The sequence below is a fragment of the Sprattus sprattus genome, assembly GCF_963457725.1.
Source record: "Sprattus sprattus genome assembly, chromosome: 8".
NCBI classification, from domain to species: domain Eukaryota; kingdom Metazoa; phylum Chordata; class Actinopteri; order Clupeiformes; family Clupeidae; genus Sprattus; species Sprattus sprattus.
The window spans coordinates 13,787,669-13,859,757 of NC_137927.1; the positions used below are offsets into that span (position 1 = coordinate 13,787,669).

The following is a 72,089-nucleotide window of genomic DNA, read 5'->3' on the forward strand; positions in this document are numbered from 1 at the left end:
AAATGAACACTGAGATAGGGGACCCCTTAATCTGCAATTCATGGTTGCTAGCTCTAATCAGATGTACTACCTAGGCTTATAAGAGAAGACTAACTTTGTATGGCAACGAACACCAATAACTAGAACTAATTTGACAGACTATAAACCAATGTGATACACGTGCTCTCTATCTATACAGTAAAAGTGTTGCTTACGTTTGATACTACACCTACAGACTAACTCTAACTGCATTAAGTCTAACATATAGGCCTATCTTACAATAAACTTTAAGTAAAGCTGGCTATGTAACCGCATTCATTCTAATATTGTTGCAGAGATGTTTCCTTTTACCAAGATAGCAATTTCAACAATTCACTTAGCTCAGTAAGTCAGTATAACGAAACTCTGAGATACCCTCATATGTCTAAACGTCAGTGGAGCCAAAATATAATGGTTGAGCTTGGTTGCTTGCTAAAATATATTGGAAGAAGGCCCCACTACACTGATTGAGTAGATGTAAATACATGTTAATTCATAGGCACTTGTTCTCTCTGTCACAGAGCAAGCACACTCTCGCAGTTCGTTCACGAAACGCATTCTAGTTTATTTATTTATTTATTCCGTACGTTTTTCTTGCAGCTAACTACTCCTCGCCCGATTGAGCTAGAGACGCCATTCAGACACCAAAACGTCCGGCCCGATCCGGTTCAAGCTGCTATGACTTTTCGTGGCGGTACTCCTTGTCACTCCTTTTTTATTCCATTTTTTCATCCCCCTTTTCTCTCATTGACTAACATGGGGAAGGTTGAGCCATTGTGACGTCACCCGCTCTATCAGTCGTTCTCCATTCAACTGTAGGAATATTAAGAGACACCTTCCAGGGCTCTACAGTGCGAGTATTTCACTCGCATAAATAGGTACGTGCAAACTTGAAAAATAATTTACAAGCACAGTGTGCGAGTGACAGACAGTTGTCAATACGGCGCCAAAAAGTGAAGCATTCCATTGATTTCACATGGAAACAAGTGACAGGGTCGCGACTCCAGGGTTTTCTACGGGACCAACAGCAGCAGCATGGATTTACTGACATTTTCGGTATATATAAACACATAATATCAATTGGTAACTGGTGTGTTGTATCCTGTTTATGTCTGATACTTTATAAACATTTATGTTTTACGTTAACTTATTACACTAGGCAGCAGTATTGTGAAGTAGAGCTAGAAATGGCTTTGCTAGCTCCCATATTGTAGCTCACACCAGCAACTGCTCAATTTAGGACAGAAAGGAGTTTGGTAAATTAGCTTGTAACTGTCAATGATAACTAGTTATTAGAATATATTAGCCAACGTTAAGTTGACTTCAAAGGGGCAGTCGAGTGTTTAGGTTGTGTCAGCTAGCTTGGAAAGCTAGCTAATAATTTTTGATTGAAGCTTCACGTTAGCCTCTGTAAACGTTTAGCTAGCTAACGTTAGCTAACTATGAGGTAGCATATCCCAAGTAACTTGTTGTGACCGATAGCGTGAGTTAACATTAACCCGTGTCCTGGGAGTAATGATTCATGAGAGACCTTGAATCATTAGGTTAACTGAAAAACGTTTGAGGATGTACACACAGCGTAGCTGTTGTAGTGTGCTCAGTTTTCGAAAACTAGACTGAAACTAAGAAGGATAACTATGACTAAATGTGACTAAAACTAATATGCACTGAATCTAAAATAGCTGCCAAAATGAACACTGAGATGTATTAATTTTGGCAGCTATTTTAGATTCAGTCTTAAGACAAAAATGCATATTAGTTTTAGTCACATTTAGTCATAGTTATCCTTCTTAGTTTCAGAAGAGGTTTTTCATGGTTGCTAACTCTAATCAGATGTACTATAGGCTTATAAGAGAAGACTAACTTTTTATGCCAACGAACACCAATAACTAGAACTAATTTGACAGACTATAAACCAATGTGATACACGTGCTCTCTAGCTATACAGTAAAAGTGTTGCTTACGTTTGATACTAGACCTACAGTCTAACTCTAACTGCATTAAGTCTAACATATAGGCCTATCTTACAATAAACTTTAAGTAAAGCTGGCTGTTCCACATTCATTCCAATATTGTTGCAGAGATGTTTCCTTTTACCAAGATAACAATTTCAACAATTCACTTAGCTCAGTAAGTCAGTATAACGAGACTCTGGAACTATCAGGCTATGACCAAATGTAACACAGTAGACCCTTTCACAATAAACAAGCAAACAAACAAACAAAAACAGAACAACAAAGATACCCTCATATGTCTAAACGTCAGTGGAGCCAAAATATAATGGTTGAGCTTGGTTGCTTGCTAAAATATATTGGAAGAAGGCCCCACTACACTGATTGAGTAGATGTAAATACATGTTAATTCATTGGCACTTGTTCTCTCTGTCACAGAGCAAGCACACTCTCGCAGTTCGTTCACGAAACGCATTCTAGTTTATTTATTTATTTATTCTCCCCGTTTTTCTTGCAGCTAACTCCTCCTCGCCCGTTTGAGCTAGAGACGCCATTCAAACACCAAAATGTCCGGCCCGATCCGGTGCAGGTTGCTATGACTTTTCGTGGCGATACTCTTTGCCACTCCTTTTTTATCCCTCTTTTTCATCCCCTTTTTCTCTCATTGACTAACATGGGGAAGGTTGAGCCATTGTGACGTCACACACTCTAGCCAACTGACATTAGATCAGTTGACATAGGAGAAGCTCTCTTAAATGCCAGAAGTGGTTAGATAGAGAGTGCAAAATATTAAAACGAATGTAGTGGCAACAGTTTCAGGTACAGTTTATACACCCGCTCTAACAGTGTTAACCAGTATGTGAGTAACGTGGGTTTTATTAAGGCATAGCGTGTGTAATGTGTAGCTATTTCATTCCGTTTGTTAACCTTTCCGGCTGTCTGTATACCAGCAGCAGAGCGGAGCATTTCACTCCCCTGCAATCTCGGAATGAAATAGCTACACAATACACACGCTATGCTTTAATAAAATTCACGTTTTACGAGACACCAACAGAGGCACAACCGACAAGTCTTACCATTGAAGATCTTTGACGTTCGGTCTGAAACTTCATCCAGCCATCCAGGTTAATCCAAGTTGTTATGGAGAACGACAGTTGCATCAATCATATTTCATTAAAACTTCACACTTCTTACATTGGACATATCCACCAGCCTAATTAGAATCTGCATTGTCTACTGAGCAGAAAATTCTCCATACAGTAGATTTCCCTTCGTTTAGTATCTTTTTAAACTTTCCAGATGACTGTATTGCCCTCGCTCGTCAAGTGATACGTGTCCAGAAACAAGGCTCCTTTGACTGGATAGCCAGAGCTAGCATAACTGCCATTGAAATCCAATGGTAATGCTACCTAGCTAGGTATGCTAATTGTCGGTATCCATCGTTAACTCGCTAATCGTTAACCATCATGTCACTGGCTTTAATTTAAGAATGGCATGTTAGTAGTACATTTAGTAGTACATTTAATATCAGTACACTTGATTCATTACTGCTGATGTGTTACTTATATATGTTACTTATTAGCAGCTAGCTACCTAGCTAGCCACTGTGTTCCGATGTGTTTTCAGTTAGCATTAGCGGCAAGCTAGCTGCTGTAAAAGTTGAGTTGAGCTTCAGTTAAGACGCTGCGTACCGTACTTCATCATCACATTCGATTATTTATTACAAACAAATTCGAATTCAGCTGTAGGCATGAGACCTGTATCTTGGAGACTAATTGCATCCACAATGTAAGTACTGCAAGCTAGACTACTATGCAGTTGACACAACACAGGAGGTCCCTGGGCCTGAGAAGGGAAGGGAATGAGTTTAATGTGGCTATAATATGGAATTTTAAATGTGCCTAAAACTAGACTAAATTGTAATGAGTTTTCGAAAACTAGACTGAAACTAAGAAGGATAACTATGACTAAATGTGACTAAAACTAATATGCATTTTTGTCTTAAGACTGAATCTAAAAATAGCTGCCAAAATGAACACTGAGATAGGGGACCCCTTAATCTGCAATTCATGGTTGCTAGCTCTAATCAGATGTACTACCTAGGCTTATAAGAGAAGACTAACTTTGTATGGCAACGAACACCAATAACTAGAACTAATTTGACAGACTATAAACCAATGTGATACACGTGCTCTCTATCTATACAGTAAAAGTGTTGCTTACGTTTGATACTACACCTACAGACTAACTCTAACTGCATTAAGTCTAACATATAGGCCTATCTTACAATAAACTTTAAGTAAAGCTGGCTATGTAACCGCATTCATTCTAATATTGTTGCAGAGATGTTTCCTTTTACCAAGATAGCAATTTCAACAATTCACTTAGCTCAGTAAGTCAGTATAACGAAACTCTGAGATACCCTCATATGTCTAAACGTCAGTGGAGCCAAAATATAATGGTTGAGCTTGGTTGCTTGCTAAAATATATTGGAAGAAGGCCCCACTACACTGATTGAGTAGATGTAAATACATGTTAATTCATAGGCACTTGTTCTCTCTGTCACAGAGCAAGCACACTCTCGCAGTTCGTTCACGAAACGCATTCTAGTTTATTTATTTATTTATTCTCCCCGTTTTTCTTGCAGCTAACTCCTCCTCGCCCGTTTGAGCTAGAGACGCCATTCAAACACCAAAATGTCCGGCCCGATCCGGTGCAGGTTGCTATGACTTTTCGTGGCGATACTCTTTGCCACTCCTTTTTTATCCCTCTTTTTCATCCCCTTTTTCTCTCATTGACTAACATGGGGAAGGTTGAGCCATTGTGACGTCACACACTCTAGCCAACTGACATTAGATCAGTTGACATAGGAGAAGCTCTCTTAAATGCCAGAAGTGGTTAGATAGAGAGTGCAAAATATTAAAACGAATGTAGTGGCAACAGTTTCAGGTACAGTTTATACACCCGCTCTAACAGTGTTAACCAGTATGTGAGTAACGTGGGTTTTATTAAGGCATAGCGTGTGTAATGTGTAGCTATTTCATTCCGTTTGTTAACCTTTCCGGCTGTCTGTATACCAGCAGCAGAGCGGAGCATTTCACTCCCCTGCAATCTCGGAATGAAATAGCTACACAATACACACGCTATGCTTTAATAAAATTCACGTTTTACGAGACACCAACAGAGGCACAACCGACAAGTCTTACCATTGAAGATCTTTGACGTTCGGTCTGAAACTTCATCCAGCCATCCAGGTTAATCCAAGTTGTTATGGAGAACGACAGTTGCATCAATCATATTTCATTAAAACTTCACACTTCTTACATTGGACATATCCACCAGCCTAATTAGAATCTGCATTGTCTACTGAGCAGAAAATTCTCCATACAGTAGATTTCCCTTCGTTTAGTATCTTTTTAAACTTTCCAGATGACTGTATTGCCCTCGCTCGTCAAGTGATACGTGTCCAGAAACAAGGCTCCTTTGACTGGATAGCCAGAGCTAGCATAACTGCCATTGAAATCCAATGGTAATGCTACCTAGCTAGGTATGCTAATTGTCGGTATCCATCGTTAACTCGCTAATCGTTAACCATCATGTCACTGGCTTTAATTTAAGAATGGCATGTTAGTAGTACATTTAGTAGTACATTTAATATCAGTACACTTGATTCATTACTGCTGATGTGTTACTTATATATGTTACTTATTAGCAGCTAGCTACCTAGCTAGCCACTGTGTTCCGATGTGTTTTCAGTTAGCATTAGCGGCAAGCTAGCTGCTGTAAAAGTTGAGTTGAGCTTCAGTTAAGACGCTGCGTACCGTACTTCATCATCACATTCGATTATTTATTACAAACAAATTCGAATTCAGCTGTAGGCATGAGACCTGTATCTTGGAGACTAATTGCATCCACAATGTAAGTACTGCAAGCTAGACTACTATGCAGTTGACACAACACAGGAGGTCCCTGGGCCTGAGAAGGGAAGGGAATGAGTTTAATGTGGCTATAATATGGAATTTTAAATGTGCCTAAAACTAGACTAAATTGTAATGAGTTTTCGAAAACTAGACTGAAACTAAGAAGGATAACTATGACTAAATGTGACTAAAACTAATATGCATTTTTGTCTTAAGACTGAATCTAAAAATAGCTGCCAAAATGAACACTGAGATAGGGGACCCCTTAATCTGCAATTCATGGTTGCTAGCTCTAATCAGATGTACTACCTAGGCTTATAAGAGAAGACTAACTTTGTATGGCAACGAACACCAATAACTAGAACTAATTTGACAGACTATAAACCAATGTGATACACGTGCTCTCTATCTATACAGTAAAAGTGTTGCTTACGTTTGATACTACACCTACAGACTAACTCTAACTGCATTAAGTCTAACATATAGGCCTATCTTACAATAAACTTTAAGTAAAGCTGGCTATGTAACCGCATTCATTCTAATATTGTTGCAGAGATGTTTCCTTTTACCAAGATAGCAATTTCAACAATTCACTTAGCTCAGTAAGTCAGTATAACGAAACTCTGAGATACCCTCATATGTCTAAACGTCAGTGGAGCCAAAATATAATGGTTGAGCTTGGTTGCTTGCTAAAATATATTGGAAGAAGGCCCCACTACACTGATTGAGTAGATGTAAATACATGTTAATTCATAGGCACTTGTTCTCTCTGTCACAGAGCAAGCACACTCTCGCAGTTCGTTCACGAAACGCATTCTAGTTCCATCAGCTGCTTTATTTTGCATGTACTGATGGAAAACACTTACTGCTATACCCTAGAACCTCGAATAAAACAGGCTCCAGATTGGACAGAAATATCAATAGGAGAGGATGTTTCCCCATCCTGTGGCACGTATAGATTAATCAAAGGCAAAACCATGGAGCAGCTGTTTGCACATGGAGATAATTTGATGTCTATTCCCTCCTGTTAGGGGCAACAGATGCCCTGCTGGTCATATATTTATAAGTAAAAAGATACAGCACCTGGGCAGTGTGATGTGCTTTGTCCAAAACTAATTGGAAATTGTCGAAATAGGCCAAGTAAAGCTTTATTAATAAAGAAAGAGTATGAAGTTTAAACACTGAGGTGCTTATTCCTATCGCTTCTATCAAAAAATGATTAAGCTTAATGGTTTGTGATCCAGTGAGAAATATTCATAATGTTGCGCACGGCAAGTTGAAGGCGGATTGGAGAGTTGTGTGCAGGGGCTACACGTCATAGACGGAGAGACTTGGGCTCGGTGGGAAATGTGAAACGGCGGAAAGCTCAATGAGAAATAAGTGAGCGACGCAAGCGCTGTTCTTTCAATCGACATGAGCGCAGTCATTTCAGCACCGCGGTGAGAGCGGACAGCGCAAAGCAGTGTGTGCCTGAGGAATCAACCAGTGGCACTTTCGATTGGGACTTCGTTGTGAAATGCGGCGGACAACAATCTGAATCAAAGCGATCAACTTCAAATCTATATATCTGGTGGGATAATCGGAATCGCAGAGTTTGTGAGAGATAAAAAGGCTTCCCCTTGACCGTATACACTCGGCACTGAGCAACAATGTGGTAATCTGCCGTCTCAGGTGCAGCTTGACTGGTAAAGAGTGTGGGGATTGGTGTCTGTTCTGGCTAAGGAGTGGTGTGGTGTGGTGCTGCTGAGGAGCCCCTCCATTCAGAAGGATGCTCGTGGGAAATGCCTGGAGACAGAGAGGACGAGATTTGTCAAAAGGCACTAGAACTGTTGTCAGATCTCTGCTCTAAGGGCGAAGTACAAAATGAAAATTGTTTGGATTTCATATACCATTTCCGAGACTTGGCCAGACCGAGGTACTCAGACTCAGGTAGGTGTCTGTGATGCTCCGAATTTCGCAGTGCCGGCACTGTCCTCTTCGGTGCTACCATGTAGCCTATACTAAAACCACTTTTTGACCATGCCAAAGTCACCTTTATCTGTAAATTGTGTAAATGGTATTGGCAACATACATTGTAAGATCACGAAGTGAAAATAAAATGTGCGATGCATAAGAATATAAATTACAATAGACTTGTTGCATTGACCCTCACCATTCCTCCAGTAAGGTAGCGGGTGTGCCGTGCTTAGCACCTATGCTATAGCATTTCATATCTCTTTACGTTTTGCGGACTACATTTCAATTTCACGTATGTAAATTAATTTAAACGGCATGCCAAATTGCAATTGTTCTCATGAAGATAGAAGGAAAGGAGGAGGAGGAAGTTGACTGAAAGACAAAAAAGCTATAGCTCAGTCTCAATTTACTATATCATGCAGCGCCCTTTAAAACAAATGAAGGCGCACTGTCGTCTTTTGTGAATAAGGGTTTTGAGAAGATTTTTCCATAGATAAGAGCGTCTAAAACACAAGAGTGACTTATCGCACCGCCTGCAATAATGTAAGCATGACAAACAGAATAGAATTCATAAAATGTTTAAACTCTTCTGTCACACACACACACACACATACACACACACGCACACACACACACACACACATGCACTCTCAAACGCGTTTTCCCCGAAGAGTACGTGACCCATTTAACGCTTGTAAGCGTGTGATCTCGTTGTCTTCATCGCAGAAGTGAGGCAGCAGTGCAGATGGGAGTTTTTTGGTTACCCGCTCATGCAACATTAACTCTGAAGACATTGAAGCCCAAAGTAAGAACACAGCAGCATTGCGGTAGCTTTGGGAAATACGGACTCGGAACAGGCGGGTCAGTAGGCTATGGTCAGCTCAGCCCACTTACCAATTCGCACGAACAGAGAACATCGTTAAGGGTCCAAATGGGGTGGTGTTTCATAGAATACTAGAGGTATTCAGACTTCCTCTCAGTTCAATTAAGAACCAGTAAGAAGACGGAATGGGGGATGGAATGCTTGTCAGCTACCTGTCATTGTGAATTGGAATTAGTGGGATTTGAAATGGCACTAGTGGAACTTTTACTGACAACCATGAATACGCACTAATGAAGATTGCAAATATATGGACCCTTTTGAAGAATCAGATTCATTTTCGTGTAATAATGATATAATTCCGTAAGTATATTCATTGGATCAGATGCTGGGGTTACTTCATTTCTGACAGTCTAAATGAAACCCATTAGCATTAATCTTTGATTACAAAGATGAAAATTCCAAATGATATTTTAAAGTAATATAGACAGGTAAGACAAGGATGTAACTTACATATGAGGCATTGCCTTACTTTATCTCCATCACTATTACCATGCATGCCAGGACCTGGACCCTATTTTTGACATCCATTCCATGCCTATATGAAGGCTCTCAGGCTACTCAGAGCTTTTTTTTTTAAATACCGACATGCTCCTCACCTTATTGACAGCCGTGAGTGGGAGGTAACGCCATTGCAGAGGTCCACAATGGCTTACTTTTTTCCCAGAGCCCCAGGCCTGGTTTTTAATAAATCACCACAGCTGAGAAATGCCTCTTCAATTTGGATGAGATGGTTCAAAAGAACGTATGGATGAAGACAGAGAGAGGAGAGAGAGAAAGCAAGTAAATGAGAGAGAGAAAGATAGGAAGAGACCCTTGATTGTATTGAAATCAGCAAGCCATGCCAAATGCATGTGAGGCAGATGCCTGCCTGCAGAATTCTCTTGCACTTCTTACTCTCTAGATGTTTAAAACGGCGTTATTTTCTTGTGAAATGAAAGCTGATGCCACCTGTGAAATCTCCATCCAGCTGCACCATGACTCAGTTGGTGACCAAGGTTTTTCCATGTCTGAAATGAAGAAAACAACTCCACCAGACAGCAGTAGTGGTAGTCGTGCGAATGAATGCCACAGAGTTATTTACAGTAGACGCACTCATATACTTGGGGCGGGGGCGGAGGGGTGTGGGGGGAAGTATGCACGCACTGTATACCGTTCTGAGTGGTCTGTAATGACCACCCCAGGGGAAATTAAAACACATCTCTCAAAATCAGGTCAGAGCCAGTAAGTGGCCTGTATAATGCCTACCATCATACTTCCCTCACAGCCTGAACAACATGAATCACTGCTGAATAAAGGGTGAAGGACAAGTCTCCAATTTCACCAGAGAAAAAAAAAGTGGGGTATCTCTTTGACCTGAGAAACACATGTTTCCATGATTAAAGAATGATCATGCAGTCGGAGGATACCAAAGATACCTCTATCTAATTCAGAGATGTTGAGATACAAGGACTATTTGTCTTCTGCTGACTGACTGGAGCATGGCACATATCTGATATAGCCTACTGCACAGAGAGAAAGAAAATGGACTCAAGAGACAAAAGAAACTATGTGGTCAGTGTGTCATCTTTGTGTCCACAAACCTGTAGAAACAGTCAGCACTAAGGCTGGTGTGATCCCCAAACCGCTCTTATAGTCTTCCCTGCCTTGTGGAAACATGGGGGGGGGGGGGGGGGGGGGGGTACTATAAACATTCCATAAGACAAACATCTCCAGAGAATGTGAAGTCACACAAGCTCATTTATATTTTGGATTCCATGCTTGATGTCCCACAAGTCAGTTTAGTTATTTGATGATCAATGAGCATGCCAGCTCTCTCATTCTTATTCAGTCCACTCACAGTTTCTAGATGAGACACAAGGGCATCATTTGGAATGCATTTATGATTGCCAGTACCTAAAGCTGGAGAGATGTGTCATCGTGAAAGGAATAAAAACACGAGTTCCGGGAGATATGTCATCTAAAAAATCACATACCCCCTCCTTCCATCAAGAAGATCTGAAAAAATAAACATGATGTCTCAAAGTGGTTGGACAAAAAAGAAAATGTCACCTCAAATGCTAAAGGTTCAATGCAGTGAATGAGCAGTAAAATGGTATGGTTGCAATCCATTCTAAAACGCGCAGAGCTTTGCAATTTTGGTGACAAAAAAAAAATATATAATATAATGTATAATATCCTGGACGACGGATATGGACTGACGAGTGTTAAAAAGTGGTTGATGGCATGGAATATTACACCTTTGTCACAGGCCTTGCTCGAAAGCAGATAAAAAAAATTATCTGAATCCCAGTCGTATGAGAACCACCAACTTGCTGTCAAAATTGGATAAACCAAATTGATAATTTATTAGGATTAGCCCAAACAAATACATTAAATTACTTTCATTTCATTTTGATAATTTTATCATAGGTGGGTATAAAATGCGATGACAGTTACATGGAAAACCTAAGAACCAGTTCTATGACATGTAGATATGAATCACATGATAATGTTAATTACGTAACTAACCAAATACACACATAAATGCTATACAGTCTTGTGGAAATGGGCCTTTATGCAGTAAAAAGATTGGGAATAGTACACACTTCCTGCACAGGACAAGTTCAAGGAAAGACACACAAGCCCAACAAACAAATGCATGTGTAACAATAGCCAGCGGATACAGTGCTGTGCAGTGAGTAAACCTCACTGTCAGATATGCTAGTGACAGACAGTGGCACCTATGGGTTTTAGCCTTCTTGCTAGCACGCCCGCCTCTCATGCCCTGGGTTGCGGATTCGAGTCCAGTGTGCGACTGTGCTTATTTACTCAACGCTGGTTACACATGTGTGTACGCAAACACATCTTTCTTTCCTTGACTGTCAGCAAAATAATATGGCCTCATTAATGAAAGCCCAGAGCTGTGAATATTGTATTTGGGTTTCAGATTCTGAGGGAATGCGTAATGCCACACATCCTCCCAGTGAATTTCCAGAGGAATCAAAGGCACCAGGCCTTCCTTGCCCCTGCTCACATATTCATTTGGTGTCTTATGTTTCTTCTAATAGCACTTCTTCTTTGGTCATATTAACTGATGATGTGTTTAAGGTTGAGATATTTCTCAATATAACATTTCTAAACTGTTCATTGGACCAGGCAGTGAGACAACAGGTAGATATCCTCCAACATGCTGTAGAAACTGTTGTCTGCAAACTGCTGAGCACCCTCCTCTGTTTCCGAAGAGCTTCATTTACATAATTCCCTTATTTCGTTTTTTGGATGAGAAATGGGAACGCATACAAAAGAAGATAGATCATTATTTTTGGTTGATGGACTGAAAAAATATGAAGACTCAAAAAAGACTATTTCTGCAGTTGTATCACAGTTGCACTCATTTTCCTGGCACCATCTGCACAACATCACACTTTAGCGAAAGGAATTGCCGTTTTTAATCTGCCCTTGATGTAGAAACCTGCAGGATTTTCTCTGTCCTACTACTGTGTACTCTCAAATGGATAAGATGATAAAATCAGCATTCATTTCCACTCAGTGTCAAACCCCTATTGCAATCCTGAAAAGATCAACTGCAGCCCAAAATGAAGGCTTCAGGGAGAACACTGAGCCAATGAGGAAACCCCTTCAAAAAACATCGAGTGGAACTTCTCGTCGCTTTTCCCTGTGAAGTGAAGTGAGAGATGACTAAGAGATCTTGTCGTGACTCCTTGCTTATCTGCTAACATGTGCCTCCGTGCTTGCAGGACTGCAAGGCTGTGAGTGTGACTGGGTTAGATTATTCATAAGGGTGTTTCAAATAGTTTAGCATTGTTCCCTTTCCTTAAGGTATGCTAAAAGAATCATGTCTGCCGACTCATCCAAACTTAAAATAAAGGTATTTATTATGTAGATAACTACGCCCCACTCAGATAATCCCAATTAATCTTGCCACTTTTTTTTTTTTTTTAATTCAAGAAAGAGAGTCCCTTGGTATCGCATGTATAATTAATGGTGCGGCCCATTTTCAATTAAAAACACGCTGATTTCATTAGAGTCACTATCAGTTATAAGTCATTGTAATGGTGACAGCGGCCACGTATTCAAAGAGCAGGGGTTTGCTGAGGCAAACTCACCAAACGTGGGGTGACAGCACACTCATCCGTGAAAGTTATTTTGATGAAAGTGGCTGGGGACTGTGAATCAGCCTTGAAGTGCAGTGATGGATATCTGAGCAAACTCTGAAGAACCCTCAGTAATGTTCATCGACGGCTGGAAGAATGGTCCCAAAAGGGCTGTTACTGGTTGGACGTCCTGTGCTGTTTGTTTTTCTTGATATTCATTGATACTTTCGAAGGATACTGCAAACATTCACTTATATTGGCTATAGTTGCCATTCCTGTTCAGTCAACCTTGAAAATATTCATCAGAAGCATTTGTGCAAAGTACACAGCAAAATCGCCAGTGTTAATTCAACTCCCATAGTGTTAAATTCAACACTTTTCCAGTGTTTATATAATCCTCACTGATTCAGAGTTAAATCAACACTTTGCAAAGTGTTAATATTTTAACTACATTGTGGTGTTAAAAATCTAACACTCTAAGTGTTAATTTCTACACTGTACTGTGTTAACTCTTTTCACTGGGAGTGTTATTCCATAACACTTGTGGTGTTGTTGAGTACACTTTTAAGTGTTCACTATTACACTGGATAAGGTTAACTATTTTCACTGGGAGTGTTAATTCATAACATCCACAGTGTTATTTATAACACTTTTAAGTGTTTATTTTCACACTCAATTGTGTTAACTCTTTTTCACTTAGTGTTACTTTATAACATTTACAATGTTATTGTATGACACTTTAGAGTGCTCTATGAGTTTTTAAATTCTAATCTGTATTTACTGTCTTATACCTTTACCACATTGAAGTGCAATTGTGTTACTATCAGTGAAAAAAAAATACAGAAAGATGATGACATTACATTCACATTATAATTTTAATACATTCCAAGCACCATCAAAACATTGTACTTTAACAAATAAAATAATGGCATAATGTAAAGTCCATTGTTATTGCCATAAGAACTTTGTAAGTCAAAGGGCTTGTAAATTTCAATAGAATCTGCTCTAATAACATCGTTTTCATCGGTTTCAAAGACTTGATAGGCATGGAAATGCTCACTGAACTTTTCAACAAAAAGCTTGTTAACTATAAGGTGACACTATTGACCAAAACATGGATCTATGCTTTTGATTATGGCTACTCAGAGCGCAAAAATCGTCCAACAAGGGTGAACTTGGACAGTACTGGCAATAGTATAGGCCTCAACTCCATTCAGACTCTTTGTCTAATAAGAAACATTCCTTTAATTTTTGGTGACATTGTGCCAGAAGGAAATCAGAACTAGACCTTGCTATTGCTTTTACTACAAATAACGTAGTGGGATTTGAAAAGTTAATCAGAAGCACCCAGTGAGCTTGTGGCTTGGCAGGGGATGAGTTGTTTGTCCACTGCGATGTAGAAGGTGTCAATTCTGCTTTGGGTTTGGCCAACAGCAAGGATGTATGGTTCGCCAGATCTTTCTTGCAGGTGTTCATCGATGCAGCTGCATGACTAAAAACAAATAAGATACAAAAAAAAAACATACACTGTTAAGTAAGCCAAGTATAAATGACCCCTTTAGTTTTAAATCATGTTCCTTACTGGACTCCTGAACAATAGGCCTGTACTTAGTCTTGTCAAAAACATACTCCACATGGAGAGGAAAAAAATGAAAGTTCAGAGCTAAAAAAGTGTCTTGTAGGACATTAAAAAGTGAGGGAACTTACAGGATTTACCTTGTGAAAGTGCACCGTTTTGTCTTCTGCATCCCTTGGACTTATTTTGGTCCTCCTCTTCCGTCCAGCTGAAGGTGGCAAAAGATGAAGCAGTAGCAGTACAGAAGCCATGTCACTATCACAATCTGTTTGGGGTGGAATGTATCAGACAATTTATAAAATGAAAAAGTTAAAATAAAGATTAGTATTGTCAAAAAAACATGCAGCGAAGCGTACCATTGTCATCATTCTCTGCGAGCTTCTCTGCAGCTTTTAGCAAATGACACAGGTCAGTTGACGGAGTCAGCTGGTTGGCCTCTTTGATGAATTTTGGCTTGAATGAGCTGTTTCAACACAAAACAGCAGCAGGAAGTCTTGATTGACCTGTTAATCATACACAAGTGTTACATTTAGTCTACGTTACACCAAATGCTGTCCTTCTTATAGCTCCCAACAGCACCCTGAAGCTATAACTGAAGCTGAAGCTATAACTTTGCTTTTATCTTTTTTAATTATTATTTTAGGCCTGCATTTATTTGGGGCAATATTATGGTACTGCATCTTGGATTAGTAACTCTGCACTTCTTTGTGTTAATGGTAGACTAAATTAAACAAGTCAGCCGCAACAGTGATACAGATCTTACCAAGATTGATCAATAATAGAAGTTTTTATTTATTTATTTGTATATGAGACACAATAGTCTACAATAAACTGTGTTACAGGTATAGCCTAGTTTTTTAACATATGAGCTACATCCAGTCTTGTGATATGAGGAGCTGATACATGGGCAACATAGCTTGTTAAGCCTCTTAGGATGTCTTACCTTCACTTATGAATTCCAAATAAGTGAAGCTGGCGTGCAATTTGATGTACTTCTTTAAATGGAGGTATTTCACGTTCGGCAGCATGTCCTAAAATTGCACCTGGTGGCGAAAGTAGGGAAAGGGGGTGAAAAACTATATTACCATAAATGTATTACCCATGGTTTAAGTGGCAATGGAAGTTTGTTGCATCCAACAGTGTGCGCTTAACACGCTTCCTACTTTATATAACAAAACATCATTAGTAGCCTACATTGATAAGTGAATTTCTTACATTTGAAACCGGCGGTTCTAACATATGCACAGCTCTGTCTATGACATATTGCTGTCGATAGCTAGTCGTTTTTTCATATAGCATGGTAGGCTAGATGTTGCATCATATAAAATATCGGCGGCATCGACGACCCTCCCTCCACTGATATATTTCGTTAAGTGTAAAACACTGAATAGTAGCCTATTTCGCTGAAGCCAAAGCAAAGGGGAAAGTCTTCCCTCTGTTCATGCTAATTACTGCTTCCCTTACCATTAGCAAGCAATCAATCCCTATACTGCGTTATCCTTACATGCGTTTGAAGCAGAGTTAAGGGTAACTACTTCGACAACAAAACTTGACTTGAACTGTCTTTAAATTAGATTCTTACCTTTTTAACAGAATATTCCTGACAAGAACGTTCTCTCTCCCCTTTACAACTATGAAAGTGAGCAAAGTGCATTTCCCTGTCGAGCTCACCTTACCACAAGCTGCCAGCTACTAACGTTATGACAAATTCAAATTCTAACGTCTGCGAGTACCCCCGCCCCTCTTCATTCAAAAGGAATAAAATGGCTCGCATTTCTTTTATAACATTAAAATCACTGTTAAGCACTTATTATATGTACATTTATTGTCTCTGTAAAAACCTGTGGAAGATGGTCAGCTTTACTTAGGCTAAAGAATCCTGGCGTTTAGGCTACCACACAATTTATTAGTAACCTAAGCTTCCACATTGGCAAAATGTTGCGTGCTTTAGATAAATACCGTTATTAAAAATGATAATATTTAGGCGTAATTATGATTTAAATTAAAACAAATTTAAATTATAATGTATGGTTCTTACCTTAACAACCTCCACGATTGATCTCGACACCAAACTTCTAGCAGCCTCTTCATGCCCGAGAGCGCGTAAAAACCGGATGTAGAAATCAACTCCAAATAAGTGATGGGTATTGACTCCTTGAAATAACCCCAGCTACAGAGCTTTTTCAGCACTGTAAGTGTTACAATAACTCTAAAATCAACACTTGTTAACTCTGATTAGTTAACACCGAACATTTTAACTCAAATTAACACTACCGATTTTGCTGTGTACATCATCACAGTTCATGCTGTAATGATTTTAATGAAGAGAAAATAACTTGCCTTTTACAATCAACAAGTCTTTCTCATTTATTTCTGTATCAAACAAACATCCACATTTGTTCCAGTTGCTGACTGATTGCTTTTTTGATTAAGAAAAAAACAAAGACGGCAAAAAGGTAAATGTATGCTCAGAACGTTTTCAATGTCTATGATACTGGCAGGAATATTAATAGGGCATCAACATTAAGGTTTACACAAGAGCTTCAGAATCTCTTGAATCCTGAGTTATTAGTAAAGAATCACAGTCACTGTCAAATTACTAGCCGAGTCTTTTCTTCTGTTCACTTCCCTCTCTCCTAGTGCTCCAACATCATTCCACTGGTTAAGTACTGTAGTCCACAGTTACTGGTTGAAAGTACTGTATTTTAAAAACAGTATTTTGTTCTCGCAGATGTGTCTGTGAGCCTGCTATCGCTGGTGGTGACGGCCTGCGGTTTGGCCCTGTTCGGTGTCTCCCTCTTCGTCTCCTGGAAGCTCTGCTGGATACCATGGCGGGAGGGGGGCCTATCCCCAGGCATCAAAGACAGCCACACCTTGCCCCCTCTCCGGCCCCAGGCCATCTACACAGAGCTGGATGCTACCCTCGACAGAAGGCACTGCGCCCGCGGGTCCGTGGTGAAGGAGACGACACCGACACCATCGCTGGCGCCCGCCGCGGCTCCGTCGGTGCCCTCGTCTCCGCCGCCGGTGACCACGCCGACGGCGACACCGACGGCCACGGCGGAGGCCGCCATGAAGATCAGCCACACTTCGCCTGACATCCCGCTGGAGGTGCAGTGCAAGAGCCGGCAGAACTCCATCCACGGGACCCTGCGCATGCACAGGCAGATCACTGACCCCGCGTCCGCCTCTGTTCGCTCCACGTCCAACTCGGAGATTGGGTTAGTATTGCATCCATCACCCTTTCATGATGGGACTCACAAAATGGCTTATACTGCTAATGCTAGGCTTATGATTGATATGTTTGATCACATGGCTGGTGAAGATGGTAAGGTTTAGATGAAGCTGCCTTGAGTCAGAAGAGAGGAAATACAGGTCACTTAAAGGCTAAGCATGTGGGTCAAAGCAAGATTTTTGCTCCATAATATAGTTTAATATGTTATTGAAATGCTACAATGCAATCTTCTGTTATATGTATATGAGTGGCTATGTGAATAAAATATAGCACATCTGAAAGCACAGTGACAAACAGCAAGGTATGAATAAACAAAAGGCATGCAAGAGAGATGAATGGAACAGATACGAAAGAGTTTGGGCAGAGACATTTGTTTCTCAGGCCAAAAGAAGCATTTGACACTATCTCTTGGGTCTGAGATCATCTTTAAGTTCCTCAGCTGAGCCATGTGTATTGCGTGGGCTTTTGTCAAATCGTTCACGCTTCTGTGCTGTGGACACTTCATGCGATAAGTTTATGCCGACGTACCGGAGGGGGTCAATTTGCACTGAAGCCAAATGTTCCAACTCCAATATTCCGCTCCACTCACCGAATCAGCACAGATAAGATACAGACAGTGAGCAGAACACATTTTGAAACGGAGAAATTTGCTGCAGCGTTACCCCCTCCACCACCACCCCCCACCATTGTCCGTGTCAAACTATTACGATTTCAAAATTCAGTGTTCCCCTTCATTTTACCTTCAGCAGTGTCACTTTTCCCTAACTTTAGAGAGTCTTCCCTGTTTAAATATTCCTCACCAGTGCCGATGTTGCTGACAGACAGGTGTGAGTATTCTCACCTGAGACTGATGAGATGCATTCATCCATAAAATGAACAGCAGGCTCGATGCGGTGACTTCTCACCCACTGATCCTCTCACATCTAACTCCACACTGCTCTTTCAGTCTATCCATCCATCTATCTACCTCATCTACCTCTCATCTACTTCTTCTGCTTGTTCTCTCCCTCCTATCTCCTGGAAAAAAAAAGGAATAATTCCATCCGTCGCCAGAGTTACCTGTCCAATCCGGACTTCAACGTGGCTCAGTTCCAGAGGCAGGAGTCGCTGACGGGCATGAGTCTGGGCCGCCTGAAGCCCGAGCTGTACCAGCAGCGCTCCCTGGAGGGGGATGAAGGCCGGGGCAGCCGCGGAGGGGGCTGCGGACGCCTGCACTTCATCCTCAAGTTCGACTGTGACCTGGAGCAGCTCATAGTCAAGATCCACCGTGCCGAGGACCTGCCCGCCAAGGACTTCTCAGGCACCTCGGACCCCTACGTCAAAATCTACCTGCTTCCCGACCGCAAGACCAAGCACCAGACCAAGGTGCACCGTAAGACTCTGAACCCCATTTTCGACGAGGTCTTCCTGTTCCCTGTGTCCTACGCCGAGCTGCCCACACGGAAGCTCCACTTCAGCATCTACGACTTCGACCGCTTCTCGCGCCATGACATCATTGGCCAGGTGGTGGTGGACAATTTCCTGGACCTGGCAGACTTTCCCAGGGAAACAAAGCTCATCAGGGACATCCAGTATGTGTCCTCGGTGAGTAAAACCTCACTTGCTTACAACATCAGACACACAATGAGGGTTTTTCTCCAATTATTATCGACACATACAAGAAATTTGGCCCTGGTCATTGCTGGCTGGCAGGCAAGAACAACATACAGATATAAACAACAAAATGCATTCAATATACAGGTAATATGCAGATAATAAAAAAAATGTATGTATACATTAAGTGCATAACATATTAATATACATAAAGTGTGACATATTGGACGTGTATAAGGCAATTTCTCTATGCTCTCCCTCATGCAGATAAACAAATGCAATACGGGTGTGTATTAGACTGGTGAGGCTTTCAAGAGGAGAGGGGCTGCAAATATTTTGATCAGTGTTGGTTTCTGAGGTCTTCAGGAGACCTTTAGAGCTGGCCATCTGGGAGGGGCTTTGAATCTTCCCTGTGCTGAGACAAGAGCAGGCTCTGAGTGTTAGTGATAATGAAGCAACATAATGGAAATAGTGCGGACACCCTGCTGTCAGTGCCGTGGCCCGCCGTATTAAGCAAAGCTTTACTTTAATGAGAGGAAATATTGACAAGGCAGTTGCTGGTTACAATGCAAAATGCTAGCAACACAGTCGCCATGGTGATCATGGTAGATGAAGCCAACATGAACATTCCTCCTTCCTCCCCCCTCTCTCATGGACAACTCCTTTAACATTACTCAATTTTTTTCCCCTCATGCTCTCGTTTCAATTTATATCTCTGTTCATGTAGCGTTTCCTCCCAGTGGCTTTGTCTATTATATTCTGTATCTCTTCCAAGCCTGGTGTTACTCCTAACTCATAGGGGGATGCCTCTTGTTTGTTGAGGATTTCTTCTCATTATCCTGGCAAGATGTAAAGGTTAGTTTAGTTAAACAAAACACTTTTTTCCCTCTGTATATTTTAGGAAGTAAATGCCAAACAGCTCATCGCTCTCGCCTGGGAAGGTGTTCTCAGCTAAAGCAAAGCCGATATTCTCCATTTTCCTTCACAGCCTCAGGTTGCACTCAGACTCTGGATTTGATGCATGTTTGAGATGCAGTTGATGGATTTAGGTTATGGGCCCCTCATTTCTTGATTGGACAAGCCATCCATTTCAGCCTTTCTCTGAGGGCATGAGTGATGGAGGGATCATTTTGTTCCTGCTGCCTGATCTCCAGGGGGGAGAAAGCTAAATTAGAAGGGGGCTAGTGGGTGAACAGGGATGATGGAAGTTGTAAGGCACAGGGCATGAGGTTCATGACTCCTGTTCCAAAGCTCCAGGGGATCTATAACCTTGTTTTGCCATTTTGTAGGCCTCTGAATCACACACTTATTAGTGTCGCAAATAGCAATTCATTTTCCATAAAGCTATACTGTATGTGGATTTCCCTAAGGAATACAACTGTGCTCATAGTTGAGCCAACAACCTCAACCCCTCCTTCTGCTGGGTCCTGCGAGGCTGTGGAAGGCATTGATTATGTGCCATACCTCGTTAAATATGGGCCTGGTATTCATCAGCTCTCCTTTCAGCTTTCGTGTTTAAGGACAATTAATTTCAGGCGCCCACCATTCCTTTGGAGTCAATACGGATCAAATACATCAGTGGGTTCACGCTAATGAAGACATTCAGTAGTCAGTAGCATCGAGACAATGATAATGAGACCCTTCTTTTTGAGCCCGCCGCCATCCATCCATTTTGTGGTTTTGGCATCCATACATTTGCAGTCATGGAGGGTGAATCGCTACCCATGGGAAGCATTCATGAAATCCTTCCAATCAGTTCTGCTTGGCTCTGTAATCTGTTCTGAATGATTGGGGAATAGCAAGGAGGGGTGAAATCAGTGTTTACTGATGAGCTATTATGAGCTTTCTTCCACTTTAATTGAAATCGTAAAATTGTATTTTCAGATATTGAGTGCTAGGCCCAACAATAACAGTTATCACACCTTACATTTTATATCCTATTAATCCATATCTGTACAGATTGTTGATTGTATTGCCAATATGAGCCCTGCCCAGTGGCTCTAAGGGAAATCTATATTGAGAGGGTCATGGTGACAAAGACCACAAATAATGATCATGGTACAAATAACATGTTTCTTCAATATATGACTCTTCAATTGAATGAAAATGCTCATACCAAGTGTATTTATGCCAACACTGATTTCCTTCAACTCCTGAGTTCCATTCCAGATGGCTAATCACATAAATAACAATGCAGTTTTTCATCAATGACTTCCGACAATATTTTCTGGCCTTTTGGTGAAAACACTTTTCAGAGAAAAAAAACCTTTTAATATGTTTTTATTTCATCACTGCAAATGGCACTCTGAACACTGATTATGGAATTACAGAGGGGGAGAGTGACTCTCAATCAGTTCCTGATTAACTGAAGATTGGAGGGTAAATCATTCACGACAGATGCACATTCTCTTTCTCACCTCTGGTAATGTGGCGCAGACAATAGCTGTGACACCGGAACCATACTCCCCTCCCATCCTTTCTTTTCCCACCTGTTCCCTTTCTTTTCCCATCTTCTTTTTCCCATCCTGTCAAGATCTCCCATGGAGACTCCTTGACTCCTGTGTGTTCAGTCCTTTAGTGTGAAACAGACAAAATTGAAATGACTCCTAAGTCCACATCCAGTCATAATGGTTTGGATGGAACACCAGGGAGACTCAGCACACATTGCTGCATATTTCATGAGAATCTGCCAAAGGTGGGTGAGTGGGCTACATCCTGAACAGTGATGAGGTGTAATCCCCTATTGTTGTAGTAAAGCCCTTAAGCATCTGGGTGGAATTGAACTTTGTCCTAACATGACATATCCTCTGGGAGACCAACAGAATTAAAATGATCTATTGCCAGTATTTATTTGTCAAGTCTAAATAAGATGTGTTATGTGCCGAGTCATAGACCGGATCAGTTCTTGAAGTCTAGAGGTCTACTTCAGACTTATGCATAAAACTGGAATGAAGATGTTATTATTTTGTTGTCACCTGAATTTATGGTCTTAATACCCAGTACAATTCTCCGTACATCGCTATGTATGGCCTGAATAAACAGAAAAATGATCATAGGCTTACAGTACTTCTGAATCTCTGAAATTAAATGATCCATTTTTCAATACAGGCGTGTGCAAATCTGATTGGGACTGATGGACATTATACCTATTGAATAGACATCATTACACTATACACCATGTCTTCCTCACTTAGGCTATGGGGGCTGTATACATTCACAACAGTTGCTGCCTATCCATAAGCATATATGTAGCTTTATACAGTACCTCAGCATTGTTTCTTTTCAGCTCATAGTCTCATTCACTCTTCAACACTGTTGTCAGTGACAACTCTGACAAATAAGTATTCACTGCTGCCTCTGAAGAATTCTCAATATTGTTTGCACTGCCAAGAACAAAATGGCTCCCAGTAGACCTCAGCGCAGATAACCACTCAAAATGTGACTATTACCACATCATGTTCTAATACATCAGGTCTCCAGGGGGGCAACAGGGAATGAAGGAATAAAGCAGCCTAATCCACCTTTATCAAAAGGGAGTTAGGCCACCTAATGTGCAATAAAACAGGCCGATTACTGAGCCTTACTAAACACCTCTTGCTACGTTACAGAAATATTGCATGGTGATGAAGGGGCTTAAATACAGAAGATGTCTTTTATCTAATTAGGCGCAGGATGAGTTATTCATCAAGTGACTCAGTCAATTATTTTAAACCTTCATCCACCCCATTGCAAACAAATCATACTGATGAAGCCTTCATATTTCCCTTCCGGTTATTTCAGGCCCTGCAGCATGAGCCGATCGAACACATTTGCATGAATATGGATTTCAGCAGGCCTATGAATTATGTTGTTTGTGGCTTAGAACTTAATTGCATGCATTTCCTCATCTTAAGCATTCCTCTGCGGTTTGTGGTACAGTCATTGCTATTTATTTAGATCGCTTAATGAATACTGAACAGCATTCAGGTGACTCTAGCAGTCTCTGGCCACTGAATAACGCCCGAGTTTGAGAATTCTGATACTGGTTTGTGTGTTGAACCCTAACTCAGATGTGCAAATCTGCAGTGACAGATCATATGAAATGAATGAATGTGAGACAGACCATGACAGAGGAAATGAGATTTGCTTTGATCGAGCATAGTAGGAGCTTTCACATTTTAGATTCATTTAAAACCAAAGACGCATAATGGTGCGGTAACAACGTCTGTCACTGAAGATGAACCTGACAATTATGCTGTTTGCTTTCGACCTCATGTGAATGCCCCTGCATATTATGAAGTTCAATATGAGTGTAGATCTTTCTAACATGGAAACACCCAGAAACAGCCTGGTGCCCAGAGACTGAAGTTTATAAACTGACCTTAGCAAAGAGATAGAATATGTGTCAAACTTCAATTTTCTGAAAAGTGTAGGGAAAGCCAGAGCCACAAATTGAATAATTTGATCCCCATTTAGTTTGTTGTCAATAAATAGGGATTTTTTTGTGCAGATAGATAGTTCTGAAAATCTGATTGTTTCACTTCATATGCTTTTTTACATGTTGACTTTAATGGGTGATGCCAGCACAGTGTTTATATTGCCTTGCTTATTCCCTAGATGTCAGTAGTAGGAGGAGGTAGGAGGCTTAAGCTTAGCAAACCATAACACAGTGAAAAGTGGTTTTGAAATTCAGACGACTACTATGTATTCTTATCCTTCCTATCCTTTGAAAAGTCAGTATGACTATTTGCTAATCTGCCTAGCAGCCTGCAGAAGCTCCTTGAATATTGAACTGCATGGCCGTCAGCCTGTGTGGGCACAGCACCGTGTTAATGTGGTAGCAAGTGAACTGCAAGAAATAAAAAGCCGCAGTGACCTTTTCTCCATGACGTAAAAAAAACAAAACAAGTGCAATTGTGGTGTAGTGCAGAACATGTGAGACTCAACAGGGTGCAGAGCACAGATCTAACACCTCTTATCCACGCCACAACCTCCCCCCCCCCCTCCAGCAGTCAACCGGAGAAGCTATTAGGAAATGATCTGCAAATGTCAGAGGTAGAGGAGCTCTGTCGGAGTGGCTGAAGGAGAGCCCTGGGGTCTGTAGGAAGGAACATCCTCTGGTTTGCCTTCACACCAGAAAAATATCAGTCTGATGCAGTCTGCAGTTAACACTTCTGGCTTTCCTTGGTGTCTTTTGGGCAACCAGGGATAGTTAGAATGTGATTTTTTTGAGGAATCTCTTTTTATGTTAGTGCAAGAGAAAAGAAAGCGCTAATTTTGGATTAGGCTGTATTCATTCGCAATTAAAGTGTTGGCATGCTTTTACCCAATGCCACTTCGCATTAGGGGTTTTCAGGGTTCGTTGGGAAATATATTCTACGCGTGTGACGTAGTGTCTGAAAAGAAAGTCTCACATTATCAGTGGAGTTATTTTTGGAGCATGTGTTAATTGAGCTGTTACTTTCTACAAGGGGGCTGATGTGGTGTTAAGATCTAGTTTGGAAAAAGAAAGAAAGAGAGAAAGGGACTAGTCTCCAAAGCCTCACAATTCTTAAAATTCACACACCCTGACAGATGCCTACCCTGGAGGGGAGGGGAACTGACAGTGGCTGCCATTGAAAGCGTCTACTTATGGGCTGAAAATCTGCACAAAATGTATTTGCTATTCACTTGAGCAGACCTAATACACCTACTCAAAGAGGCAAGCCTATGAGTGTCTGTGTTTGTATGTGTTGCAGGTGGGTGGGTTCGCGTCACGTCCATGTGTTAAAGGCAGCGGCCCCTTTCAACACTGGCCCTTGTCTCCTGCATTAAAACACGCCATGTAGTCTTTAAGATTAGATCACAACCTGTCACGTCAGCTGCAGTTAAAGTTGTGATTTAATATGGATGTGAGGCGACTCACCCACCCTGTGGAGGGCTGTGTGCTTGCCACTCATTTAAATGTCAAACTGAAGACATTTCAAGACAAAGGAGCCCGCTCTGCGAACAGAAAAAGCCCGGTGGCCAGCATTTAATGGTGTTCTTCGTGGTAGTTTGTGAAGAGCATTTTGCTCTGCTGCTCCTCCTGATAACAACAAGTCTAACTCTGAGTTCTGTAACTTCTACTTGAGCACTATGTCTCAAAACGTCATTTACCGCTGCCCCTGGGCTTCATGCCTTTGGCCTGCATATTTGCTCCGCATCAGCAGTAGCATCTGTAGAGGAGTTTCCAGATAAGAGCGATGATATCTACAGTTCCTCCAGATGTTCCTGATCTCTCATATGCTGAGTACTCATCTGCAGAGTAATTAATTTACTGGGCCATCAGCGAACTCCAGAAGCTACAGACAGATTAGTTGATTTGCTAACTAGTTTTCAGAAGGATAATGATCAATCTTCCAGAAGATTTCTAGTGGTAATGCAAAGTGGTGATTCTTAGCGATAATGTGGAGAGATGCCTTAAATGAGTGTATATTATTCCTGTATCCCCCCTGTTTCACAGTTGTGTCATACTGATGTTGTTGGTGTCTTCACAGGATAATGTGGATTTAGGGGACCTCATGTTCTCACTTTGCTACCTGCCTACTGCTGGACGCTTGACCATCACCATCATTAAGGCTCGCAACCTTAAAGCCATGGACATCACTGGAGCATCTGGTAAAATACACACACATAGACAGACAGACACACAAACAGACACGCACACGCACACGCACACGCACACGCACACGCACACGCACACGCACACGCACACGCACACACACACACCACACACACCACACACACACACACACACATCGTAATTAGTATCAAACAGAAGTCACAAGTTCCCAGTCAGTATAATGCAGATTCCTGTTTTTTTGCAGATCCTTATGTGAAGGTGTCCTTAATGTGTGATGGGAAGAGGCTGAAGAAGAGAAAAACTTCCACTAAGAGAAACACGCTGAATCCTGTCTACAATGAGGCCATAGTCTTCGATTGTCCTCCAGAGAATATCGATCAGATCAGCCTCCTGATTGCAGTAATGGACTATGACCGGTGAGTCCCATGCCAATCTGTTTTCCCTTTGCATTTCAATCTTTTTCCAAGTGCGTCAAAGATGTGCTATCATTGCCTTCCTTGCAGAAATGCCATTTTAAGCCATTGTAAGTACTTGATAGGTTGATGAGATATACCCAGCCTGAAGATGACAGCACATTTTATTTCTCAAAATCGTGTGCAATGGGTTGAATCACAGGCTATTCTCCCCAACGGCATAAAAAAAACAGAGGCCTTGACCTTTTGATTCAATCAAATCGTTCAGCTGAGATTTTTTTGCAGAACATCAGAGAATAATCTGGTTTGATCGGTACGTGCCTCAGAGAATAACGAGAACCCCTTCAAGCAGTTGTATGGCCATGATGATTTTCCCCTTTGCTTTATACCTCTGTTTCTACTTCTCCAGTTTTACTTTTGCCTTTTCAAATGAATTTCTGTTCTTGGCTTGTTTACAGGGTAGGTCACAATGAGGTCATTGGTGTGTGTCGGGTAGGAAACGATGCTGAGAGCCTCGGCCGAGACCACTGGGGCGAGATGTTGACATACCCCCGTAAACCTATTGCCCACTGGCACCCTGTAGTAGAGGTAAAGCTGTTCTCATTCATACTTCTTACTAAGATGTAACTGTCATGGAGATGAAATTGGGAAACTACTGCAGCAAATGTTTTTGTTAGCTTGAGCTTGTAGCTTCTTGGCAGATGTGAATATGAATGAATATGAGGTTCAAAAACATGCAATTAACTATCTTCTAGGATTCATCTCACAAGCAATTTAAACTTTAGCATCAATTTGACTAAGAAAGCCAAAAAAGAGTTTCTGTTTTGAGTGTGAAATGTTTATTCAACACAAGCATCTATACATACAGTATATATGCATTGTCTGTATATCAAATATTTCTATATTGCTGTGTATATGGTGTATACCCTTTTCCTGTCAACTCTAGGTTTTACTCTAGGTCTACTCACAGTCTTGAGGTTGTTTCCAACCATAAGCATCATTCATCACACTCAGAATCAATACCAGAAAAACCTCACAATACCGCTGTGCTACAAACCCATCAGAGGTGCAACAGTAATATCTTTGATAGTTACAGGCAAGCAACCTTGTCATCCTTCATTATTTCCATGACATCTCAGTTTCATAAGCCTAGGGGACCAGACCAGTTGGACTTTGGAATTTGACCAGGGTGTCTTGACAACATGTATGTTTTCAATATATAACAGGTCCACTGAGGATGCAATTAGTTATGTGGCATGTAAAGCTATGCAGCACACCATATGGAGTAGCATAAGAAAAAAAGGAAGGAATGCCGCAGTTAGTGGGTTTCGAGCACAGTTGGCACGCTCACCTATCCCAGATTAATGGGTTATTTGTGTTTACTTCAAAGGGATTCCAGCTTTTCTGTATACAACATGGTAAACCTACAGGGCCAAGGACAGGCGAGGGGCTTAGGGAAATAGAGACAGAAAAAGAAAGAGGGAGGTGGGGTGGGTTGGGGTTATGCAATGAAAGGGGAAAAAGAGTGAGACAGATGTGTTGTAGTGGAGAGAGAGACACATAAAAGACATACAAAGTGAAAAAAAGGGGGCTGATGTTTTATCTGGTTGCTGCAGGGTCATTCGTTGCTGTAGTGGCCTGAAATCCCAGGCCGAACCAATGGGAAGCTCATCTATTATTTAGCAGTGCGCATCCTAGGCCATTTGAGTCAAGGTTACGCTGCCTACACAGGCCCCATTTTGCCTCCCCCAGACTCGCACTCAAAATACAGTCATTGGTCTTACCTTTTCAAAAGAACTGTATTTTAAATTTCTGTATTTTAAACAGCTATAGCATTGTTCCTGCAGAGAACAGGTTTCTGTTGGTGGAAAATTCATGAATTCCTTTTAGAAAGGAAGTAATAATTGCTGAGGGAAGACAGAGGAGAGAAAAACAAAGGAACAGGCAATTTATCATAAGAGGTGGCTCTGGCTCTGGACAAATGGCTGTGAGAAAGGGAAGGCAATTCTGTCCTTTTAGATAACTGTGTGTACTGCCATGCAGGCAGCTCGTTTAAAGCTTTTATGTTGCCATACAGAGACAGAAAAGGAATCATTACTCTCACAAAAGTGCTTTTTTACAACCACTTTGAAAACAAAATTCAAACAAAACATATAGTTGTGTGTATATAAGAGTGATTTAGTGCAACATACAGTACAATAGTTTTTTTCCTCATTGTGTATTACCTGCACATCCACCTCCACAATGTGTTTAAAGTGCTTTTCACCAAATCCCTAGCATTGGAAATAACAGTCTTTTGCAAATGCTAATACTGTACTTAGTACTGCAAGAACTGCTAGTGCCTGAGCAGAATGACCAAAACCTGATTCATATCTGTTGATCCATCTTATATTTCCACTTTCTCTACAGTATCAGGGGAGCGGCAGCGGGAGTCAAGGAGGCTCCTGTAACTCCCTCAAAGCACCTCTCTCACCCTGACGAGTCCTGTCCTGCACACATCGCACCATTAGCAGACCGAGAGAGTGATAGAGAGCAGAGAGAAGAGGACCAAACCCGTCTGGATGAGACCAAGGCCACAATACTGAGAGTGGGGGTGGGCTGATGGCGAAGATTCCTGAGACGGAGAGAGAGAGAGAGAGAGAGAGAGAGAGAGAGAGAGAGAGAGAGAGAGAGAGAGAGAAAGAGGGAGAGAGAGATAGTCACCACCATTGTCAGACCCCAGTGGCTCTGGGACGCCACCTTTGCATGGTCGATGCGGATTGCTTAAAAGTTGCATGTTAAGTGGCATACAGTGTGGTCGTTTGTTTTCCTCTTAACATAATTTGTGATGAAAGATACGTGAGTGCCCAGAGTTGTCGCTATGGGTTCATGTCAGCTTCAGTCCGAAACTACAGTCAATGTTTTCTACCATAGTCTTGATACCTGTTTTTATTGGAGTGTCTCTGTATCACATGTTGTTCTAAAGGTTTCGTCCAGTTGCCATGGTTTCCTGAGGACACAGTGCATGAATCAATTTAAGTGGGGTACTCTGTTTTTTCCTGTTTTTTGTTATAAAATGGAATGTGAAGTTTTGTCATAACATCTCATGATGTTAGATGAAAGTTAATTTATAGACTTTGCAAGTAAAACTGTCCTAACAAGATGTTATTAAACACATTTCTTTTCTTAAAAGTGGCCTTGTCATTTGTAATCCACATATCCTCAAATTTCATTTAACCCTAAAGATGACAAATCTTAGCCATGCTGAATAGCTACCATCCTGATATCTGCAGTATCTGGAGTATTTTGAAAGACGGCATGATGAACATAGAGAGCTGTAGTCACTTAACAGACTTGTTCTGTAAAAGTATATAGTATTATAGTCTTTTGGCAATGAATTAATTATCATTGGCTGAAGAATTCTCATTGGCCAAAGAGTATGTAGAATAGAATAGAAAAGCCTTTATTGTCATTGTTTTTGCATAGAACGAAATTTGGAGTGCTTCTCCTGTTGGTGTGACGAGGGACAACATACACAACAACAACATATAACACAACAATATTACAACTATCTAAAAACAGTAGGAATAGCTTAAAAATATATATAAATATTAAGAATACAACAAAGTGCCGCGGTATGGATTAAAGTACTTCCCTGAGAAACAATATATACATCAACAGTACACAGAATAATAAATACAGAAATAGAGATGGTATATGTGACTTGCAGTCAATAAAGTGGGTATGTAGAGATAGGTGCGCTAATCTAACACATTTAATGTTGGTAATTGGTTAGACATAGACACACACATCACACACATCTACTTAGATGAATTTCTTCAGTAAAGACAGGATTGATGGATGTCTTGAGGTTCAGTCGATCGGCGTACTCTGTCATAGGCAAGAGTTATTGTCTACCATCAGAAGGCATGTTGACAGCAAAACTGGCCTGGTTTCACAGGGTATAAAGTTATCCTTAGGGACGATTCCTGAACATCTTTTATCAGAGCTTTGTACAGCTTTGAACAAGCATTGCTTCAGTATTACCATCCCTCTCTGAGCACTTAATGACACTCTAGCCCGAGCCAAGATCTCAGTGGTGTACTGGTTTCCGTGGATCCGCCAATCAATTCCTTTTATTCTCTCCTCCCTGTTTCTAAATTGGAAACTACCGTCTTTCTGAGAGAACAAAGCCTCAGTGCCCACTGAGTCAATTACATTTTCAGGTGTGTGTGTGTGTGTTTGTGGGTATTTTATCCTGCACGTCCATACAAAACATACCCGTCCATTATTTTGGCATTTGAGATAAATATCCATGCAAATATTCAAATGTGCGAACAGAAGATGTGTGCATTGAAAGGGAAAAAACCTGTCCTTGCTTTGATCTCAACTGTCATAGGAGCATGCATTCTTTCCTAAGCACTCAGCTATAGTGATGAAATGCGAACAATTTCACTGGCAATCTCACCCAGAAAGCTTAATAGACAGCTGAATGGCATAGCCCACTGAAAAAAACTCCATTTAAAGAATGTGTTTCGTCCCCATTTCTCTGTAGTGTCAGGAGAGACTGTTTTTATTCTATCTGTGCTTCCAAATGCTCTCATTTTTTAGCATTAGAGGCACTGTGCATTTCAAGCATGCATGAATGGCTTTTTTGTAAAGATTCATGATTGAGTAAGGAACATCAAAGGCACTATTTTAGATACCCACTCAGAACTACACTCTTGCGCAACCATAGAAACATTACCCTTCCTGTTACAAAGGAGTTGTTTGACAAGCGCATGGCTTAATTCCACTTGATCTGCTAGGTAAGCACAGAGACTTTCTGTTCCAGGCTGCAGATATCCAAAAACCACATTATAGTAGTGAAATGTTTATTCGTGGCAAGGTGTTAAGGCTGGGAGCGATGAGTTTGCGTGCACACGTTCAGGAAAGACGTGGCCTCGTGCTACGCGAGCAGAGCAGAAGTGTGATTTCGGACTGGTTGCCTCTTCCTGCACCATCCCCACTGCGCTCCTCGCCTGTGCCAAAATGTCATGAAGGCTGTGAATTATTCAGAGCTCGTTAAGAGGCTGAGTGCCAACAGTCGCTCTCTCTCTTTCTATAACGACGCCGGCATTCGCTCTCCACTGTTGAACAATCACGACCTGGCCCTCCTACACGCGCCTGGGCCTGTCACTTAACAGCTGATGCTCCGGAGTGTTATAGACCAATGCTCCAGAGCATTAGAGGCTCGTTAGAGGTTGCGTTAGGGCCTCATTACGACATAAATGAAGTGAGTGACATGACATACCAGCGAGTCGACATCCAAGGACACAGTCCTCTCAGTACAAGCTCTGTGTCTTAAATTAACACTGCATTTTTTAAACAATACCCAACAACCATGGTAGCCTTAGAGAGCACATAGAGAAATGGTTGTCAGTGACAACACACTGACAGGGCTTTTCCTTGCTTTTGCCTTCTTTGCGCCTGAGTTTGAGTTACACATACTGAGACAGGTATGCTGGCCGAAAAGTGTTTACTTAATATTACTGCAACAATAGTTTTTAGTATTGAAATACAGTATGAGAGTAGACATTGCAGTGTAGTACAGGGGGCAACCTTACATAATTCACCCTAACTCCCAAGGTATAATATGGTGGTGGGCTGTTCTCCTTCTATCCTGTGTAGCTGTTAACAATTCTCTATCTTCAACTTCCTTCCGCAATGCCATCAAGGCACACTAAGACAGTCTCCTAATGGACTGAGACATCTGAAATGCTTGATAAAAATGTCTCTGACACGTGTATGGCTGGGCTGCCAGATTGTGGCTTCCCACCTGTCTGGGCCGATGATGAGACTCATCACAGCCGTGGCATGACTCACTACCACATCACCATCTGAATGGAACTTTCTCTGCAATTTAGGCAAGCTCAACTAACTCCTGAGTGTCAAGGCACTATGACAGATCATTCTCGGTTGGTGAGGTTCACAGGTGCAAGTAATCTAAATGGGTAGCAGGCTGAACCCTGAACATATGTTTCTGTGTGCGTTTGCACTCAATGCAAAAAGACAAATGCGACTCTATTTCCTGTGTATGAAGTCATCTTTTTGGATAACCTCTGTGCTGATAACATTACAAAAACTCACACGCTGGCCCTCAACCAGTCAATACCAGATACCAAATATCGAATCTTCAGCAGATTATGTGGACTCAATTGCAATGCACTAAAAATGACTAATAGAAATTATTTAGAAAAATAAGCTTTGCACTGCCCAAACTTGGCAGTGCCATAGCTGCGAAGTGGCCTAGTAGCTCATTTCCATTCTGACCCGTGCTTTCTCGGTTGAGAAGCCCTCTCCCAAAGTTCCCAGCAATAGAAAGGTGAGCCGGTGTATTAGAGGAGAATTGTCTGGACGGGCGACAAAGATCAAGTGAGTTTCCCTTCTTGCCTTAAAGGCCAGCCTAGTCTATCCTCCCCACAGAGCTGTAAGGCCAGGGTCTCTGGGAAATAGACTCCTCATGAATCTTACATGAGAACTGCTCGCTGAACACACACATACATTTAAGTGTCCATATGTCATTGTCAGACATGAACGGTAGGCTTTTTGCTGAGGTAAATCTTCATATATAGTAGCGTGAAAAGATAACATCTCTCTTTCTCTCTCTCTTTAATAACCATACAGATAAAAGTGTAGTTATATTATATATCTATTGTAGCTGAAAGGACTGAATAATCATTAAATGATCAATGTGTTTTCTGGCCTCACCACTTTCATGTGGTATCTACAGAGCAGGGATAAAGTGAGGCAAAATGACCAGTTTGAGCAGTTTATTATTGATTGTTTTGGTCTTGCTCTTTCCGAGGTGGTCATGGATTCCCATCCTCTGGCCCACTTGAGCTAGATAGTCCCCGGGCTGTTTATCATAAAGCTTTAAACCTAGTACTCCACCAGATGTTCCTTGGCATGTTAATGCAATCGTTCTTCAGCTTAAGCCTCTAAGCCAGACATCTCTCAGAGCCTCAACAGCCAAAGGAATAGGAATATCTGCTAAATGTCCACTAATTATTTCTTAAAGGTCCCTCACAGCCTACTCCATTAATGCCCACAAAGATGTGTGCAATCCTCAGCAAGAACATCCCTCCCTTTAAAAATGTGTCAGGACATGGAGAAGAACATGTTGTCGTTTTATACTAACAAAAGAGGGCTGATATGGTCCCAGAAACAGAAGAAATGAAGAGCTTAAGAGCTAAAAAGCTACCAGCCCACAAAGTGTGCATTCGGCTCTGTTCACGCCTGTGCCCAAGCTCAGCTGAGCCTCTTTTGTATGTGTTTGGAGTGGTTCAGCTCCAGGTACTGCGGCGGTTGAAGGCCCGGCCATAGCACAGGATGCACATTATCAAAAGCCCATGTGAGCGCTGAAGCTTCCAGGTTCGAGCTCTGCCAACGAACAGAATGAGAGGCGCGCGCGAGAGAGAGAGAGAGAGAGAGAGAGAGAGAGAGAGAGAGAGAGAGAGAGAGAGAGAGAGTATCCCAGGCAGTGTGAATGTGTTTGTGTGTGTGTGTGTTTGTGGGTGTGCGGTGTTTGTGTGTGTGCGCATGTGTGTGAAGAGGGGGGCACTGAGAGATACAAATATGCCACTGAGTCCCCTCTGCTGTACTTCTTGCAGGATTGCTGTGAAATATTAGTCTGACCCAATGAATGGGATCAAAGGCAAGCGATGGCAGGGCTTATGGGACTTTCCTGTGCTCAGGTGAGCATGGCATTCTAAATGGGGATGTAACTGTCTCCCTTTAAAGCACCAAGGGAAAGTCATGAGGATTGAGGATGGGAGAAATGCAGAGAGAAGGGGAGAGAGACTCACAGAAACCATTTGAGAAAAAGAGAGCGAGAGGGGGAGGGAGAGAGTAAAGAGAGAGAGAGAGAGAGAGAGTAGAGAGAGACAGACGGACCCACAGACACCATATGAGCTGTGTTTCATGCCTAAACCTGCTGTCTTTGGGTGCTGATATGTAATCACGACAAACATGATTAGCATCAAGGCAATGACTGTTGATGAGACCAGACCTTTTCACTACTTACCTATCCAGACAGCCCTTGTGCCCTTGTGCCTGCCCAGTCACTGCATGTCCTAATCTTTGGTTGTGTAGATTAACTAATTTCCTTGTGTACCCTCCTTCAATTTAGAATGTGTCTAATGCTCAGCTTCTTCCCAGCAACTATCTCTATAGTGTTGCCTCAGGTTTGTTGCATGCACCACTAGATTTCATGCCACTAGATTATTCATAACCAAAAACCCTTGACATACAGCAGAGCTGCTTGATTTTACCGCCCCGTTGCATAATTGGAAAGGCTAAGCTGAATTTTTTTTAACTGTGCACGGTGGACCACTTGAGCCACAACACATTTGTATTACTACAGCAATGAGATGGACGGTGATTCATTATCACTGTGGCTTGACCCCGTCTGTGATCCACCATACATTTCACAATGAAGTGACTGAAGATAGGATAGGAATAGGGAATGAATAAAACAGAGCGATTTTCCTTTCATCGTGTCACTCCATTATAAGTTAGAGTGGCTCTTCACTTATGAATGACAGGTACTGTGCTCAATGGGGGGAAATACTAATCTGCTGTCCTTTGATTTGTTGCTTCCAATGTTTGCACACACTGTCTCTGTTCATCAGTTCAGACCGTCAACAACTCTAGCAGACGAATGAAGTGAACAGCGAGTTTGCACTGCGCTGGTTGAGTACAACTATATAACGAGGTCTGAATGTTTGCCATTTGATTCATCTAACGTGATGGATTTCATGTTCTGATTCAGGTGGGTATACTAAATGTACCTTCTCTTGCAACATTTCCCTTTTTATCTTTCATCAAATTCCTTCATCACACTATATCAGTGTCAACTTGAAAAGTCATCTCTGATCATATTTCTGTATGCCACAGTTCTGAAGGGTGAATAAAATCTTCTCACAAATCTTCTCTTTTTTTAAATGGTAGCGCAGCTCTTTCCTGTTTTACTTCTCATCAGTTCCCGGTTTGATCATTTGGGCTGTTTAAAGCCAGGAGAAAAACACCCCTGGTACCCAAGCTAATGGGAAACGCAGAGAAAACAGCACTTTCAGGTAATCTGTGCTTAGAGCCCTCCACTCAAGGTTTACAAGGTCCTCTATCGTCTCGCCGATCGACCTCTCTACTCTGAAACTACATTATTGAGGAGAAGGAAGTTTGGAGTCAAAAAAGTCAATGTCACAAGATGTGAAGCTGAGCATTAACTAAGCAAGTAAATATGAGTGAGAAAAGGAGATAGTGCTCCTCTAGCTGCCTGAAATGAATAAAAATGTAAGCATTACCATAATTATCCTCACATGCCACACTGGCTATTTCCAAATGTGTCTTTCAGTTTGACAAATAAATATTGAGAACAAGGAAAGCATTAGGAAGTATTTCATGTAGTGGTTTTGCAATTTTGGAATTACAACGGTCAGTAATACTAAATCATGACACTTCAATACTGGAAGTGTTTTTTTCACAGCCTCTTTTAACTCTCTTAAAACCAACAGCTACATGCCAAGCAGGATCGTTTGTGTAAAATTATATCAGAATATAGCATGATATTAGATTATTTTGTATCAGAAACAACTAGTCGATTTGGTATACAGACTGTATTGTTGCAATGATTTGACCTTGTATTCTGTAACGTTGCCTTGGGTAGCTAGAACAGTACATTCAAAATACATCCTTTAAATGGACTCTAAAATATGAACGGCATAGGCCATGAGAGTGTGCCCAGCTAGTGCCTGACAGAGGCAAATGGAGACCTTACTGAAAGACTCACTATTAATGTTCCAGACGAAAGAGAGCAACTGGGGAATATATCATTGCCACACGGCTCCACCTTTCCATCTTTACTGGAGGTTTTTCCTCTCTCCCTCTTTCTTTACGACAAAAACAAACAAATGCGAATGGATTTTTGACTGTTTAATCAGAATTTCTATGGATTTTCATGGGCTAAGTGGCATGTGCACATATTCACGTACATGTATGCATGCACACACACACACACACACACACACACACACACTCACACACACACACACACACACACACACACACACACACACACACACAGACAGACACACAGACAGACAGACACACACACATACATCCACACAAACACACACACACACACACACACACACACACATACGCACACATACATCCACACACACACACACTTGATCTAATGGATGATTTGTGAGGTTCCTTTTTGATACTACAGCTCCCTACACTGCCCACAGGCAGTCACAAATGTGGAATAGCAATAGAAAGTAAAGGTGCTGCACACAGGCACGCACGCACACACACACACACACGCACACACACACACACACACACACACACACACACACACAGCAAATCGGTGCAATACCCCACCCCCACTCTACAAGCACGCGCACACACACACACACACACACACACACACACACACACACACGCGGCAAATCGGTGCAACACCCCACCCCCACTCTACAAGCACGCGCACACTCACACCCGCAGCCGCACCCGCACGCACGGGCGCGCACACACACAAATACACAAATACATGAATGCATGGAGAGGTTGACTGACATAGTGTAGATATAAACATATGTATAAACAAATGTATTCCAATTGTTCCAAACATTTCATGCATTATGGAGATTAGTCTTCTGCTTTCTAAAAAAACGCATGACTCTGTATGAAGCTCTAGCACCCCATGGTGGTAGATAGGGTCACAACAATCCTTCAAGAGCTCATGGAAGGGCAGGTTTTCCAAAGATAATTGAAAACACACATCAACAAAACTTCCTAGAAGACTTTATACAGCTTAAAATGTTGTTGACAGAAACAATTTTCACTCATCTACTGAATGTAAGGATGGTTGTACCACTGACTATATCACTTGAAACTTCAACTCATTTACATTTACATTGAGTCATTTAGCAGACGGCTTTGTCCAAAGCGACGTACAAGGGAGAGAACAGTCAAGCTAAGAGCAATAAATACTGGTGTAACAATAAATACTGCTTTTATTTTATTTAGAAGTGTGGGACTGTCGCTGCTTAAGTGCAAGTTAAGCCAAGGTGCCAGTTAGGAAGGGAGGTGCTCTCTGAAGAGTTGGGTCTTCAAGAGCTTCTTGAGGGTAGAGAGGGACGCCCCTGCTCTGGTAGTACTAGGCAGTTCGTTCCACCAACGTGGAACTACAAATGAAAATAGTCTGGATCACCGTGCTTGCACAGGCGGCAGTGCCAGACGACGCTCACTAGATGAGCGCAGCGTCCTGGGTGTGTAACATTTGCCCTTACAAGAGCATTTAGGTGGGAGCAGAACCAGCAAGCACTCTGTAGGCAAGCATAAGTGACTTGAACTTAACAATGACAATGATTGTAGAAAAGTATCAGAGCCAAAATATTAGACAGATGTTCACTTTTAAAAGGGGGTCTGCCTTGAAATGTTTGAGAACTATTGAACTTGAGTTGAGGAATGAGTTTGGCCTACACAGAGCACGCCTTCACTTGTACAGACAATAGCTAACCGCCGAGTGGCGACAGAGCACAGAAAGTACCTGTTACCATTGGAAGCTTTTTCATCTGTAAACTTTGATGCATGATCAAACGTGAGCTATGCTAAACTTCACAACGCGCCAAAGCGCATTCATAATTCTGTGTCTGATTTAAAACAGGAAACGAAGGCTCTGCCGACTGCGGTGCGAAATGAATTCGAGTTAGTTTTGGTTACTTCGTCTTGACACATGGCAAATCGTCATGTAGGGGTTAACTTCTCCACCTCAGCACAAATTGGTCACAAGACAAAACGAAAAATGCACTTTATTTTTAACATTTTTTTGTCCTCGGGAGGATCGAAGTCAACATAACTAAGTTACTGTCATAAAGGTCTCCCCTGCTGTAGGCTAATAGACAGGTGAACGCAACAAGAGAGTTCAGCAAAGGCGCACTGGAAAGCAGCAATGAAAAGTCAAAACTCGAACAGAAGACTCAAAGATCTCGGGAGAGAGCACCAGACTATCGATTTGAGGATGCATCGAAGCAATTCGGTAAGTTTTCTTTTATCGTATTATTCAGTTGCTGTTGTCAGTATACATCCTTAAATGCAATTTGCAGTAGCCTACTCACTATTCACGATAGTTTCGAGGGATTAGCCTATGAATTATGCATTGCTAAGTAAGTATTTTGCACTAATTTCTGTCATAACATAATACCACGTGCCTGGTTGCGATTAAATGAAATCTGTCTGTCTGTCGAGTTTACCTATTCATTGTTTTTTCCCTATACGGATTCAAACATGACAAAGAAAGCTCAAGTCTGAAAACATCTTTTTACTTTTCGTCGCATGGCTGATTTGTATTTGCATATTTTTTATTTTTTTTATTGACACCATTAATGCAGTCAAGACATTCATGCAGTTACAACATGCAAGACAAAAGTATATCAGAACATTATTTGCATATTTATTAAGGACTATTGTAAATAGCCTACTTTTGTTCAGGTTGAACCCCCCCCCCCCCAATTAATTGTGTTTAGGCCTACAGTGTCTTGTAAACAAAACTTTCACCTCCTAAACACTGTTTAGGTAAACAGTATGAATATTCAAAGATAATAATCACACCCTGTAATGTCGACATATTAAAGTCCTGTTAGAAAGGAGGAGGATTAAGAGGAAATTGCTGTAGGGCAGAGGATGAAGGAAAGGATGTGAAAAAGGAAATTAGAGAGTGCAAAGAGCATGAGAGATGCAGACCGAGGAGGAGAACAGGGATTGTGTTTAGCAGTCATTGTATAAGAATGATGCGGCAAACAATGCTGGTGTTTTTTATTGCTAGAACTGTCATTAAAGAACACCACAGGACCAGTGTCAGTAGAATGCCTTCCTGCTCCCTTGCCTGGCAGAGATATGCAAATCCAGAATGCACACAGCTGAGGGAGTTCGATACCCAACATGAATCATCCCAGCCTAGGAGCGCTTTGAGGATTTCAATAATGGCAGCAAATTACAATTAAGGAGCCCAGAGTTATCGCCTCATCAGTCTCCTCCAAAAGGAACCCTTTGAGAGGAGCTTCCAGGCAAATTTGGTCTTTACAGTGGATGTTAAAAGCAATGACATCTTATCACATCATTTTAATTTGTGGAAGCACAGTATGCGTTGTTTGAAGATTGCATGTTTCTTTGATGAGCATCGTATTTTACTGATGAGCTCTATCTCTGTCCTAATGTGTGTTCTTATCCAAAATTGTATGATGTTGAAATCGTTGTATAACGCAGGGGAAAGCTATCACTACCTCAAAGGAGTCTTGTGTCATGCATTTGAAAAATGCATGTGTGCCCCCTAGGGCAAAATATTCCCACCAGTGTGCTACTCACAAAAATAATGCAGCACTGCTCAGCTTTACTCTTAATGATCAGAAAAAGATCTGATAGTGGGTGAGGTAGGATAATTGAGAGTTGAGTTGGGCTATGGGCACCAAATGGAAATAGTTTCTGACGGTCTTGCATTTTGAGGATGACATTGCTATGGCATAAACATGACTTAACAGATCTTATATCTCAGGTACATTTATTTGATCTGATGAAGGGTCAAAGCCCATCAAACCCCTCAGTGTTGAGGGTTATTGCAGTGCTTTTGATACTTACCATTTACTCACTTGCTCTTATAGCCACAGAGAACTTTAAAATTCTTCAAATCGGTGACAAATGATGTTACACTCGATAGTCATGTGATGCTCTTGAAAGTGTAACCTGAGAATAATAATTGAGGTTTTAAAGTGATGTGTCATCGCCTTAATATGTCAAATGTAAGTTTTACCAGCTGACATACAGATTGTCTTCTAATGTGCAGCTGGTTGTTTCTCTGGGTCCCCTGCCCCCTCAGCTCTGATGCCTCTGTCACAGATGCCATGCTCGATTAGAGGGCGAGGGAGACGCTGGGCTCTGGATGCTTGGTTGTGGGAAAAGAGCTCTCTTGATCATTTGCTCCATGTCATTTTGCAGTTTTTTGTCTTTCATACAGAAACCATTATAGTACATAATTGAAGGAATACGTTGAAGTTGTTTACCAATAATTCGCCAATAATTCCAATAATAAATACATAATTCTTTTGATATTTTGTTTCTTTCTGTACCGGGAAATTAAAAAATGATCAAAAACCTGTGATAGTTTGAGACGATATATGCAATGCACAGCAAAATGCCTTCAGAATGATGTAATAATTACAAGACACTAAAGCACTGTTTAGCTTGCAGTTAGAGAAAAAAAAAAGTTATGGTTATTTTTTTTTTTATTGTGTTGCTTAAAAGCTTTTGATTCGGGATAGATATCAAAGCTAGTACATAAAAATAAGCTAAAAAAAATAGATTTGAAATGTAATTTTTGTCATGGCGGACTTTTCAAAAAGTGATTTTGCTTTGTCTTATGTATGAATCCACTCTTCCCACACAGAGATGTTCGGCTGAGAGTAAAGCATTGTTTGAAGGAATTATTTGCACTGTATCATTTGGGTGTTTTTTAATTGCCTCTCTGTGCTCTGCGCTACCCAAGCCTTCTTAAAAATCATTCAGCTTTCCCTTCGGAACACTGCAATGTTTTGTTTACTGCAAAGCTGGCTAATTACAGCTTTCCTTTCTTTCCTTCTGCCAGAGGGGGTGGAATTCTAAAGGAGATAGGTTGTTTGTTTATGTGTTATGACAATAGCTGCTCCTCATTGTCGAAACAGGATGTTTTGCTGAATAGTTTATCTGAATAGTTTGTACACAAGTCATTGATCTGATCATTGATTCACCAAATAAAAATGTTTTTAAATTTTTACTTTTATATATTTCAGTGAATTTGAAGAGATAATGTCAAGTGAAGTGAAGCCCTCCCTGTGATAGTCTCCCCTCACTTTCACTCTCTCTGTCACCTTCTATCTCATGTTCTCCACTGATTGAGGTAGGCCAGAGTGATATCAGGTGCCACTAGTCATTCGGCTTGATCCTGTACTCGAAACAATCTCTGAGGTGTTGTCAGGACAATTACATGGAGACAAGTTGATTCAGGAGCTTGGCCTCAAGAGTGAGGTTATGGTCAAGTGTCACTGAAACAGAGGATATACTGGTAGTGAGACAAAACAGTAGCACTATGAATATAAAAAGAACACCACTCACTGGTAAAACAGCTAAAGCATCTTTTCTTTAATATGCCATCAGGACATTAACACGCTCTGCTTATCTCGGTATGGAGGCATTATGCTAATCACTTCAATATTTTAGGTGGGGCGCTTCTTGTACAAGTTTTAACTTGTACAGTGACAACTGATTCTGCCATCATATTTGGAAGAAAAGGCATCGACCTCTTTGGGATTTTACTGTCTATCGATTTGAGAGTAGTGGGGATATTCATAAATGTACCACATACAGTGGGGAAAATAAGTATTTGAACCCCTTGCGATTTCACAAGTTTGGCCACTTGCAAAGAAATGTGTGATCTATAATTGTAATGGTAGGTGTATATTAACAGTGAGAAACAGAATATCAACAAAAAAATCCAGAAAAATGCATTTTATAACATTTATGACTTTATTTGCATTTGATGCAAAAAATAAGTATTTGAACCCCCAAAACTGACTGACAAAAATGACTTAGTACTTGGTGGAATAACCCTTATTGGCAAGCACAGACGTCAGACGTTTCTTTTAGTTGGTCACCAGGTTTACAAACATCTCAGGAGGGATTTTGGTCCACTCCTCTTTCCAGATCCTCTCCAAATCTTTAAGGTTGTGTTTTCAATGGGAGGGAATGAGGTTCAAGCCCAATATTCCACGTTACATGGCCCCATCCATAGTCCCCTTGATGCGGTGGAGTCGTCCTGTACCCTTGGCAGAGAAACAGCCCCAAAGCATAATGTTTCCACCGCCATGCTTGATGGTGGGTATGATGTACTCTTGGGGTCATATTCAGCATTCCCCCCCCTGTCAAACACGGCAAGTCGAGTTGATGCCAAAGAGCTTGATTTTGGTATCATCTGACCACATTCTGTCTCCCAATCCTCCCTAGAATCATTCAAGTGTGCAATGGTAAACTTCAGATGGCCCTGTACATGCGCTTCCTTGAGCAGGGGGACCTTGCGAGTGCTGCAGTACTTCAAAAAATGACGGAGTGGTGTGTTGCCAATGGTTTTCTTGGTGACTCTGGTCCCAGCTGCCTTGAGATCATTCACAAGCTCCCCCTGTGTAGTTCTGGGGTTATTCTGCACCTACCGAATGATCACTGATTCCGCACGAGGGGATATCTTGCATGGAGCCCCAGACCTAGAGCGGGTGACAGTTGTTTGGTGTTGCTTCCATTTATGAATAATCGCACCAATAGTTATCTGCTTCTCACCAAGCTGCTTGCCGGTGGTTTTTTAGCCCATTCCAGCCTTGTGCAGGTCTACAATCTTATCTCTGACGTCCTTGGACAGCTCTTTGGTCTTGCCCATGGTGGTGAGGTTGAAGGTGTGAAGTATGATTCTTTGGACAGGTTTCTTTTATACAGGTCATCAGTTGAGATCAGGTATACCTTGTTAGACTTAATGAGGACTAATCTGTGTGCTTTTTGGGCACATAACTGGCCATTGGGAGCCAGGATTATTGCTGTTTGCTTGGGGGTTCAAATACTTATTTTTTGCATCAAATGCAAATAAAGTCATAAATCTTATAAAATGCAGTTTTCTGGATTTTTTTGTTGATATTCTGTTTCTCACTGTTAAAATACACCTACCATTACAATTGTAGATCACACATTTCTTTGCAAGTGGCCAAACTTGCGAAGTCGGCAGGGGTTCAAATACTTATTTTCCCCACTGTATATGATAACTGATCAAAGCTAAAGGAATTGTCGGAGAGGCAGAAACCCTTCCATAGACCATATTATGCTTTAGGTCCCTGTGTGCCTTTGCACTGGAAAATATTCAGTGCAGCATGATGTCAGGCTCCTGTCTCATTTCAATGGCAAGACATTGCAAGTGTTGTCAGTGTTTTTAACAGTGAATTATGGGGAGATGTGTTTGCACAGTATTGTTCAGCCTAGGCTGCTTGTTGCTTTACAAATCTGAAATACCAGCCTGCTTATCTCGCTGACAGCCGTATCCCCATGGCACTGTTAAAACAACCGCACTGGCACACAATGAGCCTTAATGGTCAGTCAATTTTTACTACCTCACAGGAGGGGGTGGGGGTGGTCTTGGTGTGTGGGAGCACTTGGTAGTGAGGACCCTGCAAGGGGAGATATATCATCAAAGCTAGAGGTAGAAGGAGCCATTGTATTAAATTAACAAATAATAACAGCATGTTTACATTGGTCACCAAAAAGTGTTGCCTTAGTAAAACAGTATTGGGGTTGCCTTGTAATCAAATAAAATGCAGCAAATGTCTTCAGAAATGTGAACATATTTTCGTAAATCTTTTGGGCTACAGTATTTAATTGGCGAATGTGTCTAGGTTACTATGTTGTATATGTATGCTTGTACATACAGTATATAACACTCTTTAATACTTAACTTGTCTGTTTAAAAAACGTTCTCTTGAAATTTTTGGGCCAAACTAATATAACAATCCCATCTTGAGGATGTTGTAGCCCTTTTGGCAGCACTTTAGTATAATGCAAAGTTTTTAAGTAGTAGCAGTGCAGTACTGTGTATAGTATGCTAAAAATTCTTTAAGTGGGAGTTGGACAACACCATTTTATGAAATGCTTAGTGAACAAATATTGGCTTTTAAATAGTATGTTGAGTGTAGGATCTTGTATACACCTTGTATACACCTGTATGTAATCTCTAACAAAAAAGATAGTAAATAAAAATGAAAGCAAGGTGGACCTGAAATTGAGCCTTGAGGGACTGAAGATAAACAACGATCAATACCAGTGCAGTGTTGTTTATTGTCCTATATGAGTTCATTCATGAAATATATGTAGACAGCACTGTGAATCATGGATTATTTTGTCAAACTCCCTCTGCCAATCAAAACTTTGTGACAACTGAAACCCCCTTCTTCCAAACCTCTATTCAAAGTAGCAGATGACATGTCTGTAGAGTGATTCACTTAAACCAAATTTCATTTAGGTTCATTTTGGATAATGATAATCTGATGCAACAGAGTTAATTTCCTTATGTTACATCTAAGGTCATCATTGCTTCCTTCAAAAACAGGGGAAATGCGTGTATACGTGTTTTTGCTGTGACCAAAAGTCTTAATGTTGAAACATTGCTGTTTTAAACATGAACTTCTAAATGCACTGCCAGCACAGTGACTATATTTTTGCCAGCCTAAAGAACAACATAGCCATTTTACAAATGAGAATGGCTAAACACTTGTGTTGCCTCTATTTTTACTCTGATCCCAATTGGTCAGAAATGCTGACAGCAGTGGGATGCCATTTTGCAAAATTATAGGAAAGTCTAAACCCAAAAGCCACATCCATAGCAAATATTTACTGGGCACAACAAAACAGCTATTGTTGTTTTGCACTGAATTAATTACAAAGAAAGAAGGCTACGCTGGAAATGGCTACAATTGGGATCTTGGCGGTGATCATGTCAGTGAGTCCTGAATGTAAGTATTTTCTGTTTTGGTGACAATGTCCTTTTTGTCTTATAAAATATCTTCCAGAGCCTTGAGAGTGAACGATTGAGGCCAAGGAAATATCCCATTGCCATGGCTTCAGATGCCAGTCACATGTTGGAGACAGCGCTAGAGCAAATGGATGACATTATTGCCGGTAAGCAAGTGGATTAAAATGCATTTTTACCTCATAATAAGATCATATGGCGATTGCATTGTTTTACTGACCCTCATTCAGTATCATGTTATTTCCTCATTGTGATCTCAGTAAGGGGTTAGAAGAATGTTCTAAAATGTCCTAGAGGGTAACACTTGGACCTCCCCAGATTCTGCCAGTCCACTGAGAAATATGTCAGCTCCGTGTCCATGTTTTGTCAAGTATGGTATGATGTTTGTGCTACCCTGTAGCAGTGCATGCAGTGAATGCTAGAAAGAAAGTAGTGGGTACCGATAGGTGTAGTAGCTGCTGTTGTTAGTATGTTAAAGCTTTTATAGTGTCATCACTTAAAAAGTAAAGATTACACAAACACACACGTATCTCTGTGTGTGTACGTATTTACTGTTTATATAGGTATGTTCTGAATAAAAAAAGGCTGCAAAGCCTTAGATGAACTTAACTTATACAGCTGAAGATAGACTTTCCTCAAAACCTCTCTGGTTTTGAGGGAACCCTGTGTGCAGGATTTTAATTATTTGTACCTATATTTTACCCACCTTTGTACACATCAGTTACTCCTTCAGTACTGCCTCTGGCTTTCATTGTCTTAATGAGCCTACCCCCTCCTGCTGTTCTTGCTGCTGGGCTATGCAACTTCCTTTAGGGGTGCTACATTTGGGATGGTGGTGTTTATCAAAGCCACAGCAGCATCTCAAATAAGCCAGCGGGGTCTTGGCCCGAGGGGCAAACACAACAAGACCCGCTATAAATAGCGCTTTGCTAATGACCACCCGTCCAGTGCTTTGACAGGGCAGCAGAGGGGCATTATTCACCCCGCACTGATGTTATTAAACCCTGAGGAGATGGAAGCTCAACAGCCAGGGGCGCAATATCACTCTCCGCGACTGAATCAACTGTTGCCGGTGTGTGGTGCTTGCCGCTTTAGATAAGCTGCTCTAATAACAATGATATCAGTATTTATGTCTGTAGCCACAGTGGATTTGAGAGATGGATTGATGACCTTGTTGCCACCATACACATTTCAGGCTTCTGGTAGTATATTGGACCTTGTATAGCCTGCTAGGCTTGGTGATGTTGGTAGTGGTAACGTTGAGTTAACTGAGCTTTGTTGTTGGTGTTGTTGCGATTGTTCTGCTGGTATTAGTTGGTTATGTCTAAAGTTTGCTGATGTGAGGCACTGTAGCCAGCCTGCTTCTGTTATGTAATCTCAGTGTAAGAACGGGGTTGAACATGAGCTTTTTGAGGGCTGTGCCTTGTTAGGGAGAGCTGTGGCCTCCTGGGAGTTCAGGAATTACCGATGACCAAGTGTCTCGTTAAACAGAGGCTAAACGAGGGAGGCAGCCGGGGAATCAGGAAGGGCTTGGGGCCCCGAGTCCAAACCTGTCATGTTCAGTTCAAGAGATGGCGGTGGCACAAACGCACCCAAACAGCCCCAGTGAGCAACAGCAAATGTCACAGAAAATGCCTGCTGTGCAGTTATCAAGCGTTGGGATGTTCAGACAAATCCTCCAAACCATGCCGTGTACTGTCAGTGGAATGAAACATTAATGGCAAAACATTAAAAGTTAAATATTTGCTGTTTGTGTTGTTAAAAAGATGCATTGTACAGCAGTTTTATTTAGTTTAATAGTTAGTTTAATAATGACATTACATTTGATTAGATACATTTAAAATGTATAAGCAATAATGAATGAAGCTATGAATATGGCATCTTGACACTTCCACTCCTCAAAATGACTCTTTTTATCAGTACAAAGTGCATATGAAAATATGATTAGTAGGCTTAATCGCAAAAGAGAATGAAACAGGATGTGTAAATAGCTTTAGTGGTTTGATATCATTCTGGATAATCCTCTGTTGCATGGTCAGTATGTTTGAAAGTGGACAGTCATATCTTACAGAACTGATACATTTGAGCGTCTATAAAATTGCATTAGTGATAAAAAAGTCTGGTCGTTTGTGATGCATTATCAAGTATAGCCCAGTCTTTCTGAAGTGAGATTGTGTACATGACTGAATTGTAGAGGAGAATGAAACTATTTAAATGGGGTTTAAATGCACCTCTGAAGTTCCATATGCGTTCATGGTTTACACACATGGGAGAAGTCTGGAGTGAGGGTGGTCTAGAAGAAAAGCGGGTTTATGTGAGGCTTGCCCTCATCACAAGATGCCAATGGAAAATAAACCCACCAAAGAGGAAACTGTTCGGCTTCTCTTTGCCCAGTTAACAGGCAGGGGGAGGGTTGGGCTCAGCATGGCTCATTACCTGTAAAGTAGTGGAAGGGTGCCCTCTGTTGGAGGAAAGCAGAAGTACCCCTCTTTGCACAGTGAGGGATTATAGTCAGATAATTATAGAGTGGCATTAAAGTTGAGATGACTAAATTCACTTTTATACATTTTAGTTTGTTGAAACACAGTATCCTTTTTGTTCTTTCATAAGATATATTTTTAGGTAATGGTAATGCTTAACAACAAGACATTCTTGACAAAAAATGGCATTAATAGTATTATAAAGTGCTGTGGCTAATGCTTTATTTATGTGAACTATTTAATGTAATTACTGTTATTTGAGCAATTCTTAATACCCCTAATGTGAAGTGGTAAGTACTGAATGTTTGGGGGGAGATTACATTCCTATTTCTCTGTGAGTGAACACAAGGCTGGCAAAGCAAGGCAAGTTTATTTATATAGCACAATTCATGCATATTCGTAATTCAAAGTGCTTAACAGATGAATAGATAAAAGAACAGAAAAATAAGAGATTGCAAAAGGTTAAGTGCATTATAACAGTTAAAAGAACAGAAAAATAAAAGATTAAAAGGGATGCTAATAGAACATATGAAAATAAATTACAAAGTAGAGTGCGTTTGATCAAAAAGCATCTGAGGACAGTTGGGTCATACTTCTAGATTTTAAACTGGCTACATTTGGAGCATCTTTGATGTATCAGGAAGTTGGTTGGTTGGTATTTTGGTCCTGTCCCATGTCAAACTAATTTCCATATCCTTCTCTTCCATATCCACTTCAATAGAATAAAAAATACTTGAAAGCTCTCATCTCTCGTCACCCCCCTCCCCCCATCTAGGCTCCAGGGCGCTGGTCCCTCTGGGAGAGTTCAGCAGTGCTCTGGTGCTGCCGGAGCTGCCGGGTCCCCCCGTGACCTATTCTGCCCCTCTGCGAGTGCTGCAGCTGACCGAGGAGCTCCGGGAGGTTCTGGAGCTGCAGGACAGTCGAGAGGACGCTGACTCACTGAGGAGGCAGATTCCCAGTGACACTGCCTACATGTTGCTGCTGTGGCTGACCCAGGGCCTGGCAGTGAGTACTGTTGGAACCTATGGTGATGCTTTTGAAACTCAACCCATTGCACCCACGGACATATGGATTTAGCGTTTACTGTTTACAGATGTGCTTCAGAAGTGGTTTGTAGCACTTGTAGCTGGGATGGTAAAGCAAAACCCAAACGCTGCAAGTTTCATTGCATCATATCCCAGGAGGCACTAAAGATAACAAAATAATGATACCTAAATCTAAAAAAAATGACATGTTTTTGTATGAAAACGCACTGATACATAGGATTTACCTTTAGCTGATAGCTATCTCTACACTATAGAAGTTTTAATGTTTGTGTTTTGTAAGGACTTTAAAACCTGGATGCACTTAGCACCGTGTTACAGCATGCTGTACCACCCATGGAATAGGGTCTTATTTAAAATAAGGCATGTGATGTTACTCCATGCAGAAATGATAGATGGCCTGTGACCCAGGGCTTACTTGTCCTACATTCACAGTCTTCATACGCCACCCACAGTTCCCAGTGGAGTGTGTTTGAGTTGGCGAACGACCACAGCTTATCCTAGAGAATTCCCAGAGGGCGGAGGAGACAGGTCTTTGCAAACCGGTGGTCTCAGTGTTATCTTTGCAGTGTACTTTTGGAGGGTAAGTGTATATTTTGAAACACTGTGCTCCCTCGTGAAGAATGGTCCTTTCACATCAGCCAGCTGTTGGGAGGGCAGAGAAGGGCGGTGGGTTATGGGGCCTCCTGCGCCTCCCCGTGTGAAGAGGAAGAGGCTCTTTTCTAGGGTGTGTTATGGGGCCTCCTGTGCCCCCCTGTGTGAAGAGGAAGAGGCTCAATTCTAGGGTCTAGGGGTCCACAGCGCACAGTTAATGAGATCCAGAGTGGATCTGAAACTAGGGGTTCCTGTTCCCTTCCCCCAGTCCATGATCCCCCAAACCCAAACCCACCCCACCCCACCCCCACCCCAAACACACACACACACACACACACCATTTTTTCCCCCTGCATCTCACTTCTCTCCTTCTCCACCACATCTCTGTCTTCTATGGCATTCTTCTCATCCTCCATCCTCCATCCTGCCGTCATATGCCCTTTCTATCCGTTTACTATTTCTCCTGCTGTGGGCGCCATCTCCCCCCCTCTCCTCCCAACTCCCCCCCCCCCCCCTCCCCCTCTGCCATGTGGAGTACCATGTCTGTGATGCGCACATGCCACTGAGTGTTCCCTCTCCTCCTGGCTGGCTGGCTGGCGGGCGGGCAGCCCCTCAGAAAGCCCCCACATTTAAAATAACACACAGAAGTTCAGACAGGTTCTGAGGACTGGCTAATGAGATCTCCTTAGAGCATAAAGGAAAGAGAAGAGGAAAACCTAGAGAGAGTTAGACAGTGGGAGTGAGAGAAGGGAGGTGGACAAGAAGGAGAAGGAGGAGGAGGAGGAGGAGGAGGAGGAGGAGAATGTGAAAAGAAGAAAAGAAAAGGGAAAAGAGAGCGGCTGGCTTGATCTGTGCTGCCGGTCTGCAGTCTGATATTATAACTTGCCGTCTAGCCTGCCTGTGCTGCAAACCAGATGCTCGGCAGCCTGACCAGTCGATGTGGAGACGGAGCCAGAGCCAGTGAAAGAAAGAGAGAGGAAAAGAGAGAGCATAAGACTTACACCAAGAAGGAAAGTGAGCTCTGGGAGTCTTTGTGAAAGTCTTTTGTTTTTCAAAAGCGTTGTATAGTATGGTGAGGTTAACTGCTTTTGGTTCATACTGAAACTGATGCTACAATGGCTGTGCAGAATGGAGTGTGACATTGACTTTTACAAACATTTCGCCTGGCTGAAAAAGGTGAGTGGGTTTGCATTTGCCAATGCTATTGTGCATTCTCTCTTTGCTTTAGTCAGTCTATTACTATCTGTCCAAGCACGCTTCACTTGAAGTTTACTTTGACGGATTAATTGATGAGTGATCGTTTCGGAGCGCATGTGACAAGAAGCAGTGCATGCTCAGTAGTGGAGCCTAGAGGGGGCTAAGTGTTTATTGCCTTGTGTCAAACGAACACATTAAAGTTTAAAAACAGCCTCCCCTTTTACATTTCCTGGGGTTTACGTAAACGGCCGCCACAGAACCGTGTCAACAGATAGAGAGAGAGGAGCCCCCGTGAACCACAGGCGTCACTGGACTGTGAATCACATGCGGCTCACACATTGCACCAGGAGTTGTGTTGCTCTTGCACAACTCCAGGGAGTCACTGTGTGTACATCCGAAGTGCCCCAACAAGAGCCTGCCTAAAGCCTGCAGAGCTCGTAGTCTTAGCGTGGATAATGGCAAACAGACATGGAAAACCTGGCCCTTCCTGTAAGGCTTCTCTGTGGTGGCAGTGATTGATTCTGCCGGACTGCAGCGGTAGAGGGAGATGCAGCGAGTGTTAACATGTGACAGGTACTCTAGGACACCTAAAGGTGGTGCGGGGCCCTGGGAGGGAGGGGCACAGCAACGAGACCCCACCCTACCTGGCTGGCTCCTTTTGAGGAGGTGAAGACTGGTGCACGGTTCTCTGTCCCCATTTATTTGGAAGTGTGTAATTACACTAATGTTTGTTGGTGTGTGTGTATGTGTGTATGTGTGTTTTTTATTGTACATTTCGAAAGGGAAGCTTTGAGATGAACCCTTTTGTTCTTTTGTGGTCTTAAACTGCTCTATGAAAACACTGTGGGCAACTGGTCTAACTTTAATTGCATGGCCATGTAGCAGTGGCTCCTTCTCATGGTTATGTAACAGATTACAGTCCTCTTTAAACTGTGCAGTCTTACAAAAAATCATAGACTGGTATTTGTTAACTTACTGAAGAAAAACATCAAACTTAAAAAAAGTGTTAACTTGCTGAAAAAACATAAAATTAAATGAAAGAATGTCAAACTTTACTTCAAAAATAAATAAGTGAGATTATATGGATACCAGACTTTGAGTTTTGCAAAGATACCGTTAAGCATTTAGATGACATCTGCATTTAGTAACTTCCGCAGACAGTCATGATCAAAGAGACCCGCATAACAGGAAAGGTGTTCTTTTTATCAGGATTTGTGCTCCATGGGAATCAATGTCATAACCTTGGTGTTGTTAGCACAACTCCTGTATGTGTTGGGCTAAGAGAAAAAAATGTTGATCAAGACATTTAGTTTCTTTAAAATTATAACTTTGTAGACTTTTGATCGTTGTATCTCTTTGCTAGGTTTACTCCACACATATTAGTGTAGGCTGCAGTAGTTGCTGCAGTAGAGCCACAGTATGTCGCACATTGCTGCCATATTCCACAAGGCCTTACATTCCACTCGCATTTAAACATTCAAGGAAAAAAGAAGGGGAAAAAATGCACAGATTAAACCTGTACTAAAGTAAACCTCTTAGGGAATTCCAGTGTGCCCTGGTGAGTAACAGTAGTCAGATGGAGGACTTTAGAATCTCCCCTTGGAGCTTTCCATGAGAAGGTGCCCTCAGACAGGGGAGGAAGCGGTTTTGTTTGTTTAACGGTTGATACGGTGTGCCCGGCCTAGGCAGGGTTTTGGCTCCAGGACACATGCCTTCTCTACTCCCTCACAGACGTCTGTAACCGTATCCGTATTCACAGGCCTTTCAGAGTTCACAGGCGTTCATACTGGGTCCTGCCATTGCCTTGGCTGTTGGCTGTGAGTTTATGTGGAAAGAGTTAAGAGTGGGGGTCGTATCCTTTTACAGGTGAACCTGCAGTCATTTGGGAACAATGAGAGCTATCAAGAACGCCTGGCTCGATTAGAAGGGGACAAAGAGTCGCTCGTACTCCAGGTAAGACATATTCTTGTGTGTGTGTCTGTATGTATATTTGTATGTATGTCTGCGTGAATGTGTTTGTAAATGTATATGTTCCTGTATGTTTGAGAGCATGGTATTTGCATTCTGCTGTCTAAAATGTGTACTTAGTTTGAAATTTCATATGACAATAGGCCACCTTTTCTGAAAGATTGAAGAATTATATGTGCCAGTGTGTTGGGTGTTTAGTGGCACTGGCAACAGTTCTACCCATACCCTTTGCGAACCCCCTTTGAGTCCATCCAAGGGCAACTGGGTTGCGTGAGTTGATTATGAGCAGAGTCTTAAAGAAGGTGGATGCTCATGCGGCCTCGCTATGGTCCACAGCCTGCTGAATATAAACACTTCTGTGATCATATAACCTAGTCATGTGAGCCAGTAAGCCATGGAAAACGTCTGCGTGTGTGTGTGTTTGTGCGTGCGCGTGCATTTGCGTATGTGTGTGTTTGTCACATGTTCCAGAGCTCTAATCACAGTTTCAGAGGCACCTGTGCTAGAGATCTCTGTTTGGTGGTAAACACTTGACACATGTAATCTTCAGGTTGCTGAGTGTTTATTTCCAGAGGGGAGTTTTCGCAATTGTGGGAAGGCGTAAACGTTTTTTTTTTTCGTGCACCTGTGTGGCGTTGCCAGCTAGGAAACGCTGTCATTAATGACTTCTAGGATTTCAGAAACATTCCCCTCTGCTGAAATGTGTGGTACTTATTTGTCTAGTTTGAGTCTCAACACGTATAAACTCCCTTTCCACATCTTTCCCATGAGAGCTTAGATGCTATGAGGTATAAGTGCTAAATGTTCTGCCACTTGCCAGAACATTCCTCTGAGAGAGTCAGCTAATTGATTGAAATGGAGGTAATCTGACGTGGTGAGTGTTTGCTGAAGACGGCCATTGTTTTCTCTTGCTCCAGTTTTGACAAGGTCAACCCAAGTAGTTCAGCCGTTGAGCAACAATTAGGCTCAGGGGAGTCCCTTTGGCGCAGGTCTCCCTTTATCTGATCCGTTTTTTGTTTTTTTTGCCAGGGTTTAGTCTAGATGCATATCTGGCGCGTCTGGTGAGTGCTGTAGCTGAGCAGTGCTGTAGTGTAGAGAGTGAAAGCAGGGTGCTTACTCAGCAGATCCCCCATGCCTGGAAGGCAGAGCGGTGGAGTCCACAGAGGGCAGGGAAAGAGGACAAACAGGTAAAGGCGTGGCGTAGTCTGCGGGATGTCTGGGTTGCCACTCATTTAAGCCTGCCTACCTGTCTGTCTGTCTGTCTGTCTGTTTGTCTGTTTGTCTGTCTCTGCCTCAACATACACACACACTGACTGCTTAACACACTTAGAACACACACAAATACATATATTGACTCTTTTTCACACACTCTAACACACATATACGCACACAGGTGAGTGTGTTGACTGACCAGGTGGAAGCACAGGGGGAGAAGATTCGGGACCTGGAGTACTCCCTAGAGGAGCATCAACACAAACTCAACAACACTGAGGAGATGCTGCAGCAGGTATAGCCTTTTCCATTCTCTCCTCATTACCTCTAAACCGCTTTAACTTTAGTTTTTTGATTCCTGTGTCTTCCCTGACTTGCGAGCACTTGACTTGCCGATGCCTCCAACTTTCCACTCTTCCCCCATCTCTGTCGCTTCACACAGAGGGGTGGCATTCTCATCACATGTTTGAAGCCTCTGTGCACTGTAGTTCGGGGTTAAGCCTGCAAGCTTTACTAGTGAAAACAACTCTGCGGATTCACACGCCTAATTCTCAAGGCTCTATAATCTGTTGCGTTGCTCATATGCCTACAGCATTTGCACGTGAGACTGTAAGCCTCTGTCTTTTAATTTGCCTCTTTGAACACTTATAAGAGATGAGAGGAAAAATCCCATAAAGCGCAAACAAAAGAGCATAGGCGTTTGATCTGCGTGGTGCTGCTCTACGGCAAATAAATGACTTTTGCAGCATTGGAACTTGTTTTGATTTCCAGTATGGTTCCCTTCAACTCTAAATAAACGTATTTCCTGGTAAAAAAAAGCCAGTCTGGTGCTTCCTCTGGAGGAGAAAAACAGGTACATTTTTAATCCATTGCTTCACAGCGTCTTCTCTCAATCTCCCATGCTAATAATAGCTTCTTTAGTCGTGGTATAATTTCATCTGCAAGAACTCCCCCCGAAAATGAAATACTCTCAATAATAGAATCAGTGTGCAAGAGAGGATTCGCATCTGAAAAGGGGAAAAATGTCTATGATCCAGCTTTTTCGTTGGAGGAAATTCCTTGCAAGGATTCCAGCAAGCCAAGCTTCACATTGCCTTGACAACCCAAATATTTAGCAGAGGGTGTTGGACTTCCAGGGCCAGGTTTGGGGCTCGGGTTGGGGCTGTGCCCGGTCTGGTCTAAAGTGGTCTGCTGCGGTTAGGGCAGGTGAGCTCCAGCTCCTGCTCTAGCTCCAGCTCCTGCCTTCCATCTTCAGCCTCCAACCAGATGGGTCAGACACTCCCCGCAGCTCTGTGGAAGAGAGAAAAAAACTCGCCTCTTTCATTAGGAGAGAGAGAATGAGAAAGAGGCAGAGAGAGTGGGAGAGTGAAACGGAATGATAGTGAGGAGAAACGGATGGAAAGAGAGACAGACTGGAAATAGATAGTGATAGGGAGAAAAATATACACAGGGAATAAAAGAGAGAGAGAACAGCATCTTCCTTTCTTCAGAGGAACAGTCATGTCACTTTTCAATGCATTAGCATTAATGACCTTAGTCTGCATTTGAGGGTTTTGTACCTTATCTGTGGATCTGTACCTTATCCGTGGGCTCTCATCAAGAAATCAGCTCTGCCTCATGTTGCTTGGAGTTGGGACAAGGTAGGCGGAATGTGCTCTTGGTGGTTTTGCATAACTGCTGGTGTTTTTTTCTCTTTTTTTTCTTTTTTCTGATAATTGTAACACGGCAAGCGGTTTAATCACATTATAAAGCGTGCTAGCAAGTTTATTAAGTTTTACACTAGTTTCTTTCAGCAAATCCCCTTCTGCTGATTGATTCAGCAGACTGAGCTGCCCTGATGAGTCGCTTTATATAGTGCGCTAGCCTGCGATGTGGTCATTATGAGGTTTTGGCCTTCAGGAGAAAATCTGTTTCCAGTGACACAGCGCTAATATTTTCCATGTGGGCTTTTTCAAAGGCACAGCTATCCTCCTTCAGAAGGACTAAACTCTGTGTCTTCAAGTCGTTTAAATGCAAGTTTGCACCTGCCTGAAAAGCACAGAGTTCAGACAGCTATCTGCACTCGGAGAGGTCTCCTGATATTATCTAAGACTTTGGTGATAACTTGTTTTGTACTATGTCTAGGTGGTACTGTGAATATAGTCCCTAAATCCTGTGTGATTTAAATAGTTTGTTGCTGAACTTATCACTCACTTTAAAAGACTCCAGATGAGTGATAACTGTGTTTTTTTTTTATCTTTACCAGCCATCCAGATAATGTAGTAGCTTTTCCTACAGCTCTCTCTCTCTCTTTCTCTTTCTCTCTCTCTCTCTCTCTCTCTCGCTCTCTCTCTCTCTCTCTCATGTGTCGGCTCGTGAGAGAGGAAGTAAAAATAGAGCTCATGGAGACTTGTGTATATTTAGCCAGCGTGGAGCCGTCTCTCTAAAAAGTCAGAGTTTGTTTGAGGGAACTTTGTGCCTGCCGAAGCGTGGACTTCTGCTTAGCCCTGTGCTTTTTGGTCCCGTTGTGTGTGTGTGTGGGTGTGTGTGTTCGCGTGTGTGTGCGTCTGTGTGTGCATGTGTGTGCGTGTGTGTCCCTGAATGGACCCTCCACGCAGGAGCTCCTGAGCAGAACCTCTCTGGAGACCCAGAAACTAGATCTGATGGATGAGGTGTCTTACCTGAAACTGAAACTAGCCAGCATGGAGAAGCAGAACCATAATGTGGAACGGCAACACAAAGCAGAGGTACTGCGCATACACTTGTGCACACAGACACACACACACACACCACACAAACCAGCACACACACACACACACACACACACACACACACACACACACACACACACACACAAGCAAACAAATGTGAAACATAGTCACAGAGAGAAGTTATGGCCCTGATTGGCTATTTAAGTACGATGTAGTTTGTAAAATGTTTAAAGTTGATTCTGTTTATGGAAGCTTTGTAGACTGTGTAGGGGCAGATGAGAATGAAATGGAAGAGGAACCACTTTTGTGTTTGTGTGAAAGTATTGTCTCATGCTGGGAACTTTATTCACACTAGAACAAAGAAGTGTTGACAGAGGGCACTGACATGGCCCTAACAGACTACACCATAGGCAGATATCGGCTTTGGCTCTCTCTCAATGATGGTCAGATGTAACAACAACGACAGAGGTGTTTAACTATATAGCATTGCCATTTCTAAAGTGGAAGGTGCTGAAGGTGTCAGTGAAGTCAGTACTTATAACTAATCCTTAATAAATTAGTGGATAGAAGATAGTTCACTCGGAATCACACGAGACTATGCCCAAAAAAATTCACGAGTTGTCTCTAATTATGGGATTTTCAAATGCAAGCTGCTTATGCCTGACGTGTAATGGCAGTGTTCACAGTTACGGCTGTGGTAAACAAACAGATGTTGTAACATAGGTCTAATGACTGCTTTAGGTCAGAGCGCTGTGCATGGTAGTGTTAATCCCCACTGTACGCTGTCAGTGGCCGTTGTAACTGGCAGTGTAAACAGGCAGCGGTTTGCCAGCATGCCGGCGTTGTGAAATGTGGACATGTCAGTTAGCTGCCCTCATGACAGTGCAAGGCGAAGACCTTTGGCACTTGAAGAGCAAACATACATTTAGCAGTTCAGGAATGATTGTTTAAAGACAACAAGGACAAGGGTATAGGCGGTGGGGGCTGTTGTGTGGGGTGGCTCCTAGCCTTTGGTGTCATCTTTCAGGCTCAAGTCTCTGTTTGTTGAAGCCCTGACAAGTGCACTTTGGAAAGACCGAGGAGGATTTAATGAGTGATTGATAGGCGGAAACGGCCAGCCTCAGAACCTGTATAAGAATGACAAATACACACTAAAGTCCTCTTACTGTTTATTGTTTGTCGATGGACCAACGTGAATGATCTCACTTCATGCTTGCTTGTTGGAGTAAGGCATATTCGTACCTCTTTTCTTACTGAATGTGAATTATAGCCCTATGTAGACACCCTAAAGGAATAAATAATATGTCTGGGTTATCTGCCAGTTCTGAAGTTTTCTGGTTCATTAATTTCTAGTTTCCCTCAGTGGTTTTGTCCTCAATAGACGCCGGTGTCATATTCCCCTTAGGCTGAGTTTTCTGGGAATATAGATCTCTAGTTTACTGTATTCTATTCTCTGTTATAACGAACGGTGTGTACAAACTCTGACTGCTCTATGACAGCTGTTGGGTTTTATCCAGTGAGGAAGAATGGCAGAAATCTGCTTGGAGCATTCCACTGGCATGCTTCTCTCTCTCTCTTTCCTCTATCCCTCTCTCTCTCTCTCTTTCTATCACTCTGCAAACTCTCCTGACCCAGGACCGACCAGAACGTCATACTATAGATAGCATGCACAGTGACAGACATATCTTTTGCATGTTCTCTTTCCTCAAGTATCATATCAGACTTCCTCTGCTCATATTCCAGACAACATTCTCTCGTTGTTTACTCACACTGGAGAGCAGCCCTGCTGTTTACAGTTTTGTATTTTTATTTTGTCTTGATTGAACCATTAAAAAAAGTTATCTGGTAAACACTTTCTGGCTACATTTCTAGCCAACACTTCATACACATATTATGGTCCGAATTTGCCGTCAGGTTCCTCCCAATTGTCCTGGAAAAAGGAAAGTAGTCTGTTTGTAAGTAGACAGATGGATTTACTATTGGTATGTGACCACACTCACGCAAACAAAATAGGTCATTGACTTCTTTACCCTGGCAGACCATACTGCAGGCAGAAATGGACTTAGCTGTTTTCATAAGACCAAGCAGCACAGCTTTTCTCATTGCGGCCTCGTTTGCCCCTCTAAATATGCTTCACTGTGACGCACTTGGTATGGTCCTTAAATATTCCATCCCATAAACCCCTGTAAGTGACACAAGTCAGAAAGCAGGGCCCCCCTCTTAAAGGGACCCCCCCCCCCCCCCCACACACACACACACATACTTAATTAGCTGGCCTGAGGAGAAACCACATGGAAGCAGTGTATACACTCAAAGCCCAGCACGTCATGCATATGTGCTCCTTCTGGGTTCGACTTAATTTCCCTTTTTTCCCTCCTCTCTCTCTCTCTCTTTCTCTCTCTCTTTACCATTTCCTCTCTGCCTTTGATGCATTCTCGATATCTCTCCAAACTTTTTTCCCCTTCTTTTTCCTCATTCTTTCCCTCTTACAGAGTGTAGTGAATCTGATTAGTGAGCTCCAGGAGCAGATGTGTAGGATCCAGCAGGAACTCAACAGTAAAGTGAAAGAGAAAAAAGAGCCTGCGGAGCGGGAGGCAAGGGAGGGCCATGGCGGTAGCCCAGCGGAGGCCCCTGCCTGTGGGGCGGAGGAGACGAGGAGTGCCAGCGTGGCTTCCAGCCCCGGAGCTTCAGACACAGAGCAGAGCTGCCACTGCGGAAAAGAGAGTGTAGGAAAACCATGGATGGATGTGGGATGCACACAGCTGTTTCGCCTGGGCTGATAACGGCCTATAACGCGGCCTCTAACAGTGACTTGGAAACTTGTGGAATGGACTAATGGGACTAATTGCATAACCCGTAATAGGATGCGAAATGCATCCTCCTTCGTTTGGGCTTTGGGATTAGATGGTTTTAAATGTGTGTTTGAAACCCATGAGCTCACGAGAGCTGAATTATTCTGTCATTCTAGTTCAGTTTGTATAGCATATGGCATGTTGTACAAGATGCATGTAGGAGTGGCGTGGTTAAGAAAGGGGTTTAATGTTTGCTCATGCGCTTTCTTTGCGTGTAGAGTGATTAGTGCATAAGTTCATAAGGCTACTCCTAACACTGGAGGTTCATGGATCACACCACCTCCGTACACGTTGCACACAGACACTGCTTCATAATACCATACTCTTCACTGCCTGGTGCCTTTTTTGCCTGCTGTAACACTGAAATAAGGGTGGAGTGAAAAAGCTAAACTTAGAAGTATCTTTACTATTTCTGAATAACATACAACTACAAATCATGTATAATTATAATATATTATAAATATCATTTTTTGGTTTTTGAAGAAGTGACTGTACTGTATGCTAATCGTTGCGTATGCGTGACTCATCCAGGGCCTGCTGCACGAGCTGAGACTTCTGAAGGACAAGGTGGAGGAGCTGGAGGATGAGAAAGTCCAGTATGAGAGGAAACTCAAAGCTACAAAGGTAAAATCAGTCAGTGAGAAAGTCTCTTCCAGATCTCATTTCTCAGGTGCCTAGATGTCACTGCTAACTGCCACTTAATGCAATCTCTCTTCCATGCTGTTGTTTTCCACTGCGAGTCTAGCATGAGTCATGTTTTCCACGCACTGTTGTATTTGTGAGTTTATTGTGCATCTGTAACATAGTAAAATCCTGTGCACTCCACCAAGACTCACCACAAGACTCCACAAGTGGTCGCTTGCTTCTTTTCTTTCTCTGCCTTTTCTTCTTCTTCTTCTTCTTCTTCTTCTGCTACTTTCTTCTTCTTCTTCATTTTCTTCTTGTTCTTCTTTTTCTCCTCCTCCTTCTTCTTCTCCATCATCTTAATCCCTCTCTCCTTTCCTACTCTCTCTTCTCATCTCTCCACACTTCTGTCGCTCTCTCTCTCTCTTTAGCTGTCGATCTCCTCCTCTCTGCACATGTGCTATCAGTCCGTGCTGAGCCAGCTGGCCAGCCTGAGGCTGACAGTGGAGCACCTGCAGGTGGAGAGGCAGCAGTGGGAGGAGCGCTGCAGGACTCTCCAGGTGCACTAACCCACAATCCATCTCTTTCTCGCCCCCTCATCTAAACCCTGCACTGCTCCTCGACCAACCCTCGTCCCACCCACCCGCCACCCACCCAACACACACTCTTTCTTCTCCCTTCCTGCTTGTGGTATACCATGCCTCTATCACTTGCTCCTGTTCCTATTTACCTCCATGTCATTTCCTGCTCTCTTCTCTCCCTTTCTGCAATTTTCATTATGATTGCAAATTTATGAAAGGAAATATTGTATATGTAATTGAGTTTTGTAGATAAGGCAGTCACTTACTCAATGTAGTCTTCTAAAGGGAATTATTTAATTGAGCTCTTAGGACATACCAATGTCTTATACATTGTTTAGCTGTTAGCCACATGCTACTTCACTTCAGAAATTAGACAAATTGCAGATTTTATGGAAACAATACACGATCCTTTAAATTTCATGTAAAATAGAGGGAGTGACTGATGTCACTGTGATGCCATATGTTGAATTTAACCAATACTTTTGACCCCGCTAGCAGCATGCTCAACAAGCTTAGCTCACCAGCAAACATATCAGGAGAGACAGAACCCTTGCAGGACAAGCGGAGCTGTGTGAGTCTGTGAGAAGGTGAATTCCCTCCCTTCTCGTTGCAAGAAAAGGGATGTTGCCCTTTAAAGGTCTGTGACTCCCCCACCACAATGGTTGGGTCCGGGCTCCCCTACGGCAGTGGTTGGCTCCAAGGGAAGCTAATTGGACTAATTAAGCCAAAGAAGCTGTGTCCTATTTAAAGGGAGTCTCATTCCATGAGGGGAGAGGACTGGAAAAGAGAATATTTTGAGAGACAGGAAGGTGTAGCGCTTACCTGGAGTGAGGAAGTGTATACTTTGTCTAGCTGTGTGGACACTGTTTACCTTGTCTGTATGCCTTGTCTTGTGCCTAGTTTATGTGCTTTGTTTTGTGCCTTGAATATGTGATTAGTTTCTGTGTCGCTAGTTTATGTACTTAGATTCAGGCTTAGTTTCTGGGCCTAGTTTGGGGCCTAGCTTGTGCCCCGAGTGTGCCGGTATTGGGCCTAAAGTGGCCAAGCAGGTCCCTAGGGCGCTCCGTTACTTGAGTTCCTGTGAGGTACTGTCTGTAATTTGATTTGTAATTATTTTGAGGGCACATGATGGGGGGTCGATATCTAAGAACCCTGTGTAAATAAAAGAGAATATTTGTATTTGAAAAATCCACTATCTCGGGCACGTTCTTCACCACCGAGTCCAGTTGCCCACATCCCAAAAACGTCGGGTGACCGCCTGGTCCCTCACAGAGGCCTTCGAAGCTGCTATAGGTTTGGACACAGTGTGGATAGGATTACATCCTTGTGAGGCTTACTGCAGGAGGCAGTGCGCTGTAACCCTGTGGTGAACCATGAGCACACATGCCCCTAAACAAAGCCTTGTATGCTTGACCTGGATCCCCTGACCTTATGTAACATCTCCCCGGCGCTGGATAAAGAATAGTGTTGTCTAGTTCCACATATTGAGATGAACAAAGGAAGTCATTGCTGGGTAACCTGTTCTCCAAAGCAGATTTTGTTGTCCTGGTTTTATCACTGAAACAAGATTTGGACATAAAAGTCAAGTTATTACATAATTTCCCTCATCCCATACCTTACATTTTGTGTGTTATTTCATTATTCATGAAAGTGTTAATAACTTGGATTTTTCCCTCTTCTCTTCCTCACACTCGTTCTCTCTTACAGGTAGAAATATCAAACCTCCAGCAAATCCTCCTCGCCAAGAACACAGAGATTGAGAACCTGCAGGCTCAGCTCCTTGCCAGATCTCCCGTGTCCATGGACAGTGCAGAGAGAGGTGAGTGACCCCACTGCCACGAGCCGGCTCACCAGGCCACACTGTGTCGTGTAAACATGGTACAGCAGCAGATTTGTCTCCCACATGTGTGGGTTTTTGCTGTGTCACTCTTGGTTTGTGTCCCTTCGTCGCTGGACCGTTATGATGCAGTGTGGTGTGTGTAGCATGAGTAATTGGTGCTTACGGCAATGCGAGCTTGGTTTGTCATTTAGGCTGAATGGGGAGATATGGGTTGGTTGATACAGAAATCACTTAAGGTCCTGAGATTCAGTGGAATTTCATTTTCTTTGTGAGGAAATAGTTATTTTTAAAGCAGATTTGAGTGAAAGTTTTAGGGAAGTTAGATGCAACTGGAGCAGGTTGTCAGCATGTGTTTATGTGTGGCGTTGTCTAACAACGTGTCTGTCTCACCCCCCCCCCCCCCCCCAAATCTCCACTACTTTGGTCCTCTCTCACTCATTCAGAGGAGATATACAGAAGAAGACTTAACAACAAACGTAAGCTTGAAGATTCTCTTATTGTTATGAATTATGTTAAAATGCACACACACACACACACACACACACACACAGACACATACATACACACACTTATACAGAAATCCCATGCTTTCTATCTGCTCTAACTTCGGCACAAAAATCTGCCCTGTGTGTGCATGAATTGTGTGTGTGAATTGGGATTGTGTGTGTGTGTGTGTGTGTGAGTGTGTGTGTGTGTGTGTGTGTGAGAGAGTGGGGCACATTCCATTAATCTTCTCTTTGCCAAGGCACCCAAATGTCATAGGTATGCAGTATTTCATCAGGACCTGAATGACGGGCAGCTCAAATGTTTTTTCTTCTCAAAAGATCTCTGTCTTACTCTTTATCCTGCTAACGGCAATGTAGTGGTGCTTTACCGTGAGCATAAAAGAACAGCTCTATTCGCTTAGTGAACACCATGTTTAAGCTCAAGTATCCTTCATTTGTAACTCAAGGCGTATCTGTTAACAGATCAGGAGTTGCAGAGGTTGAGATCCGGAATGGAGTCACTTCTTGCGGCAAACGATGAAAAGGTTGGTGCAGGGGAGACTTCACACATTTTGCATATGCATTCATGCACACATTTTTCCACCTATTACATATTCTAATTTGCTGCAAATTTAGTATGAAAGGTTACTGTGTTTTTCCCCCCCGAAAGCTACAAAGCATATGGCAACTTAAAATTTGAATTCAAAGTGGTTGTCCGTGTCACATTACATGAACTTTCACAGAATACATACATGCTTTCATGCGTTGCGTTCATTCAATTTCAGACAAGATACAAGCCAAGGCGTGGACAACCCAGAGGTTCTTTAGAAAGGCACATATGCATCACTTAATAAATCGATTGATCAGGGCATGTACATCCAAGCCAGCCATATAATTTACATTCTGCCTCCTTCGCTCATCACAGAAGTATCTAATGACTTCCCAGCCTCATGTAAAGCTGAGCCTCATGTGCTCGTAAACACTACCTGTCCCCTTTGTCTGCCCTCACAAGTCCTCCCAGGGCCAGGAGGGTTAAATAATTAAAGCACACAGGGGTCTTTGTTCCCCTCCATGCTCGCTCTGTGTGTTAGTGTGGGCTCTCTGGGGAGACACATGAGTGTTTATACTGCAGGGCCTTAGCCAGAGCCATTTCCACAGCCCGCCTCACTTACACAAGTCGTGCCATGCCAAACCCACCTAATGGAGTTACAGTGAAGGGAAACATGATTGCTGCCAAAGCCAGGGCACTACATCAATATATACAGACACACTTACACACACATGCAAACACACATACACACACATCCATACACAAACACACCGAAAAACTCACACAGACACACACACACACAGACACACACAGCCTTCTGAACGGATGCCATAGCTCAGATTTCCTCCTTGGTTCCTGTCATGGTTGGCTTTTCTCCACTGCCATGTATCTGTCATGTAACACAGATCACAGCCTGTTTGCTGAACGGATGTCTTTAAAGTCAAAAGACACCTGAAAAAATACACACGAGAATTAAGGATATGCCTGAAAATGTGTGTGTGTGTACCCATGTGTGTGTATATTTATTGTGTGCCATTCAGGATAGGCGAATCGAGGAGCTTACCATCCTGTTGAGCCAATGCAGGCAGTTCAGAGAAACCTCTGCAGCTGTACCAGGTCAGTAGCTCATAATGGCTCAGGTTGGCCGCAGTACAGCTTCAACAAACTTGTTTCTCTTGCCATTTTTCTTCATTTGTGTTGGCCCTCCATAACATTTCTGTTATAAATTATAAAGAGGCCTTGTCTCAGAAAGGGACTGTCTCAGTTTGTCATTAGTGCTTACATAAGGCATGAGGGAATATTACCAGGAGTTATTATTTCTATGCAATCCGATGAAGCGTCTCTTCATTTGGAGTTGTTTCTATAGTCTCCAGGGAACGAGCTCTGACATGCTGCAGTGAGGACGGCCGCATGAATGGGGACGTGAGGATGAGGGCACTCTCCTTGAAAACTCACTCTGAGGTGTGTTTGAGTGTGTGTGTATGTGTCTGTGTGTGTGTTGGATTTATCTACATTTGGAGTGTAAATTAAGTAATTCTGAATAGCAGCACTAGGTGTTTGCATGTTTTATTTTGACTAATGCTTTGAAATAAGATTGTGCCGTTTACCTGTCTGTGTAAATACCCCAGTGTTGTGTAAATACCCCAGTGTTGTGTAAATACCCCAGTGTTGTGTTAATACCCCAGTGTTGTGTTAATACCCCAGTGTTGTGTAAATACCCTAGTGTTGTGTAAATACCCTAGTGTTGTGTAAATACCCCAGTGTCTGTGTTAATACCCCAGTGTTGTCTTTGTGCTGTTTACGTCTCTGTGTAAATACCCTAGTGTTGTCTTTATGCTGTTTACGTCTCTGTGTAAATACCCCAGTGTTGTCTTTATGGTGTTTACGTCTCTGTGTAAATAACCCAGTGTTGTCTTTATGGTGTTTACGTCTCTGTGTAAATAACCCAGTGTTGTCTTTGTGCTGTTTACGTCTCTGTGTAAATACCCTAGTGTTGTCTTTATGCTGTTTACGTCTCTGTGTAAATACCCCAGTGTTGTCTTTATGGTGTTTACGTCTCTGTGTAAATAACCCAGTGTTGTCTTTATGGTGTTTACGTCTCTGTGTAAATAACCCAGTGTTGTCTTTGTGCTGTTTACGTCTCTGTGTAAATAACCCAGTGTTGTCTTTGCAGTCCTCCAGTGGCTCCTCTCCTGTTCTCACGTCTCCTCTGTCCAATCAAAGAGAAGCTGAATCCAGGTATGAGCCGTTCTCGTTCGACAATGATGAATTTCCAAGTGCAAGATGTCATTTTATAGCGACTCTGAATCGGTCACGCTCTGTCATAAGCTGAACATGTCTCCATAATGTGAGCATCCCTCTTTAGTTGTCAAAAAGGAAGTGAGAGAGTAGACCAGAGAGAGGTCATTCTGTACTTACAGAGAGCAAGAACAATTATATCTTGAAATTGCCCTGATAATAACAGCAATTTAAAAGAAACATGTGCACCCCTCAGAAGTCTCATTGGTGTAATATTTTCTCCTTCCACAAATAGACTTGAACAAAGGTAGCTATTTAGCCACTAGTTTGTGTGTGTGTGTGTGTGTGTGTGTGTGTTAATGGCGGAACAAATGAGATCCATTATTCTTTTTACTCTCTGTGTTAGGTCTCAACCAAGACTGATATCATCTAGTATGGAAGATTTGCAGAACGGGCTTGCAAAGGTATTTTTGTACCAAGAGCCACAGTCAGTTTTCCAATGAGAACAGTTCTATGGGCTCAGTGCTTAAAAATATGTGTGATGTACCTCTCAAATTTCCAGTCCATCCTCTTTGTCAGATGCTTAAAAATATACATGTTCATCATACAGTGTGCTTATCCTTTATATATTCACCATACAATATATAACTTATACAATCCTTTCATACTGTATCAACTGTGATTTTTTTTTTTTTATAGCAAGTAACTGGACCATCTGTAGAACCTGGAGTATCAACAGAGGTATTGTAATTGTCTCCTGTTCTTGATATTTTCTAACAAAATACAAAAATCAACCAATTCAAGTGTTCTTTCATTGCACTTATTAATATTTCATCACTTTTGCTTACGCCACACATTCTGTCATTGTTACCCCTCTCAATTTATACACTGATTTAATGCAAATGATGCCTTACCACTTGATACCCAAAATGTTACATGTGTTTGTGCTTGCTCAGGTTCGACTGGCAGACAACAAGAGCCAGACGTTGCCAGGGACACTAGCTCTTATGGAGCAAAACAGAGAGAGTGAGGGCAGTGACACCTCAGCTCAGAAGTCACCGGACGAGAGCGAAGATGGAGACTTCAATCTAAGTATGCACACTACCTCACAGATGCTTCCTAACGAGTGTTCTTACCATGTTAGGTAGAATATTTCTGGGTTTTCATTTTTTGGTCTCTACAAATTTTAAACTTTTAATTAAGTCTGTAAGAAAAAAAGCCCATCACATACAGCTTCTTGAGGAACCACTTTGATAATTAATTAAACGTTAGTGACACATATTATTTTCTTTCCTGTAAAACCTCATCTGCATGTGCTAACACATACCTTTGTCTGCTATTTCCTAACGCCTTAATTCTCTCTTTTCTGTTCTTCTTTCTGCATGTGTACATGTGTATGTATGTGTACATGTGTGTGTGTGTGTGCGTGCGCACTGCTTTCGCTTCCCATTTGGGTGCCGGCTGAAGACCTTTGCAGGAGTGCCAGTGCTCCTGCTTTAGGTACCTCTCACTCCCTCTGCTAAAGAAAAACACGCACTCAGTCTATTCCTGGCCTCTAGGCTTCCCGCAGGGTGGAGGACAAAAAAATAAATAAAACAACCCACTGCCCTCAGATCACAACCAACCCCACCAGCCTTTGATCAGGCCTAATAGGGCAGGCCAGATTCGACTCCGCTCTCTCTCTGGCCTGCACCCCGACCCCACCCAGTGGTGGGGCTTTGACTTGAAGTGGGCCCGGAGGTGAGGCGGCCTTTGAGGTCCTAACCACTGCCATATGATGCAGACGACGGCATGAATGAGCACGCTCAGAAGGGCACATAAACCCCCAGCTGGAGACAAAATTGTGGGCTCTGCCTGTAGTTCTACTTTAAGCCCGCTAACATATCTGCTATTTGATGTACAGCACTCCCACATGTTATAGAACTAATAATTCAGTCATGAAAGAGAAAGCACCACTGCTGTAGGCCCCTGGCCAAAGTAAATGCTGTGGTTTTTGGTTTCGTTATTGAATTGCTACCATGTTATAGCAGGAAGGGAGCTTGTTTTAACTGGATAATGACTATTTTTTCTCTTATTGCTCAATTGCTCACCTTTGGTGTGGATATCCAGGAAAACAAGACTTCTTTGGTATTGGTGGGTTGCTCTTGAATTGCGCATGCTTATTTGTTCATAACGTACTAACGCAAGCATACTCAGACTTCTAGTAGTCCCAGTTCCAGATGTGAGTGAATTCAATGTGGAACCGCAGTACTGATGTTGAGGTACTTGTTCTGTGTGCAGGGAAGACTGAGAAAATGGATGACACTACATCCTCAGATGTCTCGCCCATGTCGTCAGGGGCAGACTCTGGACAGCAGTCCCCTGTATCCCAGGAAAATGTCAAGAACACCAAAAGTATACGGAAAATATGGGGAAAGTGAGTGTGCTATCATTCTACCAAACTGGATATGCATGGATGTGAAACATGAAATTACATTGTCACTTGACATTTTGTGAATTTTGTGGGTAAAACCTTTCTCTGATAAATATTAGCTAATGAGTATTGCACTGGAGTGATAAATGGTATGCATTAGACATGCATTATGCACATACAGGAGATTTCAATTGAAAAGTGAACATGAAATGTGGCATCTTTCATCTCTCTGTCTGGTTTTCACATGAAATATTTCTGGTTGAATATCTCTTTACAGAATCAGGAGGACACAGTCGGGGGGCCTAAATGGGGTTGACCTTGAGCCATCTGAGTTCCGTAGAGGAGGACTGAGAGCTACAGCCGGCCCTCGCCTGGCCCGCACTCCTGACTCTGGCAGCTCAGTCCGGTACGCAAGGCCTGTCACTCAAACACCTCCTGCTGTCCTCATCTACAGGTGTAGAGCTCAGATTCAGGCAGGGAATGTCCTCCCCAGTATTTGCTCACATCCATCTTAATTTGCTGTATATTAAAATTCTAGAAGAAGGATCCAGGACTGATGAATGACGTAAGGTACTGGTATGAATATGATGTAAACTACAGGAGGGCTTTACTTCCTAGGGCTCGATTTATGCACCTTTGTATGACCTCTCCAGAATTTGCTGTGCACCTGACAAAAACTTACATAATAACCTTAAGTGGACATAATCTGCAAAGTCTGCTATACTTTCCGTCCATCAGTGACAAAAACACACCCTTCTCCAAGTGGACCAGAGAGCAAGTGTGTGGTTGGCTGGAGGACTACGGGCTTGGCCATTATGTGAACCTCACCAGGCAGTGGGTAGAGAGTGGACAGACCCTCCTCTCAGCTACACCGCAGGACATGGAGAAGGTGAAGCCACAGAATGTTCTTAATTTGTTTCATTGAGTTTTGTTGATATAGGCTATATAGAAACATCACTAAATAACAGCACTTACTGTCAACAGTGCACACAGAGACACCACATGTTAATAAGTATTCAGAGAGGTTATACCCTACATGCAGTCCGACATAGTATTGTCTGAGTCAAAGAAGCATTTAACAACATTTAATAACTTAAATGTGTAACCTGGTGGAGTTCACAGCAGATGTAATATGATAACTATTCCCTCAATTAACTAAGTAAACCAGTCAGCATGTGCTTCGCGATGTCTGTGTTGCGTCAGTCTGTATTCAAAACATACAGTTAATCCTCTGCTGTTGCTTAGCCTTTTTTTAGCAGTAGAACATTGTGCCCCTTATTTGAGCTTGACCCTGTACTCAAAGTTCAAGCACAGAGCTCCGTGTAGAGCAATACTAATATAACCCTACCAAAAGTGTAACGCTATGTCAGGACCTCAGGGTTATATGATGTTGGTCTTCGGATAGAGCAACTCCTGTGATGTGAAGTACTTGTCATGGTGGCACACAGCTGTGGTCAGAGTCCCTGAGTGCCTTTGGAGCCGGGCTGACTGTCACAATGTCTGTCACACTGTGTCACATGCTGACAAGTATCAAATGTATTTTGTGTTATTTTTTGTATGCAATTGTAAACATTGGCAAAGGGTAACCGGGTATTTTAGTAAAGTGCCCCCTTTAAATCATGCTGCTGACCTTGCTGTTATGCTTATTTACAGGAAATGGGCATTAAGCACCCACTGCACCGGAAGAAGCTACAGCTGGCCGTACGGTCCTTCAGCAACAAAACCATGGAGAAGTCCTCCGAACTGGACCATATCTGGGTCACACGTAAGTTTTAGCTCAGTTCAGTGATCACCACTATCGTTGCTGCACGCACTTGCATAAAGTTAAGTCATAACATTCTCAATCTTGCCTCTAGAGACCACTGTGTAAATGTACGCCATGCTTCAGGTCTCTTTCCGATCTGCATTAGATTAATTTTCCCAACAAGTTCATAAGCATATGATGAGTTTAAGCATGAAGTAACCACGCACATCAGAAGCCCATTACTCACCCATTTGCAGCCAAGACTACATATGGTGCTACATTATGTTCACTGGGAGTGTCTGCTCCATCTCAGGGTGGCTGGATGACATTGGCTTGCCGCAGTATAAAGACCAGTTCCATGAAGCTCGCGTGGATGGCAGGATGTTGCAGTACCTGACTGTGGTGAGGTTGCACGAGAGGCCTATAGTCGATTCACCCTTGACTGTTCTGTAGACGCTTACATAAAAAGAATAAGTCCATTATGTCACAGTTCACCTCTGTCACAGTGACATTTCCCTTCTCGTCTTTGGTTCAGAACGACCTTCTGTTCCTGAAAGTCACCAGTCAGCTCCATCATCTCAGCATTAAGTGTGCCATCCACGTGCTCCACGTTAACAAGTTTGACCCCCACTGCCTGAGACGCAGGCCAGGTGACGAGGTGAGCCTGTTGGTAGGTCACAGCAGAAGAATTCACCCGATGGGTGGCTCTAACCTTATATAATTCCTTTGAATTGTCTGATAAAGTGACTTGTGTGATATATTCACAAGATACAGCAATTGAATTGCATTTGTTTGTAGCATTATACATTGTTTGATGGTCATCTAATATAAGAAGTGATTGATTGTTGATATGATTTGCATTCTAGCACTTTCTAGAATGTACAGTAAGTCTGCCATTTAGAGCAGCTTGTTATATCCAAATGGGCTTCTAAATCGACTGTATGTTTGTACTGTAGTTTAGTTTACTTGTAAGATGCTTTGGAAGGTTTGGAAGGGTGTGAGTGCCAAATAAGGAACATAAGTGTGTGCTGTGGCTCCCTCATATTAACACATCCACTGCCAAACTTAACGATATACTATAGACTTGTGGTTGAAAATACACAATACTGTTATGTGTTATGACTGAAATCGTGAGATTGATTTTAATCAGTTGCAGTTGGAAATCGGCAGAGTAGCAGAAGTGAAATTGAAAGTGAGAACGTCAGACTAAACATGGCCAGTCTTCTCATATTATGTTTCCCTTCTGCTCTGTATGCATGATATGAGTGTACAAGTACAATGGAGCCCAACGCATTATGCATGATGTTTAATGCAACAGTGATGTAATCTTTTTGGCTAGCTCTAATGAAAATATTCTAGGTGATTATCAAAAGATCAAAGAGCAGAAGAGAAAAATGCATATGTAACAGGATTAATCAGCAGCAGTATGAGCATTAATTAAAGGAACAGTAGCTAAAATAGGAACTATAGAAACTATGGTCATCTATGCTACTCGCACTCCCTTCCTCTATTTCTGTTTCTCTCATTGTCTCTGTCAGCAAGACTTGAGAACAAGTACCAATGGACATCAAATAATAATTGAAAATTAAAATATAGTTCAACTAAGGCTTTCTTTGGAAAGTCTGTTTTAGACACACCATAACATAACCAATCAGGAAATATCCTGTAGACCATTAAATGCTTATCAGTGCCCCAGCTTTCAACTTACTGACCATAAGGTGACCCTTACACTCTTCGCACACAAACACCAGCATAGGTCATGTGTGGCATGGTTTAGTTTGATTGTCTAAAAATATAATTTTCATGGTTCAATAATTTGAAGGATTTAATTTTGATATGACGTTTTGATAGGGATTTTTTGAATGCTGTAATATATTTAACTTGTTTCTGGATGGACCCAGGATTTTGAGAATCTTCTCTTGTTCTCTGTCTCTTAGAATAAGACATCTCCTTCAGAGGTGGTGCAGTGGTCTAACCACCGTGTGATGGAGTGGCTTCGCTCGGTGGACCTGGCCGAGTACGCACCCAATTTGAGAGGCAGTGGAGTACACGGCGGCCTAATCGTGAGTTTACTGTATTTATGCATCAAAACAATCCCAGACAGCAGTAATTAAAGTCACTATTACAGGCACAGATACTAACATTAATAATGTGCATTTTAATTTGGCATTCTTCAAAGAAGCTCTTGAACACCACGGCTCTACATCCGATATCTTGATACGGCAAGGAGTCTTTTGATGTTTGTCTTAATGAGGCTGTGTCGCATACGCCTCTTTCAGATCTTGGAGCCGCGCTTTAGCTCGGACACTATGGCCATGCTGCTCAACATCCCCCCGCAGAAGACTCTCCTGAGGCGCCACCTTGCCACCAACTACTCTGCGCTGGTGGGTGCCCAGGCCCAGCAGGAGAAGCGGGAGTATGCCAACGCCACGGGGCACACACCTCTCACCACAACAGCCAAAGTTAGGGTAAGATGTTTTTTTTAATTTTGCTGGTAATTTAATGAGGTCATAATTTTTCCCCCACATACAATTTCTTCTTTTTTCAGAGTTGAAATGAAGTTGCCAATTGTTTTATCATTTTAGTTTGTGCATAAATGAAATGAACATAACTGAGCAAATGGCAAAAAATATAATCAATCTTTCAACTTTGCAACTGTTTTTCTTTCTATCCACGTTAGCCTAAGAAGCTGGGATTCACACACTTCAGTCACTTACGGAAGAGGCGGCAGGACGACTCAGC

The 72,089-nt window shown here is 42.2% G+C and overlaps 2 protein-coding genes across 2 annotated transcripts in view; both read left to right on the plus strand.

Moving 5' to 3' along the window:
• Positions 1–7,626: 7,626 nt before the first annotated feature.
• syt9a (synaptotagmin IXa) lies at positions 7,627–28,701 on the plus strand (the record flags this gene model as incomplete). The annotated part of the gene is made up of 7 exons (XM_080843402.1): positions 7,627–7,819; positions 17,131–17,620; positions 18,666–19,218; positions 25,725–25,845; positions 26,055–26,226; positions 26,682–26,811; positions 28,633–28,701. Exons 1-7 carry the CDS (start codon positions 7,672–7,674, stop codon positions 28,699–28,701), a joined length of 1,683 nt encoding a protein of 560 aa, XP_080699528.1. The 5' UTR covers positions 7,627–7,671.
• A 16,220-nt stretch (positions 28,702–44,921) lies between these two features.
• The window catches only part of ppfibp2a (PPFIA binding protein 2a), a gene marked incomplete at its 5' end in the record, with an annotated part of 27,805 nt that continues 637 nt past the window's right edge, over positions 44,922–72,089 (plus strand). Inside the window, 25 exons of the mRNA XM_080843500.1 lie at positions 44,922–44,985; positions 48,092–48,321; positions 52,017–52,103; positions 53,512–53,625; positions 55,928–56,056; positions 58,513–58,746; positions 59,404–59,496; positions 61,785–61,896; positions 62,361–62,393; positions 62,886–62,947; positions 63,993–64,068; positions 64,319–64,413; positions 65,126–65,190; positions 65,597–65,654; positions 65,890–65,931; positions 66,147–66,282; positions 67,471–67,606; positions 67,881–68,009; positions 68,342–68,492; positions 69,257–69,368; positions 69,661–69,749; positions 69,883–70,005; positions 71,285–71,410; positions 71,627–71,815; positions 72,028–72,089. The exon at positions 72,028–72,089 is cut by the window's right edge and continues 637 nt beyond it. Coding sequence (XP_080699626.1) covers positions 44,922–44,985; positions 48,092–48,321; positions 52,017–52,103; positions 53,512–53,625; positions 55,928–56,056; positions 58,513–58,746; positions 59,404–59,496; positions 61,785–61,896; positions 62,361–62,393; positions 62,886–62,947; positions 63,993–64,068; positions 64,319–64,413; positions 65,126–65,190; positions 65,597–65,654; positions 65,890–65,931; positions 66,147–66,282; positions 67,471–67,606; positions 67,881–68,009; positions 68,342–68,492; positions 69,257–69,368; positions 69,661–69,749; positions 69,883–70,005; positions 71,285–71,410; positions 71,627–71,815; positions 72,028–72,089 — 2,747 coding nt within the window. The remainder of the gene's footprint in view (positions 44,986–48,091; positions 48,322–52,016; positions 52,104–53,511; positions 53,626–55,927; positions 56,057–58,512; positions 58,747–59,403; positions 59,497–61,784; positions 61,897–62,360; positions 62,394–62,885; positions 62,948–63,992; positions 64,069–64,318; positions 64,414–65,125; positions 65,191–65,596; positions 65,655–65,889; positions 65,932–66,146; positions 66,283–67,470; positions 67,607–67,880; positions 68,010–68,341; positions 68,493–69,256; positions 69,369–69,660; positions 69,750–69,882; positions 70,006–71,284; positions 71,411–71,626; positions 71,816–72,027) is intronic.